General features: G+C 49.3%; 1 long non-coding RNA gene across 1 annotated transcript; it reads left to right on the top strand.

Annotated features, from left to right (window-relative positions):
- The first annotated feature begins 11,686 nt into the window (after window positions 1-11,686).
- Window positions 11,687-35,997, top strand: LOC136310853 (uncharacterized). Its single transcript, XR_010726622.1, has 4 exons — window positions 11,687-11,821; window positions 28,012-28,109; window positions 28,815-28,860; window positions 35,596-35,997. It is a non-coding gene; the product is annotated as an uncharacterized lncRNA (long non-coding RNA).
- The last annotated feature ends 35,402 nt before the right edge of the window (window positions 35,998-71,399 follow it).

The raw sequence follows: 71,399 nt of genomic DNA, 5'->3' as shown, positions 1-71,399 counted from the left end.
GAGATTCGCTGCCTGGGTTCAGCCTGTGGATCTTATTCTGGGGTGAGACACCCCTGAGGCAGAGAGGGCCTGGGGGGGTGCTGTGTGTCCCCTTCCCCATCCCCCCCCCCAAGCCGCCCCCTCGAAATGACGTTCCTTGCAAGAAACATGCTTGTGATTAGCTAAGAAAACACATCTGCTTTCGGAGTTGGGCCTTCGTTAATTAGCTGAACAAAGGGTGGTTTGGGTTTTTTACCTTTGGCGGGGTGGGGTGGGGGGGTGGGGTGTTATTTCAGGAGTGTCGCGGGCCCTCCTCTTTTCAATCGCAGCCACGACATTAATTTTATTGGGATTACTGGTGGGAAATGAGGCGACGCAGGCTTCCGAGAGGAAAGGCTTGATCATTACCCCCTTTGGAACTATATTTTTCCACCCAACCTCCTGCTCATGGAGAGGCAGAGTGGTGGTGGTGGTGGGAGAGGGGGGGGGCGGACCGCTCAGCAAGTTCGGAGCAATTGGAATCAGGCTGATCTCGGGTGACAGAGCGTGTGTTGAAGCTGAACTCTGTAATTTGCGCTCTGTTCCTTTATTACGCCTGGACAACGAACTAATGAGCTTGGGCCCAGCACAGTGTCACTTGTATTTCTTTTCTTAGGGCAACTTTGAGATAGTAGAAGTGTTCCTTACCAAAAGCGGGGGGGGGGGGGGACGGGGAAGGGGGGGCTCGGGAATCCTGACCGCCGACTGTCTGGCCCAGGTCAGTGGCTGGCTGCGGCCCCCCGGGAGCGAGGGTGCGAGCAGAGCTGAATCCGCGTGGGGCCTGGGCCTTCAGGCAAGGCCCTGGGGCGACCAGAAAGCGTTAGGCCCTTTGGGGAGGCTCAGACATTCCTGCAAGGCCTAGCTCCCTGAGGTTGAGGTCGAGGGGCCGGGGTGAGCTCAGGGCAAATTCCCCAAGGCACAAGATGGCCAGAGGTTCAAAGGTGGCGCGGCTCCCGCCTGGTGCCGAGGCGCGGAGGAGGCAGCCAGGAGCAGAATGTCAGGCCAAGGAACCCTTGGAGCCGCGAGGCGATTCCGGCCGGGTGGCCAGGGAGTCCGTCTGCTTTGTACCGAGGGAGGCCTGGCTCAGCTCTCTGGCTAGCTGGTTTGGGGGTGGGTGAGCAAGAAGGATGCTTCACAAAAGCTCTTGGGGGTCCTGAAGTGCGGGGGTCACCCTTCTCTGTCTTGTTTGGCTGAGCCTCGGACTCTCAGCTGGAGAGGCCTGGAATAAAAATGAGGACTAAGCAGAGGGGACAGAAAGGGGGTCTTCCGAGGCAGGGAGAATCTGCCCTGTGCCTAGGCATTCAGAACGAGAGCCCCCACTCGGAGTGGCGGCAGGGGGAGAGTGCAGAGGAAGGGAAGGCCCAGGGCACGGGAGTCAGGCAGGCCTGCGGGACTTCTCCACTCGGCCACCGGCAACTTCCTGCGGCTCTGGCCTCGCTCCTGCCAGGCCGCCCCGGCTAATAACGCCCAGGCCCGGAGCCCCCACCCCCACCCGCCCACACGCCACCGCATCTCCTGGCCTCTCCTCGTGGCATCTTTCTGCCTTCCTTCCCCCTCCCCACCTCTTCCTTCCTTCCTGCAAATGGGTGTTAACGCGGGTCTTTATGTTCTGTCTATAACTAGGATGTAATCATGCGCCCCATGCCTCTCTCTAAAAGCATTTAATAAATGTCTATTAAAGCGCTACAAATGTAAGATGAATTTAGTGGCGCGGCTGCCTCCCTGCATCCGAATGGTAATGATGGATTTATCAACGGGGATTCGCCTTCAGCTCAGCGAGGGAGGTTTACTCAGCAAATATGTCTGCGAGCACCCACCCAAATACAATCATGTGGTCCTCCTGTGGGGTGGGCGCTGCTGCCTCGCCCCTGCAGCTACTGCCTGGCGGGCCTGGACCACAGGTGCGCCGCCCCTCTTCTGGCCTCTCACCCCCTCCTCTGTCCCTGCCCTCGGCCTTCAGGTGGCCTCTCTGGGCGGGCATGGGAAAGCCGGTGCGTAGGTTCGGAGGTGGGGAGCGGCTGGTGGCCGTGCAGGAGTCTGTGGTGAAGGGTGGGCTGTCTCGTCTTTGCCTGGAGACATCAACACCGCCCCTCCTGCCCCTTTAGGCTTGGAAGAGATAGCAGTTGTCCCTGAGCCTGTGAGTAGGCTCTCGAGTGCCCTGGCTTTGACCGAATCTTGGGTCATGGGATCCTCACTGGGCCCAACAGCCCCAGTGCTGGGCACCATTCTGGAGATGGAGGGTGAAGGACAGAGGCTTAGGGTTCCCAGACGCTTGGAGCAGCCCGAGTGTGTCCAGAGCGAGTGCCCCCCTGTGACGTGACCTCCCTCATTGGGTTCCCCTGGACCCCGCCAAGCTGAGGCACAAGGCAGCTGTTATCCAAGATTAGGGTGTAGCCTGAAGGTGGGGTTAAAACTTCCACGTCTCTACCCCTGAACAGACCTGGCTTCTCCCACCCCCACCCTGCCCCAGCAGAACCCGCCCGGCCACTCACAAGTTGGTGTGGCTATGGAATTGTAGAATTTGGTTTGAACTCGGATTGTTCGCTGCACACCCGGCGACTACTACCTCTTTCTTTTTTGTCTTTCATCTTCCCTTTTGGAGGGGGAGGGAAGTGCTGGCCTGTTCCATCAAGCCCGGTTCGCATTTGCTTTGGCCTCTGATTTCTTTCTTCTTTGGAAATTTCATTGAGATGTCTCTCTACTTCGCTTGTCACTTATCTTTGTTCCTTTTAAATAAAGGGCTTTTAAATGGACTTATTGCTCCCAGCGTGGGTTCCTCTCTCTAAATGTTAGAAAATTGTGCCATCTACCCGCTATGCTGAGTACTGTCACACTCGGAGACCTCAGGGACCTCCGGGCCGGCTTCAATGCTGCCGTGTCAGGGGCCACGGGCAGCAGGGGGGGTGGGTAGGGGGGGGACAGCTCACATGGATTTTTACAGATCTCCGCCTGCAGACAGGCTGCGTGGCCGCGAACTTGGCGACAGGGGCTGATCAGGGACAGAATCACAGGGGGAGCTGGGACTGGTCCCTTCTCAGAGATGCCCCAGGCCAGGGAAAGGGGGTGCTGGGGTGGGGGCTGGTTTTAGATGCCACCAGCTACTGGGGGTCCTGGAGAGCAGAGGACAAGGTGGGGGGGGGGAGGCCGCCTGGGGGGGGGGCCCGAGAAGGTGTTGCAAGCAGATTTGGAGAGCTCCTGCCGGCCTCCAGCTCCCTCTGTCTTCCGGGGAAGCAGGCTGCCCAGAGTAGCTTCCCCATCTCTCGGTGAGAGAAAGAGAGGAAGAAAGAGAAAGAGAGAGAGAGAGAGAGAGAGAGCTCAGGCCGGCCCCGTTTGGCTGCAACTTCCAGCTCCTTTTTTTTCCCTCGGGTGGAGACATTTCTGGTGTCTTTTTGGAAAGCCAGGACTTGCTTTTCTTGAAGGGAGTGTGGTTTAGCCAAACCGCATTGGAACAAGTCGGGTGTCTGATGTGGGGTCTCCTCAACCCGACCCCTCCTCTGCAAAGCGTCCCACCCGCAACCGCAGGTCCATTGTGAATGAGTTAAAATGGATTAACAGTTTAGATTTTATTATGTGGCTACCCCTCCCAGATTGCTATTTTTTTTTTTTTAACCCATTAGGGAGTATTAGCTAAGATTTCCAAGTGCCAGTTGGGTATTTATGCTTGTGGGGGGAAAATAATTCCCCGATAGGTTTTATGACTTTTTATTACATGTTTCACACTGTTCAAGAAATGCAGTTTTAAGCAACATACAATTAAATCTATATTGCTCTTTGGAGAAGGGCCAAGGGGCTCCACAATCAATTAGTTTAGATCTTTTTGATACTTGTTGCTAAAATCAGACTCTAAACCTGCAACCCCAATGTAGAATGTCTTTCCTGCTTTTTCCAAAAGTGGTAGAGCGAGGACATAGGAAACGACCATTGCTTCTCCCCCAGCTGTTTTTCTAGATCATTCCATACAGATTCACCTTTAAAGAATCAGACTGTTTTCTCTTTCCCCCCTTTTTTTTTCTTCCTCTTCCTGCAGTCTCTCCCTTCTCCTCTTTTCACCCCAGCCACATTGTTTTTAAAAATACATTGATGTTTTCTTTGAAAATGAATTTTCCATTCGTTCTCTTTCTCATTCCCCCTCCTGTCACCTGAGCCTAAGAACAGGAATTGTGTTGTTTAGTAACTCCAGTAATACAGTGTCCAGACAAAGGCAAGATGATATTTTTTATAACCACAACAGGACAAGGATAGGGTATAGAGTCTCTCTTGCTCTTGTCTCTGTCTCTTTAAATAAGCATCTTAGGAAATTATCTCCTGCGCTGAACAGAAACTGCTTCCTCCTTGAAAATGCCACCGTTCCCACCTCCCTGGCTCCGTCTGAGCCAATCGCCTCCGCTGCCTGGCAGCCATGTTCGTGCCCTCGGCCCCGGCTGGGGCTGGGGGGTGGGTGCCTATGGAGACAGGGGCTCTGGAGCATGATGTGGGGTCCTGCCCACCTGGAGGGACAGGTGGCTTCCCAGGTCTGATAGCAAGTTTCAGAGAGGAGCTTGCTCATTTATTCAATAACTCTTAGTTCCTCTTAGCATCTTCTCCCTGCAGGTTCCCTGAAGAAGGGAGGGGAGAGGGTCTGGGGCTACCGATGTGGATATACAGATATATACCCCCATTTTCTCCTCTGCTTCCTGGGGCCCAGTCACCCCTGCACTGTCATCATCACTATTTTAAAAACTTCTTGTGATTTGGGGTCGGAGCGGGCCACTTGCTCAACTGTTACCACCAGAATGAATTTCTTCTCTTCTCCAAAAAATAAATAAAAAAGACAGAACCAAGTGAGGTGATTGGTCAGAGGGCGGTGCCCTCTTTCCAGAAGCTTCCTTTGCCTCCCAGGGAATGAGGCCTCCCGGGGGGGGGGGGGTGAGTGCAGGCCTGCCCCCCCCCCCAGCCTGGAGCCCTGGCCCCCGCGCACAGAGGCCTCTCCTGCTGCAGCTGCCCTCACTGTCAGGAAGGTCTGGGAAACATTTTCTCTGCACTAATTTTATATTTCCCCTTTCCCCCTGGCAACATTAAACATAATTCTGTGCTGTCACTGTCACTAAGATTGTGGTTTGTTGATGTCTCAACTTGGAAACAGGACCCCCTTCGCCTCCAACAGGGAGTCCTCCCTGTTTGGCCTCTGGGAGGCCCCTGCTCCATCCGGGACTTCGGGGCTTCTAAGAAAAAGCTGAGAGAGACAAGGCAGATAGATAGACAAGAATAAAGGCCGGGAGGGTCTCGCCCAGGAGCCCCCCATCATCATTCCAGACTCCCTTAAAATTCTTGTGATATAGCAGAAGCGAATGTTATTTTTGATGTGTCTCTTTCATAAAATCCATGTCATGTGTGTCTGTGTCTCTGTGTGTGTCTGTGTGTGTGTGTGTTTAATGTCTCTGTGTCAGTGTCCTGACGTATAACCACAGCCACTTTTAAAATGTGCCTCTGAGTCAGTTTCTGGTGCCTCTCTGTTCTTCCTCTCCCCCTCCACCCCACCCCGACCTCGTACATTTTCTCTGGCTGAGCAATAATCCGCTGCCCGGTGGCCACGTTCCTGGAGATAGAATCCATTTATCCCTTGTGTTGCTTCGCGAAGGCCCAGTTATCCGGGGGGCCTTTGGTGGCAGGCTACGGTGACAGAGATGGGGACATTTCTCAGTCCCCAGACCCTGTTTCCCCATACCACCTTCTTTTCTTTTCTTTTTTCTTTTTTTTTTTTTTTTTTTTTTTTTTTTTTTTTTTATGTGCCAATCTGGAGGGTTCCAGAGTCCAAGCCAAGGTGCCCAATGTCTACAGGTTGGCTCTCTGCTCATGGCCGTGGTTCTGGGTGCTTCTCATTTGTTTTTCTTTCCTTTGGGGGCAGCTGCTCAGAGTCTCCACGCCTCACAACAGTGTTCCACGGCTTTTCCTGCACCGGGACTGGTAGCTTCGGGGCGATGATCTCATGTCGCTGGTGCAGAGCGAAGCTGCCCGTCGCCCCTGGGCCAGGCATTCGTGGACTGCCCATGTCACAGACCCAACCCGAAGGTTAATTTCCCCTCATTACCATTCCCACAGTTCTCTCCCTGCCTGGGATCTGGGGTCCTCACCACTGTCTCCTCTCTGCTCCCCTCTGGAATATTCTCTCTCTGCTCCTTGGTCCTCTCTCCACAACCTCCATCCTTCCACGTCCCAGTTGGACGGACCCTTAGACTGATCACTGAAAACTCACCTCAGCTGTTTCTAGTTTGCCTATTTCTCCCCCCCCACACACACACACCCCGCCCACCCCACCAGCACACACCTCTCTCTCTTCCGTGCCCCTCGTGGGGTATTTTGCTTTATTTGAATTACTTCACTTCTTCCCCTTTGCAGTCTTATAGCTCCTTCTTTCGTTCACTGCTTGGTAAAAGCCAAAGATACACACACAAATGGCGAAGTTCAGCTGGGTGTTGTGCATAGGGGGTGGGGGGAACCAGGCATCCCCCCCCCCCGCCACCTAGAGAAAGAAACAAATGGGGCGGTTTGTAACAGAAGACAAAACAAAGAAAAGAAAATCGCATTTGTGGCTTAAGGAGGCGAGTGTGATAGTGTGTTGGTGGGTGTGTTTGTAAGATTTCTTTGAACCGTCTTTGTGTGGACTCCACAGAGGTGGTTTTCGAAGCTGGTCGCGGGAAGGGACTTTAAGTTAACCTCTTTTATCAAATGAATCTTTTAATTTAGAGACCAATAGGTTTCCATCTCCGCCCACCTCACGTGGACCCGGCCTGAGCTCAGTGAGACAAGACTGAGGCTTCCACGAAAGACCAGCCAAAGTTTGCCAAAGTTGTCATTTCTTCCCTCCATCCTTCCTCCCATAACAACCTGAAAAAAAAACAAAAAAAAAACTCCCCCCATCCAACAAATAAAAGTTCAGGGAAGTCGCAGATTTTCCTTGGAGAGCAGATGGCTGGGAATTTCTCTACCTTTTCCACCACAAGCCTGTTGACTGAAGTGCTTCTCCAAGCTCAGACTCTGAAATGATTTATAGTTTGTTGTTGTTTTTTTCCCCAACAAGTCATTATTTCGGTGTGTTGTTTAGGTGGGGACGAGACAATCTAATAATGGATGGAAGGCCGGGGACGGGGGAGGAGACCCTCTAGGACCAAGAACAGAGTTCACACCAGAACATGAAAGCCAGCCGGGTCTCGGGGATGGAATTTGGGGAACAGCCTGCACACGTCTGCTCCTGAGCTAGAAAGAAATACATTGTTAACAACAACAAAACAGACAATGCCCTCAGCTCTGCCTTGATTCAGAGCTGAGCTCCTTGCAAGACTTTTTGGCAGCACTGTTCATTTTGATGGGGTTTCTGGGCCATTTGAAATTCAACCTTTTGCCAGCCTGCTCGTGGGGTATGGTGACAGAATTCATTTTCTGATTTACTAACCCTCCTCCTGTATTTTCTTTATTTCCTGATGGCCTCCCAGGGGACTAACCTCTTTTTTTCCCCTTTTATATTTTCCAGTTTTGCACCCCACCCCCACCCCCAACAGATGACTGACTCGGTGTTTTTCCTATTCCTCCTGATCACCCACTTGGTTGCTTTCTCTCTTTCCTTTCTCACCAGACAGAGGAAAGAAAGAAAGAAAGAAAGAAAGAAAGAAAGAAAGAAAGAAAGAAAGAAAGAAAGAAAGAAAGACGAAGAGGTGCAGGGGAATGTCCCAACAGCTCCTCTCTATTATTAGTTGCTGTTCCAAGGCAGCCGATCCTTAACTAATAACAAAGTTGTAAATTACCACTGACTTTCAGATATTTCCCATCTGTCAGGTCTGATGGATCTGATTCATACCGCGCTCTGATATCATGTCAGCCGCTGGGACTGACAGTCAGCTCCACCCACGAAGCAGAGAGCAGCTCGCCACCCCCGCGGACCCTGCCCCTCTCTGCTCTTTCCTCTCCTGTGTGAACTTTGGTTCCGGTCCTCTGGCTCCTGACTGGGCCCGGACAGCAGGGCGGGGGGGGGGGGATTGGGGGGAGCTGAACCACATGGCAGGAAGGAGTCGGCTGGCAGGACCTGCATATGTTCAGTGATTTCTATTGTAATTTTGAAAACAGGATCAAGCAAATTAATTGTATTGGAAAGAAGCAACGGCATCAGTTCCTAGGTCTCTGGAACATTCCTCCAGATTCAAAGCTAAAGGAATGGATTTAAAAAAAAAAAAAAAAAAAAAAAAAGATTCCTAAAGCCAGGAAACTCACCCAAGCCCAGCCCCATTTCTCCTTGTCTTTTTGGCTGTGATTTCTAAGAAGGAAGCACAGTACTCTCTGCTCACCTATCAGAGATGAGATGACTGGTGGGTGTTGGGGAGGAAAGGTGGGTGGCTACAGTGGGGAAGGAGGCCCCCAGAGCTCTGGCCACCGGGACACCCTGAATACGCCACCTTTGGAGAAGGGGATGGGATATTCCAAAGGTCCTTTTCACTTCTACCATCGTAACCAGAATGCAATTTCTGACACTCCCATACCTGCTGCCTGCCATCCCTCTCGAGTTTTAATCTTAATTATATTATTAAGTGAAGTACTGGGCTGTCAGGGAATTGAACATGATTTATGACGTCTGCCTATTAAAGGATCGATCGTGACTATCGTTCCTATCATCTATCAATATTCTTCTGCGGGGGGTGGGGCGGTTCTGGCTCGACGGCGGTTTTCTGGAAGACTGAAATGGTAGGCTGCAGGAAAAGGCTGTTTCTTCTTCGCAGGCCTGGCCTCGCAGGTGTGGCAGGGGGCCGGGGCCGGGAAGCAGGGGGCTTCCGCCTGTTCCAACGGCGTCTCACACCCAGAGAGAGTTCAATGATTTTTAAAAAATATTTAAACCACTGAAGACACCTTCGGATCGACTACGAGGAAACCCAGAGCCACGTTTTAAGGGAAGAGGTGACCTGTGCAGGTCGACGTCAGGGTGAGCGTGTGCAAGGTGTCAGGGGATTTCTAAGAAGACGAGAAGGGAACAACTAGCCACCAGGGGACCCCTGTGTAGGAGGCTGGCTGGGGCCTGGCAGGGACTGATGTGAGGGGTAGGCACAGACTGGATATTTTTTTGGAGCAGATGTGCAGACTGCGCCTATGTTCTTCCACTTGGAGATGTCCTGTTCCTGGAATCAATCAAGTCCCTGGACTCAGCCGCCCGCACGACCCCACTGTCACCTGCCCCCACCTCCTCCGCGTGGGTGAGGCGGGTGCGAAACCTGCAGCCGCGCAGGCTGAGGAGCCCCGGGCAGGCGCGGAGGCCTTTTGTCTCCGCACAGCCTCGCTCCTGCTGCTCTCAGCCCTGACGGGGCACGGCACGGGTCACCGGCGACTCTCAGCGCCCACTGCAGGGGGATGGGAGGAAGGGGCGGCGAATGGGGCCCAAACTGCTGGGAGTTCCCGGGCGTGGAGCGAGCGCGGCCCGGCCTGTGGCCTGTCCCTGTCTCTGGGGCGCACCAGGCCTCCGAGGCCCAAGACTCCGTCTTCAGCTGCCCAGACCCCGGGGGCAACCAAGCGCCACTGGCACCAGGAGGGAGACACAGGCGGCTGAAGCATCTCCGCTGCGTCAGGGGTCAGGGCAGGAGGAGATGCAGGGTGCAGCCTGGCTCTGCCCCTCGCCACCTGCCGGGGACCTGCGCTTCCAGCCCTGGAGCCCAGCTCCTGCCCTCCAGAGCTCCAACTCCCAGAAACAGGAATATCACTGGAACCTGCTGGCCTACCCTGGCCCCACCCTGAGGCCCTGGGCCCACAGCGCCTGGCCACGCTGGGCATGGGGCTGTTGGAAGGTGCCCACAGGCAGGGAGGGAGGGTCACTGGGCCTGTCTCCTGACTGTCCTCAGCACCCTGCCTCTCTGGGCCAGGAGAAGGTGTTTGGGGGCAGAAACCCCTGTCCCCAGAAGGCCACCACACCTGCTTGGTCACCTGCTCGCTCTGCTGGCTTCCCTCCCCAAAGCCTGTCTTTGGCCACGATGGTTTGTTCTCAGGTTTGGGAGCTCCCAGCAGTCTGGACACAACGACTAGTGCGCAGTTAGCACTCAATAAATGCCAGCTGTTGGTATCATTATTAAGCACACCTGGTTTCCTCTCACACACGGTTTTTCCACAACATGGCTGCGGTCCCCACGCTCCATGCTTAGGGGTCCTCTAGTCTTACCCCTGTCCCCTCCGAGGCCGGGAGCCACAGCCCTGTCCCCCAAACACAAGGGGCGAACTCGAGGCCCCTGCGGCACCCCCCCCTCAATGTTTGTCCAGGCTCGCGGCTGCCTTAAGCAGAAGACACGTCCCTAACTGTCACTGCCCAGGTCAGGTCCAGGGGAGGGGCATTTCCCTCAAATAACATCCTCTGAAAGTGGACAGTGGTTCGTCGCTTTAAAAACAAACAGCAAAAAAGCAAGGAAAGGCTTGAGTGTTGAAGAGGGTTGTGTGTGTGTGTGGGGGGGGGGCACCAGGGACAGGCCGAGGCAGGAGGAGCGGCCGCAGCTGACTCAGAACATCGGAATGACACGTTTTTCTTGCAAAAACTATTCTTTGGGTAAAGCCTTTCATCAGCCTGGGCCGAGGGGAAGGAGACGTTGGGGGCACGGCCACTAAATCCACGCACAACGCCAGAGAGTCGGACTTGATCTTATGACCTCAAATAAACATCACGCCGCCTTCCAGAACTCCTCTTCTTATCAATAATACTAATACTGTTATTGCTTTATTATTATTATTATTATTATTATTATTATTTTGCAAACGACATTTCGGTCCCTGCGGGTCCTGGAGGCCACAGCGGAAACCACGCCCAGGACGGACGGCCGCCACCTGCTGCGCGGCCTCTGGGACTGGTCCCCCCACCCCCACCCCCTGTCCCTTCCCGCAGGGCTGATGGGTCTTCCTGGATACAGACCCCTTTAAAAATGACAAATGTCTTGTCAATACAGACCATCCATTCCCTCTTTTCTTCTAATCATTTTTTTTTTTTTTCGGCGCGGGGGGACCCAGGCGCAGGCCCAGCGGCGCGTGTCACGCGGCCCTCATTTTACCGTAATCCCCAAAACCTTGGCCTAATTTACAGCTAATAGTTCTCAAGTGAGGCAGCCGGGGAGGAATCGGTGGCCTAAGGAGCTAGATGTGAGCTTTGCAGGCATCGGAAATTAAGGGACTGGCGGAAGACGTGATTCAGGCGATTCGCCTCCGCCCCCTCCCGCACGGGACCGCGCGTCTCCCGCGTCGGCCTATGGAGACGCGGCCCTTCCTCCCCGCCGTCCGCGTCCCGGGCGCTGGCTTCTGTGGCACGGGACCCCTGTGCGGTCCGGGACGCCCTCCGCCGGCTTCTCCCAGCCCCCGGGAGGAGGCGCTGGTGCCCGGGTCGCGCTCGGGTCCCTCCCAGCCGTGGTCCCCGGGCACCCATTCACAAAGCCCCGCTTGGGGGAGGTGGGCCACACACACACCAACACGCGCGCGCACACACACACGCGCGCGCACACACACCGAAGAGGGGAGTTTGATCTTGTCTCATTGGCGTCTGGGCCTGAAAGGAAAATCGTTTGGGTAAACAGCCAAGCTTCCAGGCTTAACGCCCGGCTCCCGCCCCCGCCCCTGCGCCCCAGCCGCTCCGCACGCCCCTCCGCCCCACCCCGCACCTACACTTCCCTCCGCAGCCGGGCCCCGAGCAAGTTCTGAGCGTCCGACGGGGAGCCAGGGCTCCCCGGGTTCAAAGGGCCGCCGCCCCCCCGGGAATGCCCTCCTCGCTGTGCCCCGGGGGGCAGAAACGGACTGCAGGGCGGTGGGACCGGCCCGGGCCACGGTAGGAACCGCGAAACCTCCCGCTTCCCAGAGGAAGGGCTCGTCCCGGGGGAGGGCGTCGGGGAGTCCGAACCCCGCAGGGACATGTGCGCCCAGACCAAGCCGAGCCAGCCCGCCCGGCGGGCACCCTGGGCCCCCCCAGGCGATCACAGGCACGGGCACACGTGTGCGCACGGCCACGGGCCGGCGTGTGAGGCCTCCGCAGGCCGCACCGCGCTCCGAACACCGCCCTGGGGTGATTGCCGGGTTCCCATCTCCCTCCAAGCGGCCTCGGCTCCTGGAAAAGCCTTTTATCTATATTAAGAGTTTTCCGAAGTTTGATTCTTTCCAAAAGAGAGTTCTTCTGTTAACTGGCTGTAAACATAATAGTTATTAACATGCAAAAAACCCCAAACACCTTGTGGCGTTTAAATGGAGATTGGTTTCTTTCTAGCTCACACTCAAGCGTGGGGGGGGGGGAACCCTGAAACTGAAAATATCCTGTTTAGATGATTAGACCTGATTATATAGTGACCCCTCCCCCATCCTCTAATGAAATTCCCCTCTCTTTTCCCTTTCTCTGTCTCTCCTTCTCTCACTCCGGTTCCTTCGCCCAGTCTCTATCTCCCTCTAATCCAGGAGTCATTAGCAACACCCTCTGGCTACATGTTTTGCATCAATGAGACATTGTGACATAGTTGTAATACAAACTCTGCCGCCTTGCACTGCATCTTGCGGTAGGAAGTGTAATAGCAATAAAAATCATTTTTCATCTTCAGGCATTATTCAGTGATGGGGGGGGACAAAACCCCAGAAAATCTGAATGTGAGAAGAGGAAGAGGAGGGGGTGGGAGAGAGCAAAATGAAGGCAGGGAGGAGAAGGAGGGATAAAGAGAGAGAGAGAGAGAGAGAGAGAGAGAGAGAGAAGAAATCTTACCAATTTAAAGACTTCTCAAAACTGGAGACATTTTTTTCTGAGAGCTCTGTTCTCCCCTGTTTTTGCTCCTGTTCCTGACCGTTGTTCCTCCTGACCCCTACCTCCAGCAGTCTCCTTCTCCTCAGGATAGCATCCCCCCCCCCCCCAGCAACAAAGCCCCAGAACTCCCAGGCGCCCCCCACCACCCTTCCGCAGCTGGCTGGGATGATAGGTCCTCATTCAATTCCTGCTAGGAGATTAGAGCCTCTTTCCTACGTGGGCTCTCGGGAGCCTTTCCTAGCCCTGACGGAGGAGACAAAAACCACCCAGAAAACTAACCTGGCTATTTTCTTGGTGCAGCCCTGTAATTTCTGGGCAAAGTCTCTCCCAGAGCCTCCTAATCTACACCGAGTGTGAGTTACAGGGGGATGACACTTCCTCCAGCACCCGCCTGCCCGGTGGGGGCTCACCCTGCCCACTCAGAAAGGGCAGACTCTCAAGAAACGGTCTGTGCGTGGAGTTGGTTCAGGCAGGGAAATGCGAGGGCTTAAACACCAACCCGGTCTGTGCGTGGTGTTGGTTCAGGCAGGGAAATGCGAGGGCTTAAACACCAACCCAGCTGTGCTCTGCCCGTAGCTTCCAGCTCAGCCAGAATCCTAGACAGGATCCGCAGAGCTCCTTTCAACAAAAACAAACCTAGACAAAGCTACATTTAGAAAAAGATTCTGTGTGTCCCCCTTACCCCCTCTCCCTCCAAAGCCCCCCAAAGAAGCCACACAAATCCTTACAGGACCGCAAATTCGACACTTTAGTTTTAGCACCATGTTTGGGCCCTTTGCAGGAAAAATTTTGTTGCCTGACATTTGTTTTTATTTATAACAGCCATCTCTGGGGTGGCGCGTTTGGAAAGAAGCAGAGACTCGCTGTATAAGTGAATTAAATTTTCTGTGTATATATATTTTTTTGTTGTGAGGACTTAAGAGTGTGGCAAGCCTCTAACGTTACTAACTAGATAAAATAAGATCAAACGTCCACTTGCACCTTGCAGGGAAATAGGATGCAATTTGTAACTCTTCTGTCTGACGGTCACTGGCTGATATATATATACAAGTTTAGAGGCTGCGTTTGGGGGTTCTTTGCTCAGCAGAGCTGAAGGCTGCGGGGTATGAGGCTGGCCACCTCGGATGTCTGGCCACCAGAATGAGTGGATTTCGGTGGAAATCGTAACTGTGAAAGGATGACCTCAGTGGCACCGCCAATGAAGATGGGAGATACGTGCGCGCTGGCCACGGCTGAGTGGCCTGGCTACAGCGGCACGCACCTGTGGCTTCTTAAAGACATCTCATTTGTTTTATAGTTTCTGCCAAAATAGCAGCACAACTTAGACTTGGTGAAATTGTACTAACAGATTTTTTTCCCTCTTTTTTCCTGTTATGTTCCCTTTATCCCAATGCAGACACTGCGTGATACTGTCTGTTACAGATAGTGTGTTTTCGCGGGTGGAAAGGAGACTTGTGCATTTTAGCGTGTCTTAGGATTTGGGTGGGGGGGAAAATCCCAAGGTGGTCAAGTTAGGCTGCAGGAAGGCTGGGAGGCACGGCCGTGTCGTTCCAGTTTCCGCAGCGAGGTGGCGCTCCAGGGCACGGCAGCGCGCCCGGCTGGCGGCTGCGTTCCCGCAGCGAGGCCGCGGCCACGGAGCAAGGTGAGAGCGGCTTCCCTGCGCCCGGGCGAGAAACGGGGCAGCGGTCGGACCCGCAGGGCCGACCGGTCGGCGGGTGGGCGAACCGAGAGCGGCTGGCGGCGGCGGGGAGCGCGGCCCAGCCGAGGCCCGGCACGCTGCGGCTCCGGGGGCGGGGAGGGGACGGGACGGGGGCGGGGCGGAGGGCGAAGTTGGGGTTCGCGGTGGGGACCCAGGCGGGGGCCCCCAAGGAGGTGCGGGGCCCCCGCGGCTCGCGGGCCGGCGCGCGGGGATCAGGCTCAGCCCGAGCGTCAGAGGCTGGGCCCAAACACACCAAGGGAGTCCCCAACTCTCCCAACCCTTGCTCAGGACACTTCGCTTTTTTCTTTTCCTTTCTTTTTCTTTTTAAAGAAAAAAAAAATCATAAAAGATAGAAAATCTTATGCCCTCGGCGTTGCTGTTCCCCCCAGACTAGGCTCTTTTTCTATTTGATAGGTTTTTCTTCTCTGTAATCTTCCCTTTCGTTCTTTCTTTCTTCCCTTTTTTATTTTTTGGTTTTGTTTTGTTTTCTGTTTTTCTTTTCTTTTTGGCTAACTTCCGAGAGCTAGTTCTGTGTAGATGGGTGAGAGAGAGAGAGAGAAAGACTTAGAAGACTCAGAATTAGGCAAATGGCAGCAAAATTGAAAAAGACACTATTTTGATTTATTGAATACACTTCCATCATACGATTTCGTTTCTGTGGGCACCTCACAAGCACCAAGTCAAAGACCACGAAAGAAAATGCCTTTATTAAAGGGGGAGGCCCCTTTAAAACCATTTTGAAACAGTGATAGAAATAATAATAGCAATATTAACAATGAAACAGCATTGCCATCCCGCATAGATTTCTTCGTGGGTTTGCAGGCGGTTCCTGAAGTCAGAGCAACGCTAGAGGCACGGATGGTAGGCTGGGCTTTTTGTCCAGCGGTTTTTCTGATCCTGGGGGCTGTCCCGCTGGCCAGTGGTCTTAGACACTGGCCTGGGCCCTGGGCTCCACGCGGGGAAGCTTTGCTCAGCCTGCACGGGGTCCCCAGTTTGCACCAGCTGCATGTCCTTGAGCCGCCTTCCCTGACGACTCACCTAGTTTGAAGTTGTCTGGTATAAAATGCAAGGATTTTCGGCTCCATTTGGAGCCTTTGGAAACTCTCAGGGTCAGGTCATTAGGATTGTTAACGTGGTCACTGGGAATGGTAAACATGATCTCAAAGTCTCTTCCAATTCATTTCTTCAAGTATTTATTTGAGTTAAGTGATGAAAAGTGACAGTTGTGAAATAGACAGCTTTTAAAAGTAATGAAGTCAGATGAGGCTTTAACCTGTCGATGGCTATAAATCAACTTTGAAAAAGACGAATGAAGAATATTATTTGGGCGCCTAAGAGGCAGCATTTGCTGCGTGGGCCGAGGGTCCCAGAGCTGTTTGGGGTGGGGTGGCGGGGGGGGGGGTAACTTGCCTTACCCTTGCGTCCTGCACTGCCTACAGGTGATATTTTGGTAGGAGTCGGTCTCCATTTAGGCTTTCCGTGTGGATCCAGGCCGCCGCAGTGTGACCCCCGCCCTTGACACAGCTGGATATTCGAAGGAGCTGGCTCCTGGGCCACAATATAGAAAGGCGCTCAACCCAGCTCCCCAGTGGGCTGAAGGTGTCCAGGTGTCCGCCTCCTCCCTCAGTCAGGTGGGGAGGGTCAGGGCCTGTAAGACACCCTCATCTCACTGACCTTTCAGAAGTGGAGGCAGCCGAGGTGGGGAAGGAAGGCAAGGAGCAAGAGCAGGACGTTAAAACTTCCAGGGGCCCTGGGAGGCCAGTGGGCGCTGGGTTCTCGGTGACATCAGGTGGCCCTAGGCTGCTAGGGGACCCCGGAAACAACAGAACTGGGGCAGCACCCAGAGATCCTGAGATGGGGGAGAAGGGTGCCCGCCACTCACAGAGTCCAGATACGGCCTCTGAGGAAGGGGAACTCGGTGGGTGTTTTGAAATAAACTTGACACATTTTCTTGGAGAACTTAGCTGGCCGGCTGCAATGTAGGTCACTGTCAGACATGGTGGGATGGGGTGTGGGGTTCTGTAGTCCTCTTCCCCATGCCTGTAACCCCATGTCTGGCATCTAACCTGGTCCCCAGAGGCAAGGGGCTGCAGGGTCACCAGCAACAGGTCCTGCTGCTATCCTCTCCTGGCTCTTCCACGCCCCCCTCCCTGTCCCTTTTCATCCTTGGTTCTGGGTTCAACAGGAGAGAGGAGGAGCCCCTCTCGCCTCCTCTGCCCCCTGACCACAGATGGCAGGAAGGCAGAAAACCAGGCGCGTTTGGGAGCCAGTGCGTGGCTGGGAGGCTCTAGACACGGCCCGTGGCCCCGAGTTCACTTAGTTTGAGATTCCCAAACTCTTGGCCTGACTCTGGACTCAGAGGCCCCCTCAGAGGATGAGAGCCAGGGGAAAGGGTATGTGGGTGGGAGGTGGGGTGGAAGAATGAACCACACCCTTCCCCTGTGATGATCGCTAGCTACTTGGGGATACTGAGTTGGTGGTTTCATTGTGCCCCAGCCTGGCCTGCGACGCCTTCCCCCACCCCACCCCCCCCACTCCCGCCTGGGGGTCGGATGGGGAGCGGGTGTAATGTCCCCTCCCTGTTTTGGAGACCGGAACGTGGGAAGGGAGGCGCCCACCAGGCTCCCGTTCTATTGGAGTCCGGATCGCCCTCCTGGTCAGCAGGAGCGGGGACCTGCCGACAGGGACACCGTGGTGTCCTGCACGGCCGCAGGCCCCGGCCCGCCCTGCTGGCGCCAGAGTTCCCAACGTGCCAGGCTGGGGCTTCGAGGTCGCGGGCATCTTTGAGACAGCCGGGGTGGAGAGGACAGCAACTTCCAGTTTCTGGCAGGGTTCAGAGGAACCGCTGGAGGGGGCCGGGGGAGGCTCCTCCTCTACTCCGCCCGGAGGCTGCCCGACTCCGCTGGCTGGCGAAGCGCCTCCGCCCGCCCCAGCGTTTCCATAAATCAGGCCGCTGGCAGGCTGCTAATTAGCTCAGGCTGAAAAGAATAGAAGGAAGGGCAGTCCAGTAGTGCTCAGGGTGTGTGTGTGTGTGTGTGGGGGGGGGCTCAGTAGGTGGCACAGCAGAATTTCCCGGGACCAACCAGAGAGACTCCTGAGGACTCCACAGCAGCTCTCGGCAGCGGACCACCGCTGTCACCCCCCGCCCCCCCCCCAAACTGCGGCCTCCCTACTGGGGCCTCCAGAGCGCGCGCACCCTACACCGCGCGCATCCGACCTTGGACCTGGCGCGCCCACCCACGCCGAGGCCCCTGCTCTCCTCGCCCCCAGCAATATCACGGGACTTTCAAAACTCATCCCCGAAGAGGGTCCCCTCCTAAACCCGAAGCCTGTGCTGGGAAAAACTGCTAGGAAAATCGGGCGCTGGGTCTGGACGGAAGGTCGAACTCCTCAAGGCTTGGGGGATGCCCAGACCGCCCCAAGGGGCGCGGGGAGGGCGAGGAATGAGCCCCATACCTCCTGCCCCCCGTGCAAAGGCGGGACGGGTCATTCTGGGTTAGAAACGACACTGAAGTTGGGTTGTTGATGGCCACGTCAATCCCGAGCCGAGCGGAGCACGCGGCCAGGGAGCTCCACCGCCGTTTATTTTCTCTTTTTCTCCCTCATCCTCTCCCAGCGGCCGCCAGGCTTGGGCCCCTCTGGGTCCCCTCGCTGGCCTCCAGGCCGGGACTCTGTGATGACATCACCGAGGAGACCCGCGGCCTCCCCACCCCGGGCTCAGACCCAAGACCGGAGCGGAGATTGACAGGTGTCGCTCTCAAGGACGATGCCTTCCAGGTGTCACCTTCACGGTGTCACCCCTCTCACCCTGCCCTCTCTGCCCCCTTCACCTTCACGTCTAACTCTCCTCCCTCCCTCCACCCCCTAGGAGGAACCCTTATCTCCCTCCCCCAACTCCTCGCATCTGGGCAGCGGCTCCGCTGGGGTTCAGAGGTGGGGACAGGGGTCCCGGCCCCCGCAGAGCAGGGGTGGTTCGAGACGCCCCGAGCTCCCGGAGTGGGATGGGCCGAGGCAGCGGTCTGGCGTTCGTTGTAAAGGACTCAGAGCGTTCTCCGGACTTCCCTGCCTTCGATCCCCCTCCCCGCCTCCCCACACGAGCGCGCGCGCGCGCGCGCACACACACACACACACACACACACACGCGCGCGCACACACACGCGCACGCGCGCGCGCGCGCGCGCGCACACACACACACACACAATATAACAGACGCTAAAATAATCCTGCCATCTGGCAAATCCCAAATTTGGCGACTAAGCTCCGAAAGCGACAGCGACGTGTCACCCGGGTGTAGGTGACCAGTGTGCTGCCCTGCTCTCCGGAGCTGGGACACGGGCGAGCAGCTAGCCGTGCCAGCACCGGCCCCCACCTGGGCCCAATCTCCCCACCCCCTGCCCTGCCCTGCCCTGCCACCGCTAGACTTTGTGGGGGGTTTCCTCCCACTCAAGGCATCGGCTGGGTGGTCGGGAATGGGGGGGGGCGCGCCGGAATTGTGGGGCTCCCTTTTCGGTGGCCGCCCGCACCGCCTCCGTGAGCTGAGACCTAAATTCGGCGCCATTATGTAACATCCACTGTAATGTATAGCCGGGCGGCCTGTCGGCGGCGATTTACATCATTTGGTGATAAGGATCACACTTATTAGATTTCTTCAAAGCCGATGGGGGTTTTCTATCTTTTCTTTTTCTTTTTTTTTTTCTTTTTCTTTTTTGTAAAGGAGGGCATTTGTGCTAAATTGCCCGGCGCTGGTGTGATAACTGTCAAAAGTTTGACATCAAAGGAGCTAATATTATTCAGTTACCAGAGAAGCTGTCTGTCTAAATAAGAATATCTTAATTACTGCATGACAAAGGTAGGGAAGGGGTCGGATCTCCAAAGGGGAGACGCAGTCAGCGCCCCCTTTGATGCACTATCTATATTAGACCAACCAAGCTCTTAATCAAGTCTGGTCGAGCCCCCTTCCTCCTCTGAACTTTATAACTATATGTAAACACGTTGTCAGTAGGGACATAATCTTCTCGGGTTCTTATTAGAAAAAATTTCCATCCTCTCCCGTTCTAGATTAGGCCTCGGAGTCCGCTCTGTCAATGAAGGGACTAAGGTTTCGTGGACAATAATGTGGCAATTGTTGATGGTTTGTGACCCATAAAATGTGGAGGTGACTGTTCTGGCTTTGGTATGTAATTATGCAAAACACTTTCTATAAAGGCTTGCCATTCGATCTAATGGCTGTCCCTGCGGTCTATTTCAAAAAAAAAAGGGGGGAGGGTCTATGGACAAGAGAGAAAAGTAACATTTGTTTTAACACAGGTTTTATGGGGAGGTGGGGGGGGGGAAGGTAGGTAAATGCAAACACATCTCAATGCCACCCAAACTATTTTTTTTTCTGAGTCAAATTAAAATAATTACCAGGGTGTTTAATAAGTTAATCATAGCAACAGGGCCCTACCAAACACAGAGGAGGGTGGGGGTGTCCAGGCTTTCGGCCTGCCACCTCCGGACCCGGGATTGTGCTGGGGAATAGGGAGTCACCTCCTGCTGTCGCCAGGGTGGGGTGCGACTCTGCCTCACACGGCACACCTGGGTTCCCTGCAGGAATCTGTCACCCTAGTCTGGGGCTGGGGTTGGGGAAGGAGTGCGCGAAGTTTCCACTCCCTCAAATCCTGTCTATGACATTAGTGGGCAGAGGGCATTGTGACGAAGCAGACACCCCCCCCCAACTCCTTTCCCTCTGGTGCCCTCACCGCCCCAGGAATTAGAGATCCCCAGAAAGGCCGTGGGAGGGAGGTTCCTGTGCCTCGCTGATCTGGGCGGGATGTCTCAGTCTGAGTCTCACTCAGAGACATCAGTGGCAGGGTAGATAGTCTCCCAGCAGGTCAGGCTGCCCCCCAGCACCTTTGAAAGCCACCTGAGGCTTTTTGTTTTGTTGTTTAAAAATAATAGTATAAGGGGGAAAAAATTAAAAGCCGGCAGGAGGGAGGTGGAGTGCGATGGAGATCTGTCACTGGTCCCCACCCAGCCCTGGCTGCTGGCTAAAAACAAGCATTTCTGTGTCACCGCACGGGCCACCACCCCTGTCGGAGATGCGCTGGGCTCTGTGGCCTCACGGGGCCTCCGCACTGTGACATTGCCCGTGTTGAGTCCTCAGACTGACTTCAGCAACAGGGGATTTATTTATTTTTTTCCTCCAAGGGGGAAAGGCTGATTAAAAGAGAGAATCATCTAAATATCAAAGTGACACACAGGGAGACCTGGAAAAAATATTGAAGCTAATGAAAAGCAAATAAAGAAGCAGGCACTTAGGCTGGGAAATTAAATATTGTTTAAGATGGTGCGTTTTTTTTTTTAGTGTGTCTGTGTGTCTGTGTGCGCGAGTGCGCGCGCATCTGCGTGCGGGGGCGGGGGGGGGGGTTTGAAGATTTCCGATTCATGTCCACATAATAAACACTCGGGTTTGTCATCAGAAGGTGCAAATCTGAAAGATATTCCAACAAATGAAGTACGGGCAGAGGCAGGAATAAAGGGACCCGCGCCTGTCAGGGGTCAGGCAGCTGAGATTGCTTGTAGAGATCTTTTGAAAATTTCACATGATTGAAGGCTTTCGGGGGCTTCACTGCGCTCCCGCTTCCAACTCAGATCAGTGGGATCACAGTCAAAAATAGAGTTCTGGGGAAAATTCTGATGCAGCGATGGCCGTGAGCTTGCAAGGGCTTTGCTCACTAGTCAGTCTCTCTCTCTCTCTTTTTTTTTCACTTTTTTTCTTCCCCCTCTTTCCAAGGCAGACATTCTGACATGGCTGTGATCCTATGGATGAGAGTCGTCAGAAAAGAAAGTGAAAATTGCATCTGGGCTCGTAACTTCCTTTCAGTCGGAAGGACTTTCGGGGGTCTTATTGCCCAGGGTGGGGTGGGAGGAGGAGGTGAAGGGATGCTTTTTCTAACGTAGCTAGGACCACAGCTGACCAGAGTTTTTGATTTCATAATTAATGACCCAGTCTGAGACATCTAGGATCTCCTTGATTTATCCGGGTAGAAAGGCGGCGGTTTCTCATTCCGTGGTGTGTTCCTGCCTGTCACGAGTGTTTCTCACCGCCATCCAGTTTGGGTGTGGAGATGAGAGGACACACTTCTGCTTGTGTGTGTGTGCATGCACCACTTGGATCACTAAACCGGGAGACTGGCCTAGTTGTTCCCGTAGTTCCTGAGACTTAACTGCTCACACATAGGTCTCCTGCCCCCGTGAAGACGTCAGCACTTTCTCGTTCAAAAAGGACACACAGAAAGAAAAAACAAAATCAATGGTCCCTGTGATTGACCCAACAGGAGAGAGAAAAGAAAAGGGACGGAGCAGGGAGGATTTCATGAAAATAGATCAAACCGAGAAACTCAGAAATGGGACCAGGCTGAGCTAATGCAAAAATAAAAGTAAAAAGAGATGGGTTAGAGACAGCAAGGGCCGGAGAACACATTGGCAACGGCCAACAGGGATGACGGTTATCACCTAAAATTAACTTTGACCAGTTTGGCAAACTTCAGGAAAAGCAGGAATTAAAAGGACACATTTATCTTCCCTTGGCCAGTTTTAATATATATATATATATATTTTTTTACCAGGCTACCTTCCACAAACAGCAAGGTATTTGGGAGGAATATTCCGAATTATAGATAGTTTCATTCACTCTGCCACCAGTAAGGGCAGAAGTGAGGTTTCTGAGAACTTTCCTGAAGCGCCTGGCGTTAGGACACCTCTCCAGAGCAGGGCCAAGGAAGCGCTCTGTTTTCTGAATTATTGATTCAAACCGTTCCTAACCGTGTGTGTGTGTGTGTGTGTGTGTGTGTGTGTGTGTGTGTGTGTGTGTGTGTTTAACAGGTAGGCAAAGAGGGAAATGAGTGAGGCTGCTCTGGTTGGTTTGACAAGTTCAAATCCTTGAGCCCTCTACCCGTCCGTCCGTCTGTCTGCGGGTTGGGGTAGGCACCCTGGAGTTGGGGCACCACGACGGGAGCCCTGCGGTGGCCGGGCTGTCGGGGGACAGGCCTCAACCACCCCAGCTCTGGTGTGACAGGGTGGAGAGGACTAGGCCCCAGGCACCCTGGCGTTGGGTGATTCTGGGAGAAGGGTGGGGGGGGGGCGGGGAATGCATTATGTGTGCCCCTTATGCCCCATTCGAGGGCCTTGGCAGACACCCCTGTGGCCAAACCCAGCCGCAGGCAGAACTTCCCACCCGCCCTGGAGGTTTAGAGAACAATTCTGCGTCTGGAGAGTAGCTGCAACTCCCAGATCGATTTCTCCAATATATCTGTGTGTGTGTGTGTGTGTGTGTTTACATATATATATATTTACATATGTATGTAAATATATATATATATATATATATATATTACTTTTTCCAGGTCCACAGTTAAGGAATAAAGAGCAGGTCCGAAATATAACTTTTAAAAAACTTGAGCAGGGACGCAAAGGAAGGGGCCACCCATGGGGCTCTCAATTTCGTCTCCTCTCGGCTCCTTCGGAGGAAGGACCAATGCTCCCAACCAGGCTTTAAGAGATGAGGTTTGTGTATTGAAGTCGAAAGGGCCCGTCCTGGTTTCCAGGATAAGCGCTTTGAGAGTCAAGGTGCCGGCGGGATCGTCGTAAGAAAGCGGGGACAGGCAGGAGGGGGACCCTTGGGTGGTGGGGACCATGTCGCCTCGGAGCCGACACCGCGCCCGCCCGGGCCCCCAGGTGGGAGGCAGCACAGCGAGGCGAGGGCTCGGGGGAGGTCCACACCACCGCAGGCGCGCAGAGGGCCGGGGACAGCTCCTGAGCTGGACGGGAGAATGATCTGAGGCTCCCCAGGGTGGAACGTGCGAGGCCTGGGGGTCTCCCTGCCTCCAGAGCGCAGAGCGGGCAGGAGGCTCCGTACAAAACCCCAGAACGCAGCGGTCTAGAGCACCGCCCGCTCTGCCGACAACAGAGCTCTTTTCTCCGGCCAGAAAGAGGTGAAACCCAGGCGACTGGTAACCGCCAGCGAGGGCGGGCGGGCGTGGAATGCCCATCCCGCAACCTTTTAAGCAGGACTCCAGGGCCTGGGGACAGAGGGCGACAACTCCAAATCACAGTCTGCAGGTGCCCTCGGGTTATATGAAAGGGTCCTCATTTGCTACCATCGCGAGCCCTGCGAGCTGAGGACCCGCAAGTCACCTTACTGTGGCCACCCTGTCTCGATAGATGATAGAAAAATAGACGATAGATAGATAGATAGATAGATAGATAGATAGATAGATAGATAGAGGATAGGTAGATGAAAATTGCAAACTGAAGGTCAGAGGTTTCACATATCTGGAGGGCAATTCGAGCCTCCAGGTTTTCAGGCAAAGAAACCCGAAAACAAACAAACGCCTCTGGCCGCGCCTGGTCCCGCGCTCTGTGCGTCACCGGCCACCGGCCGTGCGGGCTCCGAGCCCTGTGCTTGCTTGGGGACAATCGAGAGCTGTCAAAGCCCCGCGCGCCTCTTCCAGCTGGCCTCGAGTCTGGAGACCCTCCGCCCACCGCTCCTCGCATCTTCTGGACCCCGTGGGCAGCGCCGACCAGGGCGAGGGGGGCGCGGAGGGCCCGGGGCTCAGGTGGAGCGATGGCTCAGGGGGCCTGGAGGTTGAGCCGCTGCTCTGCGTCCCTACCCGGCGCGCCCAGCCTCTCCGGGACTCACACACTGAAACCCTCCCGGGCCTAGCCGTGTGCGTGCTGCGGAGAAACAGGCCTAGCGAGCGGAGGCTTTTCCCCACTCGGTCTCCACCGACGCGTAAACGTGAGCGTTTCCAGCGTGGGCCATCTCCCGTGGCTGCCGCAGAGGTCCTCTCCGCGGGGCGGCGGGAACGCGCTGGAACTCCCGAGTTACCATCTTGGCCTTTTTTAAAAAAAAAAAATGATTTTTTTTCTTCCCAATCCTGAAACTAAAAACTCCAGGCGAAGGCAATGCCTTTCTTACCGCTTTTGCTCTGACATGAACTAAATACCATCTTCTTTTTAGTTATCTACACTCTTTCTTCCCTTCAAAGGCGCGCCTGATCATTTCACCTTTACTTAGATGGCTGCCCAGGCTGACCTGCGAGGGGGTTCTCCCCCTCTTTCGGCACCCCTCTAGATTTTGACATATGGAGTACAGTAATGATTTAACGCCTCTCTGGAGCCCCGTAGCGTTCCCCCTCCTCCTCCCTCCCCCCCTCCCCCCACTGAGCCTCATCTTAGTTGATATTGTTAATTTCAGAGACGGCTGTTGAAAGTTTAGTTTGCAATGCATGCGCTGTGCCAGGATACAAAAGGCGAGTGTGCCGGTCACGAAGTGCCAACCCAGGAAGCAGACACCCGGGCGACACCCGAGGAAGGCACGCCAAACTGTGACATTAATTTAGGGGGCATCAGCTCCTGGTTCGAGGCTCCCGAGACGTGGCAGTATCAACTCCACGCATGGCCCAGGTGACCACATTCCCAGGAGGCTTGGGCCACTGGGGACCCAGACTCGTCCCCTTTCAGGTGGGGCTGTAGTCCTGAAAAGAAACGCGAGGAACTTCTGGCGACAGTTTTTTTGTGTTGTTTTTTTTTGATACCACGTTCAGTTTGGGGATTTCTTGCCAATTTCTCGGTACGTTTCTGTCCAGAGACACCGAGCTGTGGGGAGTTAACTAACCTGTGGTCTTACCTACACACTTAATGCAGAGCAAAGGAGAAAAGACGGGAAGAACAGGAGAAGGAAACAAAGTAACAGCACAGGGAACTGAGCCGCGGGCCTCTACACCGGTCAGTCGGTCCCAGTTACTGACTTTCCAGCTGCGCCAACGGCGCGCGCCATTTACTGTAATTGAATTGCTGTTATATAACACCTTTCAGGAGACAGCGATGCTTTTCAAAAAAAAAAGTTGCCTGCGCGGCCTGCCTTTCCCCGCCTGCGGCCGCCGCCCGCCCGCCCGCCCTCCGGGCAGAGCTGGCCGGATTGGATGGGGACGCCGGGCGGAGCTGGCGGAACCCGGGCCCCTGGAGGTCCCACGCAGCCGCGGATGATTCTAGTATCTGGGGATGGCGAGGCACCGGAGCGGACTGAAATCGAGGCTGAGACTGAATAGGGAGGGGCGTAGGGCCTGGAGTTGCAGACATGTGAAAAATCAGTATGAAGTGGAGGGTCAACTCCGCGCCACCAAGGCCTAGGCCCCAGCGTGTCTGCAGGACTCGCGCTCTCCCCGCCGCCCTAGCCGGGCGACTCCACAGCGCCACCTCCCTGTACTTCCTACCGTCCCCACCCCAGCCTTGGTCTGGCCTCGCTGGGTCGCCCCGAAGCAAACAAGAGTTCCCGGCCCAATCGTGGGGGTGTGGGGGGGGGGACAGCTGTTGGGACCTGACGCTGAGGAGCCCTATTGCGCGTCCCCCTCCACGCCGCCCAGGCTCCGATCCACCCTTCCAGCTTTGGGTTTCGACCCTGCAGCTCCAGGCCCAAGCCTCGGAACCAGGAGGATCCGTCAGCACCAACTGGACGCCACCGCCTCTGGCCTCCCGCCGGGGCCTGTGGTATCTTCGCTCCCCCTTCTGAACCTCCGCCGCATGTCCACTCTCCCCGGTCCTGTCCTCGCTTTGACCCGAGGCCCAACTCTCCGCCGCTGCCCGCTCCATCCTGGCCCTGGTTGTGGGCTCCACAGAACCGTGTCCGTGGAGAGCAAGCTTTAGCCCTTGTGCGGCCCCGCCCTCCCAGTCAGGGTCCTTGGCGGTCAGCACGGCCTTCCGCGGGGTCCTCAGAGGCGCAGCAGACTGAGAAAAGTTTGGGGGGGATTGCCAAGGGATCTTCCACCCCCACTGCCCGGAACAAGAGTTCCCTGGCCGCTCCATCGGCCCTCGCGGTGTCCAGAGTGACTTGGAACCAGCACACTGGGCCCCCCGAGGGTCTCCCACGAAACTGGGCCTCTTCCGCCGTCTCCCAGTTGCCAGTGAGCCCCAAAGTCTGGGATTTTTTTTTTGCAGGCACAGGGGCTCCTTGTCTCCCGCGCCTAGAATGAGAACGGTGAGGGGCACCCATCCGTGAGGCTGTCCGGAGCCGGTCCGGTCCGTGGAGCTGGGGTTGAAACCCTGAGGGCAGAACAGGCCAATAAAAAAGCAAAGGGTCCGGGGTATGAGGAACCATGCTGGGGCCCACCTCTCTGCCCCAGATGGTCAAGCCTTCCCGCCTTCATTTGGGGTGCGCCTAGCCGGTGTGGGGGCGGGGGTGGGTGAGGGGAAGCGAGCCAGGTGGATGGATGAGAGAAAGATGCAGGATGTGGGGGTTGGCATTCACCACACGCATCGGAACGACTCCTGTTGGTCCTCTCTTTCCCTGGGAGATCTTCAGCTTCCTCCCCGGCTTCCCAGACACCAGGTTGTCTTCGGAACCAAAAAGTTGGTGGCTCCAGGAGGCATCCAGCTCCCTGAGCCAGTGCGCTTGCGCTTCCCTAACCCCCACGCCTCCATGGACTCCTCTGCGGCCTCCAGTTCCTTCCCCGCTTGACCGGACTAGGAGGTGTGGCGGGGGACTCCCGGTCGCCTGCTGTCCAGTGGCCTCAGATTGGGGCTGGGCTGGGGAGGGCAGTACCACCTCAGGGGCTGTGTTGGGGTAGACGGCTTCCATGCTCAGCCGAATATAGGAGAAAAGCCGGTCGTCCCGCGTGGGCCTGCACCCAGCGCTCTCTCTGGGTCTTGGATTTGCACCTCAGCCTTCCCGTGTGATGGGACAGACCCGCGCCCGCCCTCCTCACGCCAAAGCCTGGCGAGGGGAGAAAGGGCTTCAGAGTGCGTGAGGGAGTCAAGGACAACACCTTGTCCTGCTCACTTTGGGTCATAAGCAAGGCCTAGTGGGCACATCTGGGCGACACGAGACCCGCTTTGCCTGGGCCTGTGTCGAGGCTGGGCTTGGGCCCCAGCCCCCCACCCCTGCACCCCTCCCTCCGCCTCCACGGTTCGTCTTCACCCCTAGTCCTGACGAAATCCTTATCCTTGCATTTCTGACCTTCCTATCTTTCATCTTCGCTCAACACTGATTTCCACCTTTGCCAAAACCAAGTTGCGTGAAGGCAGTTAAAAAGATTCTTTTGTGAAAGACACGGAAGAAAACAAGAACGAGGAGAGCCTCAATGCGCATGAGCCAGCCCCTTTAGGTTCTCACGACAACCCCTGTCACATAGGTCCTGTATCCCGCTTTCTTTTTGCGGCTGGGGAAACTGAGGTTCAGGGAAGTTAGGAGCCCCGAGCAAGCCCGGCCAGCTAGGAACAGACGTGGTCTGAATGGAACCAGATCGGCTGGCCCTTCTGGCCCCAGACCTGACTCAGGACGGGAACCGGCTCACTTGGATCGATAAAGAGAGCCTTTCTCTGGCACAGAGGGGCGCCCCCCGGAGGTCTGTCCCAGCCCTCTGGGAGCCAGAAACCGGATTCCTGACAGAGCCAGGCGTGTAGACCGCTCAACGATCTTTCCATCTTTCCAGGGCGCAGCCTACCGTCACCGCCACCAGGGCAGGCGGTCAGCATGACTCTGCTCTTTCTATTTCAGAGACAAACCAGGGTGCTTTGCTGTGTCATGTGTCCCCATAGAAGGAACGCAGGATAACTATTCCTTTCTGAGAGCCCATTAAAGGGACGCTTGCATCGGTAAGGAGCAGAGTGGAGAGAGGGAAATGTGTAACACCTGGGAGACGCACACAGGCAGGCACAGGGCAAACAGGGCAACTTGCAACATCAAAATAAGCGGTTTCACTTCAAACCGTCCCTGTTATGATGGGGAGAGACACAGATGTAAGGACCCACCAAACTTCCCATTACAGAGAAGTCCTGGCTTCTCGCGAGACCCTGGGTACGTCCTCAGGGTGGGACAGAAACCTGTCCACTTATGTCACCAGAGGCGCAAAGGACAAGGAGAGCAGCTCTGCACATTTTCCTTTTCATCTACCTCCTTGCTGTCTTCACAAATTTCGTGAAGAAGCAGGGACTTTAAAACTGATATATATTTTTTCTCAACTAAGAGAGTGGATTATGCCTTGGGCATAACTGTAACACAGTGATTTTCAACCTTTTTTGAGCCGCGGCACATTTTTTTACATTTACAAAATCCTGGGGCACACCACCTACCAGAATGACACAAAATGACACTCTAACACAGTACATATTATACATATAGTTAATAATATAGTTTCTAAATGTATTTATACTCACACCTGACCATGTCTCACGGCACACTGGTTGAAAAACACTGCACCCACTTATGTAGTAGCAGGAACAGAGAACTATTAACTATCCTTCTAAATTGGTGTGCCTAGTGTTTGACTTACCTTTTGTTAAATTTTTTTTTTTTTTTAGTTCTTTTTGGAGTTTTCTCAGAAGGGTGACTTCTTAAGTTAAGCAGGTGAGTGAATTTAAGAAAACATCTTCCTTAGAAACTCTCTCTATATCTATATCTATATCTATGCTTTATATCTATGTTTATATATTTATGAATAGCTTTAGCTATTCATAACAAGCAAAAGCTGTGGTCATCCTGACATTAACAATGCTAACTTAAGTCAAAGCAAGTGGCCACTATGAGGATAATTCTTTCTGTGTGCTGTCACTTCTAACATTAAGACTTGCAGCATCTGCTGTTCACCCAGACACATTCCTACCTTATTTATTTATGTCATTTAATTTAATTCTTGCAACAAGCATAAGATCCAATTAGTTGTTTTATTATTATTTTTCACTGGGTTTATGGTGATGACGTTGGTTAATAAGATTCTATAGGGTTCGGGTGAACAATTCTATAATACGTCATTTGTACATTTGTACCGTGTGCTCACCACTCCGGTTGAAGTCTCCCTCCATCACCATCTATCCGCCTCCTTGATCCTAGTCTCCCATTTTATAGATGTGAACACTGAGGCCCAGAGAGGTCACACCAAGGTCATACCTAACCAGTCCGTGGCAGGGGCAAGGTTTGAAGGGTAACTGTCTCTCACCCCAGAGTTTTTGCTCATAGAAGTCCATGTCAGTGTCCCATTTTTGCAGTATGCAAAAGGGCATATGGATGTAAGAACCCGTTTATGTGTGGGGGAACGGCTCAGATAAAAAGTGAGATGTGTGAAGGTAACTGATGCCTCCTCCCTTAAACTGTCTCACCTTCCCATTTCATAACTGTCTTCCTGAAGAGAGCTAATGTTTCCCCCCGTCTTCCATGCATTGCCACCTGTGTAGGTTTCTACAAACATTCCAGAGGTTGCCTGGGCTTTTTCCCTGCTTGGCTGCCTCCTGGGATCAGCTCCTCCTCTGGGAGAAGGCTCGTTGCCTGTTCTTTGCAGGCAGAGTGTGAATGAACATGCAAACCACGTGAGGCAGGGGTCTGTGATGAGTGGGACCCACGTGGGCGTTGAGGAGGCAAAGCCTCGTGCCCTGGGGGACAAGCTCAGGCTGGTCCCTCCACTGCCCACTGACCCCACTGCTGGCCCTTGTTCACAGACGTAGGACAGCCCCGCTCTGTCCCTTGTCCCCTTTGGTCACTGGGACCCTGGCAGAGCCAAGCAAGAATGAATACATGTTCAGCCATACGGAAGGGGTGGCCCAGAGCAAAGGGAACTGTTCAAATTTGGTGGCCAGGTGCAAGGTGTAGGCACACGTCCACGAGGCTAAGCATCTCATATTTTAAAAATAGATTTTATTTATTAATTTTAGGGGAGAGGGAGAGAGAGAGAGAGAGAGAGAGAGAGAGAGAGAGAGAGAAAAGGGGGAGGAGCAGGAAGCATCAACTCCCATATGTACCTTGACCAGGCAAGCCCAGGGTTTTGAACCAGCGACCTCAGCGTGCCAGGTTGATGCTTTCTTTATCCACTGTGCCACCACAGGTCAGGCAGCATCTAATATTTTTAAAGGCCACAGTGCAAAAAAAAAAAAAATCAGTGCAAGTAGCTAGCCATTATTTTGTTGATTCCAAACAGTGGCAGAAAGTATTCACATCTCCAGTCGCCCCTGCCCATCAGTCACCTGAGGGCAGGTGGGTCAGCCAGTCCCAGGGAAATACTGTAAATGAAGATCAGCTGTGCCTCCCTGCCCCCCCCCAACCCCAACCCGGCCTATGCTGCATTTAGAGCTTTCCGGCTTGGGCAGTGGGTCCTGGATGTTGGGAGCAGGTGGAAGGGTGGGTGAAGCCGTGGGTCTGAGGATGGAGCTCAGGGACAGTAGAAATTCCGTAGGGAGGTGAGTGATTATTTTCCTACTCTCCACGGGAACTTTCTCATTTATACATTTATTTAACACCCACTGATGGAGGGAGTAGGGTGCTCCTAGGGTGGCTCAGGCCCTCGTGGATGCCAAGATGAATAAGTCGTGGGCACTGGCCACAAGGGGTTTTTAAGTTTGTGGCGGGAGAGGCGAGAAAACATGACATCATACACCGTGAGAATGGACTAGAGAGCTTTGGAGACTTGAAGAAGAGACGACTGCTCCCTCCTGCCTGGGAAAGACTTCACCCTGGGGGGGTGTTTGGACCTTGGACTCAGAAGATGTGGGAGGTGGAGCAGGGCAAGAGTGAGGATAAAAAAGAGACATGAGCCCTGGCCGGTTGGCTCAGTGGTAGAGCGTCGGCCTGGCGTGCAGAAGTCCCGGGTTCGATTCCCGGCCAGGGCACACAGGAGAGGCGCCCATCTGCTTCTCCACCCCTCCCCCTTTCCTTCCTCTCTGTCGCTCTCTTCCCCTCCTGCAGCCAAGGCTCTATTGGAGCAAAGATGGCCCGCGCTGGGGATGGCTCCTTGGCCTCTGCCCCAGGCTCTAGAGTGGCTCTGGTCACAGCAGAGCGATGCCCTGGAGGGGCAGAGCATCGCCCCCTGGTGGGCAGAGCTTCGCCCCCTGGTGGGCGTGCCGGGTGGATCCCGGTCGGGCGCATGCGGGAGTGTCTGACTGTCTCTCCCCGTTTCCAGCTTCAGAAAAATACAAAAAAAAAAAAAAAAGAGAGAGAGAGACATGAGAACTCTGACTGGAGCACGGAGCAAAGACAGAGAGGGGCTGTTGGGCAAACAAGTGTGTTAGGCTTGCTCACTTGTACTTTGCCTGACGGTGCGTGAGCACGGGGCAGCACCATCTGTGTATAGAGTCTACATAAGGCTGCAGGTGCCGGCCCTGAGGGCGGCAAATTGTAGATGACAGATTGCCTGCTGGCATTGGGAAGGGCCATTGTTTGCTATTGCTTGTAGGAGAAGGGGTCCCCCTCCACCCCTATCCAGCTTGTTTTGCTCATTTAGCAGAGAGAGAGAGAGAGAGAGAGAGAGAGAGAGAGAGAGAGAGAGAGAGAAGTGGTTTTCCCTGACTGCTTCTTGCCCGCCATTGTGAGACTCTAATAAACGGAATGGCTCTCCATCCTCCGGCTCCACGGTTCCTTTACCGTCTGCCTGAATCCAACAGGACCCTGCATGGCCATGACCACCAGCATTACAAGGTCAGAGAAAGTTCTCATTTCTCAGGGGGTCAAACAAGGTCATTGTCCCTTGGATTGTTGGAGTTTTGTGTCAAGAAGCTATAGTTTTGTGGGGTTTTTTTTATTAAGATTTTGTAATTATTTTTTTAGGGAAGGGGAAGAGCAGGGACATATCAACCGGTAGAAGTTGCTTCTTGTACGTGCATTGCCCGGACAAACCCGGGGTTTCGAACCTGTGACCTCAGCGTTCCAGGTGGATGCTTTAGCCACTGTGTCGCCACAGGTCAGGCTGAGAAGCTGTAGTTCTTAATTCGAGTGTGTCTTCTGTTTCCCTGTCATTTTTACGGGAGTGGATTTGAAATTATTTCTGAGTAGGTGGAGTGTTTTGTTTTTTTTTTTTTTTTAGTCCAACTGATGTGCTATACTTAGATTTCCTTCTAGAAGGAATGAACTCAGCATCTTGTGTCCAAGGCATTTAGCTGAAGGCTTTAGACAGAGAGGACACATAAAATAGACAAGGTTGTGAAGCTATCAGAGGAGATTAGTACAAGAAGCATTGTACTGCCCCCAAATAAATAAGAATCTGCCAGAACATATCCCTAATTGGGCCCGTGTGCCCGAAGTCTTGGCTTCCTCTGCATTGTCTGTGCTTCCGTCAGAGCAGACGAAGCATGCTGTTCTGGTTAGTCCTGTGTGTGTGTCTCTCCTTTGGGGCTGCAGGCTCCTTGGAGGCTGGGAGTTTAGCTGATTGACTCGTATTCCCAGGCCTGGATCAATGCCAGGCATAGGAACGAGACCACGGGACGTTCTGAATGAATGGCTGGGTACCAGTAGATGAAGATCGGTTTTTAATTTGTGTGAATGATCGTTGGAGCATCTGAATGTCTTTTGGTGTTAGTCATTTTGGGTTTTTCACTGGGATTGCATAAAGTCATTATTGTCAGCTTAGTTCTTATTTATGGTGGGGATCAGCTGGTTGGGGTGCAGGACAGGGGAACAATAGACAGTATACTGTGTCCTTTACCTCAGCCTTGGATGGTCACCTCCAAGAAGCTCGAGAGCCACATGTTTGAAAACCGCTGTGCTAGGGGCTTCAAACCAATGTTGTCCAATTTGTTGCTTTAATCATTTTTTAAAAATTTTTCCTCTTTTATTTTCAGTTTTCAGAACAATGAGTTGATTGACTAGCATGGTGACGAGTTGCTTGAGTGTTTACTTTCTGTCTCTTTTTCTCTCTTCCTTTTTTTTCTCCACTTTAGTCACTTCTTAGCATGAGAGAAAACCTCAGGCATGGTTGCTATATTCATCTTATTTACACCCATGGATATAGTAAAATCTCATTTGACCCAACTGACTTTGTACCTATGCTTTGTTGTTGTTATTACTTTATGTATAATCTGCACGCGTCAAGATAGTCCTTTGGCTTAAAGTGTGTTTAAGAAGACAGTATCAAAAAATACAAAAAAAAAAAAAAAATACAAAAAAAAAAGGCCCTGGCTGGTTGACTCAGCGGTAGAGCGTCAGCCTGGCGTGTGGGGGACCCAGGTTCGATTCCCGGCCAGGGCACATAGGAGAAGTGCCCATCTGCTTCTCCAACCCCCCCTCCTTCCTCTCTGTCTCTCTCTTCCCCTCCCACAGCCAAGGCTCCATTGAAGCAAAGATGGCCCGGGTGCTGGGGATGGCTCCTTGACCTCTGCCCCAGGCGCTAGAGTGGCTCTGGTCGTGGCAGAGTGACGCCCCTGGTCGTGGCAGAGTGACGCCCCGGAGGGGCAAAGCATCACCCCCTGGTGGGCGTGCCGGGTGGATCCCGGTCGGGCGCATGCGGGAGTCTGTCTGACTGTCTCTCCCCGTTTCCAGCTTCAGAAAAATACCAAAAAGAAAAAGAAAAAAAAGAAGACAGTATCTTCACCCTGGCTGGGTAGCTTTGTTGGTTAGAGCATTGTCCTAATACACCAAGGTTGCGGGTTCGATCCCCAGTTAGAGAGAGGAGAGAGAGAGAGAGAGAGAGAGAAAGGCAGGGGGAGGAGCAGGAAGCATCAACTCATAGTTACTCTCATATGTGCCTTGACCAGGCAAACAGAGTTTTGAACCAGTGACCCCAGCATTCCAGGTTGATTCTTTATCTGCCGTGCCACCACAGGCCAGGTAGCCTTAACATTTTCCAACACAGGCACCAATTAGATCTTGGAAACAAGCATAAAAACAAACAAACAAACAAACCCATAAAATGAGATTAAAAAAAAAAAAAAGCAGTTTCCTCTTAATTCTATCCTCTATTTTAGTCAGTCTGTTGGCCCCTTAGCTTGGAGTCATTTTAAGTTCTCACTGGCTTAGGGGCAAAGATATCTTATTCTTCTTTGCTAAAAACATTCTCCCTAAAAATAAAAGTAAAAAATCCTCCTTACCACTTCCTTTCTCTTGTGAATTCTCTGTTTACAATTCACATTGGCGAGGAATTTTGCATTTTGGAGCACTTTGTTTACAATGTTCATAGCTGTAGGGAGCAGTAGAAGTTTCCAGTAAAGAAGTGTATAGGTTTTGTTTGCTTGGTGTCAAGGAGGCCATGTTAACCTTGATATCATCTCAGAGATACTGGTCTTGGAATCCTGAGAGCTGTGGTAATCATCAAGACACCAGCTTGTGACTCAAAGAAAGGAAAAACTGTGAGGCTCTGAGCCGCTAGTGACAAGGACAAAACCAGACTACCGCTGTTTCTTAAATATTTTTTTTATTTAGGTATGATTGATATATAACATTATATTAGTTTCAGGTTTACAACGTAATGGCTTGACATATTTATTTATTTTATTATTTATTTATTTATTTTTTATTTTTATTTTTATTTATTCATTTTAGAGAGGAGGGAGAGAGGGAGGGAGAGAGAGAGAGAGAGAGAGAGAGAGAGAGAGAGGAGAGAGAGACAGGGAGAAGGAGCTGGAAGCATCAACTCCCATATGTACCTTGACCAGGCAAGCCCAGGGTTTCGAACCGGCGACCTCAGCATTTCCAGGTTGACGCTTTATCCACTGCGCCACCACAGGTCAGGCGGCTTGACATATTTATATATTGCAAAAAGGATCACCACAATAATTCTAGCTATCACCTAAGATTGTAAAATTTGGCTATAATTTTTTCTTGTGATGAGAATGTTTAAGATCTATTCAAATAACAACTTTCTCATATATAATATAGTGTTATTAACCATGCTGTATGTGGTACTCTGTGACTTCTTCATTTTATAACTGAAATTTTTACCTTTTGTCTTACTCTTCTACCTGTTTCACTCTACCCTCTGCCCCCCACCACCTGTGTCTGACAACTGCTAGTATGTCTGTAACTATGAGTGCTTTTTTTTTTTTATTCCACATATAAGTGAGACCATAAGGTATTTGTCTTTCTCTGTCTTACTTATTTCACTCAGCATAATACCCTCAAGGTCCGTCCATGTTCTCCCAAATGACAAGATTTCCTTCTTTTTATGGCTGAATAATATTTCATTATCTGTGCCTGTCTATATCACATTGTTTTCATATTTCCTATTTAGGCTATTATGATGCTGCATGAACTTGGGAATTTATATATCCTTTGTTTCTTTTTGTTTTTGTTTTTTTTGAGAGAGAGAAAGGGGGTGGGAAAGAAAGAGAGAGAGAGAAGCATCAACTTATTGTTCCACTTAGATGTGCCATTGATTGCTTCTCACAGGTGCCTTGACCCAGGATCAAATCTGTAACCCCAGTGCACCAGGATGATGCTTTATCCACTGAACCAGGTGGCCAGGGCCAATATTTTGTTTTGTCTTTTCTGTTCCTTGAAATTATTTGGTTTGAAGAAGAGAGACTTTTTTTTAAAAAAGATTTTATTTATTCATTATAGGGGGGGGGAGAGAGAGAGAGAGAGAGAGAGAAGGGGGGAGCAGGAAGCTTCAACTCCCATATGTGCCTTGACCAGGCAAGCCCAGGGTTTCGAACCGGCAACCTCAGCATTTCCAGGTCAACACTTGATCCACTGCGCCACCACAGGTCAGGCTAGAAGAAGAGAGACTTTTAAAGTGTATTCTGGCATTAAACCCTCTAGAGAAGTATTTTGTGTGAAGGGGCAATTAACCAAAACCTGAAATGATAAATTTATAAATTAAAAAAGGGTAAAATAAATTTGAATTCACAACTTGGGGTGCTAGTAGCGTTTCCTTCTACTCAATGTGTGGCTGTCTGTGCTGTTCACATGCACGGGGCGCCCTTCACTAATCTGTGGCCGTCAATGAAAAAACGTCTTCCTATGTCGCCGATTTAGTGAGCTCATGAATGCCTGGGAACCTTACATGGAATAAATGATTTGTCTTAAGCCCCGTCAGATGTGTGGCCAATGGAGATTTTAAGGCAGAAATGAAATGTGAAATGTAGCTCGCAGGGGTGCTGCTGGTATTTGGAACTCTCTGAAGCTGTTTCCTCACAACATCTGTCAGAGAATCACAAGGGGCTCTATTCCAACCCTGGGCTTTCTTCTAGCCACGGGCTCTTCAGAAACCTGCGTGTGGTTTTAGATTGACATTCAGCCACCAGGAAGCAGACACATCACAGTGAGCCCGCTAGGAAAAAAACATGGACGCACTGCGTCGGAGTCACAGACAGGACAGAAAGGACAGGTGTCACTGACCCCAAACGTGCCACCTCCCTACTTGTGTGACTTTCTGATGCACCCCGGTGCCGTGGTCTTTTCCCATAAAGCCGTTGTAAATGCAATTCCTGGGTACTCAGCAATGCCAGGTAAGCTTAATTGATTTGTGGCTTTCCATACCGCGGACGATGACATGGTGCTTTGGTGACTAAAAGGTGAGGGGAACTTGATTTCAATGCCAGGATGAGAGGCTGCCTTCTCTCAACTCACAGATGGAAATTTTACTCCAGATTTATTATTTGAACGCCAGACAACGGCAGACGTCGCGAGCTGCTCACCAGCCCAACGGGTCAAAATCCAGTCAGGCCATTAAAAAAGTTAAATGAATTGGAACATGACAAATCATTAGGAAGTATATTTAGGTGACAGTTTCTAGGGTCCCTGATTGATCTTTTTTGATAGCCTTTCGATGTCATCTTTGAGTACTGAGGTGCCCAACTAGAATTTGGGGTCTCTGCAAGATCTTGGCACATGGATGGAAATTAACATCTCTCACCTAAAGATACCAAATATCCTGGTGAGAAAATGACACTTTCTGGGTTTCCTTCAGAGAGGGAGACAGAGAAGGAGGCTCATACCCTAGACTCGGGGCTAACTACCTCCCTTCCCAACCCCGGCACATGGCTCTATATCGTCTATTTATAGAAAATGAAATGAACAAAAGAGCACATGTTAATTGTAATAAGTCTAAAAATAAAAAAATATATTAAGCAATTTTTATGGCCCTGGTTGTTTAGCTCAGGCCAGTTAAGAGCGTCCTCCTGGAACGATGAGGTTGCCGGTTCCAAACCTGGTCAGGGCACATACCCAGAATCCACCAATGAATGCACAACTGAGTGGAACAACAAATGAATGCTTCCCTTCTCCCTCCCCACTCTCTCTCTCTGCCTCTCTCTCTCTCAAAAAGAAAAAAAAAAGGGTGGGGGGAAGGAAAAAAATATGTTTACCAGTTTCCTTTTTAAGCAACCACATTCATTGATTTAAAATTTGATTTACACATTTTCTAATGGTCCTTAATGAAAAACGGAGAAGAATTGTGAGAAGTGACACAGAAGTATAATATATACTTTGGAGACTAGGTAATGGAAAGCCAGTTGCATCTTCCCTTTGGGGTAGATGCTCCCTGCTTCTCTCCCTCTTGGGTCTCTGGCTCTGGGAAGCCTTACAGAAAGGTCCGTGCGGCAAAGGGACCAAAGTGTCTGCCAACAGCCAGCGAGGAACCTGGCCAGAACCGGGACAGTGAACTTGGACCGGATTCTCCTTCAACTTGAGTCCAGGCTGAAGATGACCTCAACTCCAGCCTTGACTGCCACCTCAGAGAGACCCCGAAAGCTAAGCCGTTCTCAGATTCCTGACCCTCCGAAACTGTGAGATCATAAAGTTGGTTGTTTTAACTTGCCAAATTTTGAGTTAATTTGTTACATACCTGTTGATAACCAGTATGTCTCTATAAAGTCACTTGCACAGTGTCTGGTATCGACTGCAAAACTGATAAATATTTGTTGAGTGCACTAATTAATATGAGTAAATTAAAAGCTTAATTTTAATCCTTCCACCTCTTTTCTTATTTTTATGCCTCTTTTAAAGTAGTTTCGTACAGAAAAGTGCTTCTGAGAGGCAGTCTCTTTAATTATTAAAAGTTCAGTCATTCTACAACTATTTATTGCTGTTACTATTTGTCATTTTCAACTTTGAGCCCACTAAAGGCTTCTGCCAAGTTTTTGTTTAAAATGTTTTTATTCATTGATTTTAGAGAGAGGACGGGGGAGAGCGAGACATCGATTTGTTGTTCCACTTATTTCTGCATTCATTGGTTGACTCATGTATGTGGGGGGGGGGGGTAGGTAAGTGCAAATAATTCCCCTAAGAAACTATTATTTCGTTTTTGGTTCTGCTTTTCTTGGTGTTGGCTTCATTTTCAAGTAGAGCCTCTTCAAGTGGCAGCAGAGATGGCCACTAGTCTCTCAGAAATGATAGCTTACATGATTAGCTTCTCTCTCAATGGTTACATCAGACATACCCAGAGGTCTTGATTGGGTAACATGCCCAACCTCGAAAAAAAAAATCACTGTCATTTTTACTGGTCAAGCTTAGGTCAGTGTCCACCATGGGGAAAGAGTGGCAGAGTCAGCCCCGTTGAAATCTAAGGACTTGGCAATTGAAGAGGGGACAGTGCTTCAAAAGGAAGACCCGGTTGCTGTTGCATAAAGGGGGACCGGGTGCTGGAGAGAGAGAAATTACTGATCACTTCTCTAGTACTCAACTCTGCGCTTGAGCACTCAATGAATACAGGAGGGAAAATGAATGATTACGGTAAGGGTGTCATCTTATGTGGAAAGCAAAGGGAGTTACGCTGCTAAGGATTGGTGGAAAAATCTGATAGATGACACTGGACCTCAAGTTTACTTCTTCTCTTTCACACCACATTTCCTCCGAGCTTTGCACATGGAATGGAGACAGATAACATCATTTTTATTTTTTAGAGAAAAGTATATGGGGTGGGGGAAGATGTATAGGCTATCACATAAATTTTAAAAACCTTGTACATGATCAGGCCCTGGCCGGTTGGCTCAGTGGTAGAGAGTTGGCCTGGCGTGCAGAAGTCCCGGGTTCGATTCCCAGCCAGGGCACACAGGAGAAGTGCCCATCTGCTTCTCCACCCCCCCCTCCTTCCTCTCTGTCTCTCTCTTCCCCTCCCGCAGCCGAGGCTCCATTGGAGCAAAGATGGCCTGGGCACTGGGGATGGCTCCTTGGCCTCTGCCCCAGGTGCTAGAGTGGCTCTGGTCGCGACAGAGTGACGCCCCTGAGGGGCAGAGCATCGCCCCCTGGTGGGCAGAGCATTGCCCCCTGGTGGGCATGCCGGGTGGATCCCGTCAGGCGCATGCGGGAGTCTGTCTGACTGTCTCTCCCTGTTTCCAGCTTCAGAAAAAAATAAATTAATTAAAAAAAAAAAACCTCGTAAGTGATCAATCTTTTCCAATATGAAGGTGCTGGCATCTTCTTTAGCTAAGATCATATTTGTAAATCTTCAAGGAAGTCCCTGTCATGCAAATGGATTTCCCTTTGCTTAATCTGTAAACGCTGCTGCTCCTCCGCACAGTGGCTTTCAGAAGGGGAACCGTGTCTTTGATATCCCGCTTTCTGATAGGGGTGTCGGTCACTACTCCCCAAGCCAGGGGTGCACGCTTATGGGACAGACACTGCTTTCTGGCAATGAACATTTACTTATGTGTGTAGGAAGATTTCATTGTTTTTGTTTCATCAGTTGCAACTGTCACACAGAGAATTGCTCCCTAAAGACCAACTAGCTTCATACAAATCCATCAACAGGCTCTGCTTGTAAACACACCCTGATGTGCACCCGTGTTTGTGTAGCACATTCCTGTGTCTGAAGTTCTTGCATGCCAGCCCTCTACCTCCCGTGCTCGGGCGGGGGTTTGGGAGGCAGGCAGGGTGGATGATCATACTATTATTCCCATATCATACATGATGAAACTGGGACGGGGTGAGCTGCTCAAGCTGATAATTAATGTGACTCTGCAGATTCCGGACCTCAGGTTTTTTTCCCACCATGTTGCATTATCTGGCTTTGGGTGAGGGCGGTAGTGTTGGCTAGAAGCTAAAAGGGAAAATCTTGGAATCAGCTGACCGATAGTTTCCAGACCGGCTCTGCGAATTGTTGGTTGTGTGACCTTGGGCACAGTTCCTAGTGACTTAGCCTCAAATTACTCATCTGGATTGTGGTAACCATTCCATACCTCCTTGGACTCTTGTGATGGATGAATGATGGACCACACAGACAGAGGTTCCATCTTTAATATGCTAGTGGTTGTTAGAGTTGTTATCTCCTATCTCTGAATGGGAGATCCCAGCTGTGTTCAGAACGAGAACAAAGACCTGAATCATTCATCTGGATTCCCTCCGGTGTCTGCCTCTGTTCAGTACCTCTTCAGGGGATGGGTACAATGGAAGGGTGAATTTCATGAATCAGTTTTGTACCTCACTGTCCCTACCTTCTAACTGCTTGCTCTATCTCTCTCCATTCCCACCGCCTACTGCGAAGCCCAGTCCACTTGCTGTATACATTCAAAAGGCGCAGTTTTCATTACTTCCTATTGACTTGAACTTCTGCCATCCTATGATGTAGGCAATAGTGGCCTGTTTTGCAGGTGACGACACTGAGGCCGGGGGAATGGCATGACTTGCTGATAACCCCGGTGATGAGAGGCAGAGCTAGGAATGGGTCCCAGCGGGGTGGGCCCACAGGACTGCTCACGGCAGGGGTGGGTCCCTGTGCTCTGAATCGGGAATGCTTTACCGAGAGCTCCCAACGTAGCGCCCTGCAACTGTAGAGACCCAGCTCCCTTGACGTTAATGCTGAGATATCTACTCTTAGCATTTTCTTATTGGGAGGGCAAGACAATGTTTTAATAAAACGTGCTTATGAAAATGAGGCTACTCTTAAACTCCAAATATCACAAACGAGGGTGGTTTACCAAGGAAGAACTTCCGAAACCACTTTTTATCATTTCTGCTTTTTCTCTAACAGGAGTAATGGAACCGGACAGCTCCATGTCCGGTAAGGTCGGTATACTTCCGGGGTCCCAGGAGGTGAAAACCATGCTTTTTCTCTGCATTTTCTGCACTGCTACGACTTAATTGAAATTCAAAGGGGGAGGTTTCACTTGTGCGTCTTTCGAATTTTAATTTGATTTGTAATTCTTAAAAGCAAAATTACTCTCTTTCTCTCTCTCTCTCTCTCTCTCTCTCTTTTTAATAGATTGTATGACATTCTTGTGTCCCCAGATGGAAATGTGGGTTCCAACCACACACGAGTGCCATCTTGGTGTCTCTTTCAGAAGCTGCTAAGTTAAAATGTCAAAGGTGCACTATTGCTTTGGATGTTTCCTAGAGACTACCCCACATTTTCTAGAAAATACCTTAAAGAGTTGGGGTAGGAAAAAAAAAAGCAGCTGAATTTACACTGTGATTATTTTATCAAAGGAACTCATTATTGACATGTAACAGGACATCCTCAAAATGATCATTGCCTTGTTAATATTTCTTGTGTATTCAGCAATTTTGGTGAAACTTGAAGAAAAAGAAAGTCATGCGTGTTAACCATTTTTTAGTTTGGCAGATGTACTCTGAGAATGTTTGTCAGAGAATCAGATTCAAAAACAAAACCATTAGCCCTGGCTGGGTAGCTTGGTTGGAGCATTGTCTATATGCCAAGGTTGTGGATTCAGTCTCCCGGCAGGGTACATGCAAGAGTCAACCGGTGAGTGCATGAATGGGTAGAATGAGAAGTCAATGTTCCCCTCTCCCTCTCGCTTTCTCTCTCTCTTTCTCAAATTAATTGATAAAAATAAATAAAACCTGTTCAAACACAAACAAAAAAATTGTGTAATATGTATATGACCAGAGGAAAAATGCTTCTGTGAAAAAAAATTTAGAAATATCTTTAATTAGTTCCTGGTATTGATTTTTATATTGTTTAATTTTTTTGATCCAACCAACTGAGCTATCCGGCCAAGGTTTAGACATACATTTTAAAATTATCCTGATCAAGTGTAGGGGACATTTTTTGCTGACCCCACTTGTAAATCACCTGTGATCCCCTAACAAGCAGGCAAATAGATTACACTCCGCCCTCCCCTGTAACTAACCAGAAGAGTGGGTCATACATAACTCCGCCCCTTTGAACACCCCAACTTAGTGATTGATCCTATGACTGCCCTTGACAGCAAATCCCTCGGAAGGAATTCTACCAGGTGAAGAAGTACTTCCTAGAACTCACTCTATAAGTTTCCTTCGCATTAACTTCTTCGAGTGACCCGGTCTCTTATTGTAATAAGGATCTATCAGTTACTCTGCCAGGCCTATACCTTTAACGCCTGAGAAAATCTCTCTCATTTTCCAGCCCAGACTGTAATTCTAACTTTTGCAATCTCTTATCGCGAGTGAACCTACATTGCAGTCAATTTCTCGCCCAGCTCGGGAGCGCTGCCATCTCTGAACTATATTATCCCTTAAGGTGAGCAAACGAAATGCAGTCGATAATGCAGATGACCAGACCATGAAGTATTTTCTTCTATGATGCTATTGTACGATGGCCCTCCTTATATTTTCATCTTCTTGATGTTTCTGCACACGTTAAAAGGAAATTCACCAAAAGCAATGGAAAGCTTCATTTTTTTTTGAAAGATTTTTATCTAGTTCCCAAGCACATATACCCTCTTGTAGCTAAGTACAGCTTGAAATTTTATATCTTATGAGAAATGGCTTAAAGGGGCTTTGACCAACCTTTGTGTGCCAATTTCTACATTCCCTGAGGTGGGTTTAAGGCTCCTTTCTTTGAATTAAATAGAACAGACACCTATTTTATGAAATAAATGAACATCTCAAGCATGAGTTACTAGCAAAGTAAAATTAAAAATAAAATATTTAACTATCCAAAGACCATATTTTCTCTAGATTTGTGCCGAAATGTGCCTCTCTCCCCAGGCACCCTAGAAATAATATGATTTCTAGTGACTTTCTTTTTATTAGTTTTATAATGTCACTGTCAAGATGGAATTATTTGATGTTTCCAGAAAACACCCAAGGCCCTGGTCAGGTAACTCAGTTGGTTAGAGCATTGTCCAGATACACCAAGGTTGCGGGTTCGATCCCCAGTCAGGGCACGTACAAGAATCAACCAATGAACACATAAGTAAGTGGAACAACAAATCGATGCTACTCTCATTTTCTCTCCTCTCTCTAAAATAAAAAAAAAGGGAAACTCACAAAATTTTCGTATCTTAAATGAAAAGACGGTATTTTAATGAACACATTTTCTCATTCAATCATTGAGATGTGTTTGGAGAGACATGACATGTCATGCTCATTGAGTAAATTAGCTTGGAAATATATTTGAATGGTGATGGTATGTTCCTTCCCACCAAACAAAACCAAACCAAACCTTACAAACCTCAAAACAGATCAAACTGCCTTATGTAATTTATTAACTTTGTTTTCATTGTGCCATCTCTATGAAAAGAAGTTAGAGGAAGGAGGGAAATAAAGAGGGGAGAAGGGAGAGGTCACAGGGGTACGATAAATTAGGAACTACTCTACAGTATAGCTTTTTTGTTGTTGTTGTTGTTGTATTTTCTACCACCTTCTTCTATTTCTCCTTCCCTCCATCTGCCTCTCCCTGTCTTCACTCTCTTCCATTTCTATGAAAGCTGATTGGGCACCCACCTATGTGAATATTGTACTAGGCCCTGAAATATGGAGGTAAACTTCAATTAGCCAGGGCCTGAGTTTGAGCCTCAAGCTCGGAAGAAGTTATCGAGTTTCCTTGTTTACCCTTGAGTTTTCAAAATAATTCCATACGCTCTGACCTTATGACACCCAAGCCCTGCCCAGCCAGTTAAAACAGGAAAACTAGTTATCTGATATCAGGAGGGTAGATCAGCTGGTCGCCACACCCACATTTCCACTGCCTGCTTGGTGTGTATAGGCAATTGTGGAGACCCATCGATTATTAATAAGGAGTCCTCGTGAAAGAAGTTCTTGGTGGCATGTTGGCTCGTTTGCAAAATAAATTCAATGCAAAGAGGGGCAGCCCTAGTGCCCTGAGCTTTCACTGTTAGCACGAGTCATTATGTCATCATGAAAGAATGGTCCAAAGAAACTAAAAGAGATTAGCGCTTGGATTGCTTAACGGCCCTCGCTAGGCCCTTGCTAGTCCCGCCTGCGTGGGGATATGTCTGAGACAGCGATGAGTCAGGCCCCAGGGGTAAGGCGATGTCTCGTGCCAGCCGCCCGTGCCAGGTTAGCCTGGGTGTCTGCACACGAAGCTTTGGCAGGCCACCAGAGAGAGGACATTTCCTAATCCCGGATTTACCCCAAAGGGTTTCAAGCCAGCAAATCACTAAGGGCAACCAGAGGTGGGAAGAGAGGGGAGGACTTTGTTCCGCAGACGATGAAAACCTCTGCCCTTGGAGGCAGTTATTTTGTAACATGGGTTTCCCTTCATTTTTAGTGGCTGCATGTTGTACTTCTTACCTGATTTCACAATGTATCCAATTTCTCTGTCATCGACTGTTACTGTTAGAAAAAAAAATTTCATCTCTGAAATGTATGTGTACTGGTTATTTTGGGGAAAGACGCTAGGTTTTTAGAAGATATGAAAAATAATTCACACGTATCGAGCACCTCTGTTGTATCAAATGGCGTGCTAAGATAACACAGGCATGAAATAGTTCGGGTAATTTTCAGAACCCTAATGTCTGGGTGCTATTACCAAGCTTAATTTTACTTGAGGAAATGATTCATGAAAAGGTTAAGTAACTCGCTTGAGGTCACAGAGCAAGCAAGTAACAAAGGCAAGAAGCGAACCCCTGTAGCTTGGTCAGAGTCAAGTTCTTAAGAGCAGTTCTGTGTCCCTTCAAATGGGGATAGCTCTTGCCTTTTGTTCACCAGGAGCAGTTAGGACGACCTTGTGGTCCATCTCTGCTAAGTATCCTATTGTGTTAACTAATAGATACTTTAAAACCACTTAAAAACCACATTGGGCTGGAAGAGGGTTTGGCAGCTTCTGACAAAACTAAGCGTACTCTTGCTGTACAATCTAGTAATCACGTTCTTTGGTATTGGACCACAGGAGTGGAAAATGTATGTTGGTACAAAAAACCTACCCAAGTGTCTGTAGCAGTTGTATTCAAATTTTGCCAACACATAGAGAACCAATCCAGTTGTCCTTCAGTAAGTGAATGGATAAACAAACCGTGGTATGTCTGGACAATGAGATATTACGCGGCAATAAGAAGAAATGAGTTGCCAAGCCACGAACAGGCACAGAGGAATCTTACATGCATACTGCTCAGTGAAAGAAGCTAGTCTAGGAAGGCTACCTAGCGTGGAAAAGGCAGATGGTAGAGAGTGCACACAGTAGCTATCGCTGGAAGTTTTGTGGAGAGGGGAGATGGTAGGACATAGGGGGTCTTTAGGACAATGAAACTATTCTACATAACGGAGTGCATACGTGTCATTATACTTCCGTCCCAAACTGCAGAATGCATGATACCAAAACCAAACTCGAATGTTAACTATGGACTTTATTATTATTTTTTTAATTCATTTTAGAGAGGAGAGGGAGAGACAGAGAGAGAGAGAGAGAGGAGGGACAGAGAGAGAGAAGGGGGGAGGAGCTGGAAGCATCAACTCCCATATGTGCCTTGACCACGCAAGCCCAGGGTTTTGAACCGGCGATCTCAGCATTCCAGGTCGATGCTTTATCTACTGCGCCACCACAGGTCAGGCCAACTATGGACTTTAGCTAATAATAATGTATTAATATTGGCTCATCAATTGTAATAAATATACCACACTAAAGTGGCATTAATGATAATGGCGGGGGAGGTCTGGAACGGTATGAGGGGAGATACACACACACACACACACACACACACACATATATATACTCACTATATATATACATATATGAACTTGTCATACTTTTTACTCAGTTTTTCTGAAAACCTAAAATTGCTCCCCCTAGAAGTCTGTTAATTTTTAAAAGAAGCATTGGTAAGTTTGGGGGGAGGGGCTAGGATACAAGAATGAAGGGTGATTTTTGACCCTTTCCTACTTCTTGCAAATCTCGATGACCTACTTAAGGTTTTAAGCCATCAAAGGAAAGAATTCTCTACTTGGGGGGTGATCTGAGGCTGTGGCCTCAGGTTTGGCCCATTTATAACATTTTTTTTTAGGCATTTAAAAATTTTATTGGTTTATTTTTGATAGAGAAGAAAGACGAGAGAGAGGAAAAAACATGTATCTGTTCCTGTATGTGCCCTGTCCAGGGATTGAACCTGCAATCTTTGTATATTGTGACAACACTGTAACCAAACAAGCTCTCCAGCCAGGGGGCAAGTTTGGCCCATATTTAATGGTAGAAACTTGGTTTCCTATATATTTAAAAAATATTTTGCAGACCTAATTCATGAATTAACTCAGGTGGTTACAGAAAATATTGTGGAATTGGTGGTCAGAACTTTTTTCTTTTTTTCTATTCTTTCCCTCTTGAGCACACAGATGGTTGGTTTTTGGTCCTATTGGGTGCCCCAAACTTGCTCATTAAAATTCTCTTGTTTTATGGCCTATGTGCAATAAGTCAGTCAGAGAGAGACAAATACCATATGATTTCACTTACATGTAGATTGTAAGGAACAAGGAAAACTGAAACCGATTCCTGTATTCTTTAAAAAAAATTTTATTTATTGATTTGAGAGAGAGAAAGAGAGAAACATCCATCTGTTCCTATTTGTGCCCAGGGATCGAACCCGCAACCTTTGTGTACCAGGAAGATGCTCTAAGCAATCGAGCTATCTGTCCAGGGCCGGACTCCTGTATTCCTGGTGTATTAGGTGTCTATGATGAGGACGGACCCTCTTGGTTAGAAAGTGGCTGGTGGAGACTCAAAGGAAACAAGTTTGGCAGTGGCCACGGATCTTCCGGCCATCCGCTCTCCCCAGCTCTGCAGTTTTATCAGAGGTGCTGTGGGCAGCCCGTTCTTGTGGGCCAGCTTGCATTCTGAGGTTGCTAAAAGGCGAGATGATGCTTGGGAGGAAAAGGAGAAAGAGAAGGCAAGGAAGGGGAAAAAAAAGAGCAAACAAAAGGAGAGAGGAAGAAAAGGAGAAATAAAGAAAAAGGAAGACAGGAGGGAGGGAAAAGATAGAGGGAGGGAGGGTAGGAAGGAAGGAGGGAGGGAGGGAGGGAGGGAGGGAGGGAGGAAGGAAGGAAGGAAGGAAGGAAGGAAGGAAGGAAGGAAGGAAGGAAGGAAAAATATAATTTTGATGAGCCAACCAGGAGGTTGAACCATGAAAGTTCTGGTTTTAGCCAGCAAGTCTGAAGGAAGGACAAATGGCGCCTTCAGTTTTCCGAGCAAAGAACAGGGCTGGACTTTTTTCCTGGTCCTCCTATTCCAAAGCTTGGATGGAGCATTAACCCAAAAAGGGGGCTCGCTCCTGTCTGTCGCCATTTCCTGCGTGCTCACCACCAAGCTCGGTGGCTCCCATTAATCACATGATGCGTCCATCTGTGTGCCTGTCATCTGGGCTGCTCCCTGTGGTCACCCAGGCAGACGACCAGCCAGCACCAAACGCTGGGCTGCAGGGTCTTCCGCGGTGGCTGGCTGGGTAGAGAGCTTCCTTCTCTTTGTCTACGTTTTCATTTCCACCCAATCCAGTTCCCTCTTCCAGTTATATTGAGAGAGAATGTAATAAACCCAATTCCCTTCGGCTTTCTGGCTGAAGTGGAGACAGTAGCAAGTTTTAGATATCCCAGTGCAGGTGCACACACGGGTCAAATCTGATACAGTGAGCCCGGAATAGGGGTTCTAGGAACACATTGGTTTTCTACCTAACCATTCAGGGAATGTGTGGCTTTATGCAGAGAATCAGCCAGCCAGGACAAGTATTTTATTTTGTTGTGTCAAACATAAATGATTTAAAAATGCAAACTCCCACCCAGGCAGGATAGCTTAATTGGTTAGAGTGTTATCCTGAAGTGCAGAGGTTGCTGGTTCAGTCCCCGGTCAGGGCACAGACTGGAACAGGTCGATGTTCCTCTCTCTCTCTCTCTCTCTCTCTCTCTCTCTCTCTCTCTCTTTCTTTCTCTCTCTCCCCATTTTTACCTCACTGAAGTAAATAACTTTATTTATTTATTTATTACAGAATCAGAGAAAGAGTCAGAGAGAGGGATATACAGGGACAGACAGACAGGAACGGAGAGAGACGAGAAGCATCAATCATTAGTTTTTTGTTGCGACACCTTAGTTGTTCATTGACTGCTTTCTCATAAGTGCCTTGACCGCGGGCCTTCAGCAGACAGAGTAACCCCTTGCTAGAGCCAGTGACCTTGGGTCCAAGCTGGTGAGCTTTTGCTCAAACCAGATGAGCCCGTGCTCAAGCTGGCGACCTTGGGGTCTCAAACCTGGGTCCTCGTCATCCCAGTCTGACACTCTATCCACTGCACCACCACCTGGTCAGGCTAAATATTTTTTTAAACAAATAGCTTTGCCTATTAAAAAGTGCAAACTTCCAATTCTTACCCACCCCCTCTAACCTCCAGGAGATTACACCCATCAACTCTGATACAAGAAAATTTCCCGAAGTATAGAAGATTATTTTCAAGATGAAATGTTATTCTTGATATATGGACCTCCCCCCACTCCAAAGGCCCCAATAAAATTCAGTCTCTGGTTCAATGTAAAGTTCTTAGAGAACCAGGGCTCATGGCTGCTCCCAAGGTAGAGTGAACTTTTTCCAAGACATGCTGGCTCTTCACACAGGTGCTGGCCGCTACTGTCTACAGGGTCCCTTGGGTTTATTTCAGAAGGAACCTTAAAATGGCATCACAGTTTATCCTTAATTGCAGACCCCAGAAAGTTTTGATCCTTTCCCTAGAAGTGAATAGATAATGTCAGGATGTAAGCAATGTATTCCAGCACTCGACGCTCATCTTTGGATCCTTGAAAGACATTGCCTGAGTTCATTTCATTTGTTATTTTCAGTGGCGGAGGTGGACCTGGGCTGTCCACCGCCACCCACTCTTGCTGGGACATCTCACTGCCACATATTGAGATGGATTCACGAGGGAGCAGGCATGGATGGGTTAAAGTCACTGGACAATGGGTACTAAGTGGGCATCGCTCCCAGTTTTGGCTTCATCCATGCCAACTAAGCCTCTCCATCCAAAAACAAAGACCCACCCACCAGGACTCTTCAAGAATGGGTTTCCTGCCTGACCAGGGGTGGCACAGTGGATAGAGCATTGGCAGGAATGCTGAGAGGGAGGGTTCAAATTCCAAGGTTGTCAGGTTGAACCTGGGGTCGCTGGTGCAATTCCTGGTCAAGGCACATATGTGGAGCAGCAGGTTGATACTTCTCTCTCTTTTCTTCCCTCTCTCTTTCTCTCTCTCAGAAAAAAATGGATTTCCTTCTCAAAGTGAATAGTTCACCCATTCCCACTGGCTTTCTGAAGATCAAATAACGAGAACCACCTCCCATTTGCTGAAAGCCTGCTCTGTTTGGACACTGTGCCAAATGCTCTCCACACTTTTTCTACAGCCCTATTGCTATTATCATTATTTCTGTCCCACACTCACAGAGACCGTATCCTCCTCATCATAAATGAAAATCATGGTGGGTTTTTTTTTTTTTATTCATTTGTCTGAAGCTGGAAACGGGGAGGCAGTCAGACTCCCGCATGCGCCTGACCGGGATCCACCCGGCACGCCCACCAGGGGCGATGCTCTGCCCACCAGGGGGCGATGCTCTGCTCATCTGGGGCGTCGCCATGTTGCGACCAGAGCTACTCTAGCGCCTGAGGCAGAGGCCAAGGAGCCATCCCCAGCGCCCGGGCCATCTTTGCTCCAATGGAGCCTCAGCTGCAGGAGGGGAAGAGAGAGACAGAGAGGAAGGAGCGGGGGAGGGGTGGAGAAGCAAATGGGCGCTTCTCCTGTGTGCCCTGGCCGGGAATCGAACCCAGGACTCCTACGCACCAGGCCGACGCTCTACCGCTGAGCCAACCGGCCAGGGCTTCATGGTGGTTTATACTGAGAACTAACTCTTTTATTCCAGGAACACAGAAAGCATGTTACTACATGAATCCCCAAACAAGTTTGTAAATTAAAGACTATTAATGTCCCATATTACAGTTGAAGAAACGGAGTCCCAGAAAATGAACAAATGTGCCCAAAGTCATAGAATGCATCATTGCAGAAGTGTAAGAGTTAGCCTCTCCCAAAGCCTTGATCTTCATTGCTACAATTTCAGGCAATTAGTAGAGAAAAGTGAATGTCACAATGTCAGATTTATAGAAGTATGTTATTAAGAAGAGAAAAGGAAAAGTTAGGACAAAGGAGAAAAACGATAATAGCTTGTAACTGAAAGCTTAACACTTTAAAATTTTCAAAAACTAAATAGTCTTAAGAACCACAGACATTCTCGAAAGGTTACGCCAAATTAAATGCAAATCTCTTTAATGTCAACAGTGACTTCTTCACTGTTTAACTTTTTTTTTTTGTGGCAGAGACAGAGTGAGAGAGAGAGGGACAGATAGGGACAAACAGACAGAAGGGAGAGAGATGAGAAGCATCAATTCTTTGTTGAGGCACCTTAGTTGTTAATTGATTGCTTTCTCATCTGTGCCTTGACGGGGGGGAGGGGGGGAGGCTACAGCAGAGCAAGTGACCCCTTGCTCAAGCCAGTGACCTTGGTCTCAAGCCAGCGATCATGGGGTCATGCCTATGATCCCACGCTCAAGCTGGATGAGCCCATGCTCAAGCCAGCGACCTCAGAGTTTTGAACGTGGGTCCTCTGCGTCCCAGTTCAATGCTCTATCCACTGCGCCACCATGTGGTCAGACCTCACTGTTTAATCTTTTTTTAAATTTTATTTATTTATCTTTTACAGAGACAGAGAGTGAGTCAGAGAGAGGGATAGGGATAGACAGGGACAGACAGACAGGAACGGAGAGAGATGAGAAGCATCAATCATTAGTTTTTCATTGCGTGTTGCAACACCTTAGTTGTTCATTGATTGCTTTCTCATATGTGCCTTGACCGCGGGCCTTCAGCAGATAGAGTAACCCCTTGCTTGAGCCAGCAACCTTGGGTCCAAGCTGGTGGGCTTTTTGCTCAAACCAGATGAGCCCGCGCTCAAGCTGGCGACCTTGGGGTCTCGAACCTGGGTCCTCATCATCCCAGTCCGACGCTCTATCTACTGCACCATTGCCTGGTCAGACTCACTGTTTAATTTTTAACGATAAATTTATTAGAATGACACTTGTTAATAATATTATATAGGTTTTAAGTGGATTTTTATTTGAATTTTAAATTTTGCTTCAGTTTATAGTTAGAGGTGGTTTATATTCCTCTTTCTTTCTCTCTTTCCCCTTTCTTTCTTCCTTTTAACTTTTCCCAAAGCTTAAAGCAACTTTAATACTTGTAAAAGTAGAAGTTAGATAATAAAAGGACTTCAAATCCTCAGATATATTAATGTTTTTTTCTTTCTTAAGACTGTGACTCACATTGCTTTATTGTAACGCACAGGAAATAAAAATCATTTGTGTGACTAATAACTGGGGGTGGGGAGGACTCTGTGTAAAAGGGAAAGGACAGAGACATCCAGTGAGAGAGCTCATGGTCATCACTTTAGGTGCAATGTGATCACACGTGACATCATCTGCCGGGGACAAGAGGGAAGGTGCCTACTGTGGACCAGGTCTTCCTGCGTACGATCTTCAGACCGCCTCCTTAAAACTCATCTTAAGCCCACATATAGTTCATCTCATCTACAGAGGAGGAGACGCAAATAAGGACAGTTATTTCTGAGAAAAATAAAGATAAATAAGAATAGCGCTTATTTCAGAAATGATAAGAAAAGCCTCTTCGTCCGTTTGATTTGCTGTGTTGAGACCGCCACGCACATCCCGGGGGGGGGGAGGTGCAGGGCTTTCGTGGACTTGCATCCGTGCACTCAGAGTTCGACCCAGCACAAGATGAGCTGTGGGAGAGACATGGCTGCCTGTGGTGCCCCTCGGACCCAGAGGGCTGCAGCCTGCCTCCGTGGAGTAGACCCGACCCATGTCTCCACGCCTGGCACCCCCGTTTCTGCCTCCTCCCCATCTGCCAGCACCAACCCTTTTTGTGCAAGGCATCGCAGGAGGGATGGAAGTGTATTCTCCATAAACAATTGGCTCTTTGGCCAATCTCTGAGTGTGCCAACCAGGTTGCCAGTTCCAATGTAGACACCTGTCCGTTTGGAACAGGAAGGGAAACAGCCACCCATTTCCTAGAAATCATCAAACACCCTGTCAGAGAAACAATGGCTCTCTGTTAACTACAATCTGGGCAGGACAGGAATGGGTCGCATCGATAGCCAGTTACCGATCCTGGTGACGCGTGGCTCTTTTCAGATAGATAGAAGTTGCTGACACCTTTGGCTTCAGAAGGGTTATCTGTGAATGACAATGACAATACATTGCTGGAACCTGAATTTTTGTAATGTTATGGTTTGGTTTGGTTTGGTTTTATAAACAACGCTATCCAGAACTTGCTAATAAAAGCTTAGGGTCAATCCATAGTATCAGGTGGCTTCCCAAATGACATCTTCATTTTTCAAACAACAGTGAAGATGACTCCCAACCATGTTGCTACTGGAGTCTGAAATTTTTGCATGCTTTCAAATAGAAGCAAGTATATTCTTCATTGTGTGTGTGTGTGTGTGTGTGTGTGTGTGTGTCTTGTGGGGAGGGGTTGGAGGATTCTTTAGCTCTTCGCCTGGTCCTCCCAGGCACGGTCTTTCCAAGTATCACACCCTCGTGAATCTTAGTTGAAAAGTATTTTAGGTTTGTGCTGTCTCTGACTTTCAGATGCAGCGTCACCGTTGAAACGGACTTTCTGAGAAGCCTGGGTCCTGCCCGACGGAGGCTGGAGATTACCGGGGGTTTAACGTCGTTATGAGCTCAGCTGCTGAGCGCAGTAACAATACGAGTCTGTTGGGCCTGTCTTCCGGGTTGTCACGTTCAATTTGCGCATGACCTCCTGGCCGTCATATGGGGAAGAAGTGGTAGAATGTGGGACTGAAAGCTCATATTATTGCTTTGACAGCTTCACTCATCTAGAAGTAATGCAAAATGCAATTTATATTTCTACACTCTGACCTGCTGCGCAGAGAGGGAAAGGACCTCACGATGGGCCAAGGTAGGGGAGGAAGGAACCCCGTCTCAGGACGGCTGGAATGTGTCTACATTTTTGCTTTTCAACCATTCAATTACGGCCCAAAGAGAAACGAAACACAAACAAGTGTACCAGGGAGGTAGTGACACGCTTCTTTTCTAGTGACTGGGTTCTGGCTTTGAGTCTTGGCAAAGGCAGCCGCAACATGCCTTGTTTCACCAGAGACGGATAGTCTGCCTGCTTCCAGCAGACAAAAGGTCCTCAGACTGTAGGTGCGTCACTCTGCCCATCAGAGGGGGAGAGAAAGATACCAGCCACTCCGCGACACTTAGGATCTGCATCTGGAAATTCTTGAGAGGGGCTGACACGTTAATCCTATTAATCAAGATAAAACCAAGTCAGGCCTGGTGGTAACCGGGGCATTATTCCCTTTGGAGTGGAAATAGGTAGTGGGCAGAAAGCACTGTGTGTGTGTGTGTGTGTGTGTGTGTATCTAGCAAATTACTGGCTTTGACATGCCTCAAATAACTTCATGGTGAATAGAGCCCAGGGAGAATGGGCCATAATTTTCAAGACCCTCGAATTTGTCCTGAATATTCCCGCACAGGGCTTTCAATGCGTCTATTTCTAGACTCGACAACCACAGAGCGTCGACAAACGTCGGGCCCATAGGGGAAACGGACTCTGGTTTTGTGCAGAGGTTAAAGGGCCAGTCCTAACCTACTCCGTCAAGGCAGCCACGCCTACACGATGCATGGCCAAGTCCCACTTTAAGACATTCACATCGAGGGTCACCCAGGTAGCCACTGATCAGCCTTGAGAAATGAAACAAAAAGAGAAATGGGAAATGACAAGAAACGAGGCGATTGAATATTCCTGAAAGGATCGCTCAAGCACAGCTGCATTTCTCTATGTCCTTGCTATTTTTTTTTCTTCTTCCTTTGGGGGAATAGAAAGCCTCTACCACTGAAGTTTTCCTAGATGTGGTCAACCTCTTTCTAGTCACCGTGTCTCACCAGGGCTTTCGGAGGCAGAAGACAGAAATACAGTTTATTTTTCTTATTAACTGGACAGAATGAACTTGTATGTGGGGGAGTATCCAATAACTTCTACTCTCAAGTTGAATTGTTCCACTTCCTCTCTCTCACTGCAGTTTAATGACACAAACTCTTTCCTTCCCCCACCCCCAACCCAGAGAGGTCACCGGACCAAGTCCTCTAGGTTTCCTGTAAGGGAGTGAAACATGGCTTGGGTTTTAGAAAATATTGTTTTCAAGGTTTCCCTAAGCTTCCCCGGCGTAGAAAGGAATTAGCAGCAGAAGAGGGGTGGGCACAGGAAGTCTGGAACCTGTCACACAGGCCAGAGTCAGGGGCACCTCTCTTAGGGACACTCCTGAGAACGTAAGGTGGCAGGGCCTACGGGCCAGAGACAGGCCGCTTCCAAAGTCATAGATGGGTAGACAGTCAGGTCATGGGGCCCTCCTCATTTGGGGGCCTGGAAGATGACATTGAGGCATGGGGTCTCAGGGGTCAGGGAGGAGACAGGGAGACACCATCTCCACGGGGGACTTTCTACTTCTGTCTTTAAACAAAAACACCAGTGACAAAGTAAGGCCCCAGGGAGGCAGTTGTGTGTGTGTGGGGGTGCTGGTTTGGTTCCACTTCCCCAGTCTTCCTAATCCTCCTCCCCAAGCTGGTGACATCACAGCCATCAGTGCCTGTCTGTCACCTACATAGAAGACACATATAGAATGTCAGGGACTGTTGGGGTATTCTAAGGTGACTTCTCTGGGGGTTAGTCAGGTAAGAGGAAATGAAGACGGGCTATTTTCTAACTAAACCCATCAGTGGGAGAGAAGTGTCCCTGAGAACTGGATACAGGGCACCCCCTTGGGTTAGGACAATGGAAGTCAGAGGTGGCATTCAGCCACAGCTCACCTGTGCTTAGAGGACCCCACCCCTGGTCCACGGTATGCGAGACACCCCAATACCAGCCCTTTGTGGGGGGGGTTGCTGAAACCCTACATGCTCCCCCCACCCCCAGTGAGGTTAAAAATCTCAGTCGGAGCAACCCCTGAACGTTCACATGTGGGACAGGAACCCTTAAATAAATCTTCCCGTTTAGCTTATTCTTCTGGAAATAATCAGAGGGCGAGTCTGACGACTTGGGAAAGGGTTTGACCCAGTTAAATCACTAGAAAGTGGGGTGCGGGGGCTGCTCCGGGGTGCTTCTCCTGTTGTCCCCACCCTGGTTAATTTTTTTTTTTTTTTGGTCAGGCCACCTTCCCCTGCCCCAATGAAAAAGAAAAAAAGCGCAAACAGGCTCTTCTGATTCTGAGGTGTGCGCACAGCCTCCAGGCCCAGAACTTTGTCCGCAGAGGTCCCCGTGGAGCTGGGGAGGCGACTGCGCTGCTTTGGGGGGTCTGGTGGGTGCCCCCCCCCTGACGGGACCTCGGAGCGTGGTCCTCCCCCCCCCCCCCCGCCCCTGCCCCACAGGAGTTAAACCCGGACGGACGCGGACAAAGGGGAGGCTGCGCGCATCCTCCGCTGGGCTATCGCTTTGCCAATCGAAGCGCTGCCCCCTGGACTTGAACTCCTGCCGGCCAGGGCACCTGATTACAGGTTATAGGATGAGTTGCCGAGAGACGCGGAGGACTCCGTGAGAAGCAGCCGCGAGCGGCCTTGGAAAGAGACGGCGGGGACAGAGAGCGGAGAGGGCTCCGGGTGATAGGTGCGTCAGCAGGATGGAGAGGGACTCGGCGGCTGGGCCGGCCGCGTGCGCTGTCGCCGAGCTGGCAGAAGGGGACGCGGTGGCTCGGCCTTGCCCATCCCTGCCGGCCGCCACGGCCTCCGCAACTCGTGCCAATTCCTGCAACCCACCGATCGTCCTAGAAAATCCGCGCCATCCCCCCCACCGCACCCCAAATCTGCCACTATGTGTTGTAGGTTATGTGCAAAAAATGGGCATCTCTCGCCTTCCTTCCGGGCCTGTTTCTTTCTGCACCTTTGGGAGAACAGGGATAGTCACCCAGTCATCTCCGTCCCCCCCGCCCCCCCATTTCCACCAGACTTTCTTAGACTTGGTTTGGGTTTTCTCTGCGTTTCTCAGCCCTCACCTACTTAACCCGTAAGAAAAAGGGAATTAAGTTAGATAGGGAGGCATCTTGCGGGGCTCTGCTAAGCCTGGACCACGTCTCAGCGGCTGCTCGCTCCCTCCACGCGCTCATTTTGCTGAGTGTGTGGGGGGGGGCTGGGAGGGGGGAGTCTCCGTCCCCCCTGGAAGCTTTTCAAATGCTTTTCATCACCCTTCCCGGGTGGAACGTAGCTCTGTCTCCGGGAGTGTTCAGACCTGCCGTGCTTTGCCTTGCCTTGCCTTGCCCTGAACTCCCCAGCGGGGTGGGGGTGGGGGACCTCAAACAGAATCCCAAACAAGGCCCCCCAACTCCAGGGACAGCGTGTGAGATTTGGGGTTGGTCTGAGAATGCCGACTGAGTTGGAGGGGGGCCGTTATCTGGAGAAACGCTAGAGGAAATGAGTGTGTGTCTCCAAAGGTTGATCTGTGTGTATCCAAATTCAATTTCGTTTCTTAAATCGAGAGAGGAGGTGGTTAGTAGTTTTAAAAGCAAGACTTTCTGTGGTGTTGGTTTCTTAGAAGGGACAAGAAACTTTCTCCAAACAATATTTAGTGTGCTATGGTAAAACACACACACACACACACACACACACACACACACACAGCAAACAATACAACACAAATCCTTCTCTTCCTTCCTCATTCCTGGCTTTTAAAAAAAAACTATGCAAATGTGAGCACCCCTGTCTCCCAGTTATCAAGAAGGGACAGACTGCAGATACATTGCAAATATGTAGCTAGTACCCATCAGTATTTCTCCTTCTCTGAGGGAGCTCTGGGTCTGGGCTGTGTTTACAAGTTGCCCACACTCTTGCTTGCGTGGTGGTGGGATGAGATAAACTACATATAACACCCTCCCCCAAAGTTTCAGAGAGTGCTTTCAAAGGGGCCACTTCCTGGGAGTGATGTTCTTGGACATGTTTTACCCCTCCCCCTCCATTGTGCATCAGACCCTCAAAAACGCAACTTTGTTTTCCCAAACTCTCCACACCCCATTTTGGAGTCTGTTTCTTTCAGGACTATTTATTCTCCTCCTGTCGAAAGTGTGCCTGGTTTTTATAAAGCTAAATGATTTGCTGTCTTTCTGGAACTCTCGGTCAACCTTCCCCTCGCCCCCCACACTTGTGTCAGACATAGAAACAGACCTTTATCTCAAATTTGTGACGGCAGTTGAAGAAGTTTCTTATTAAAATATCTGAGCCTCTGAAAACCGAGTCCCGAGGGCCCACCGGGTGCAGAGCAGCTGAGAAAAAGCTTTATGTAGCAAACAACCACAGAACTAAGCGAATGGAAAAGGATCCTGAAAAACATACCTTTTGTAACATCAAAGTCACGGAATAAATGAAATGAGAGAGACTACTTCTTTATCCTGCTCTGAGGTACCATTTAGTAATCATTCTACCTTCAAAATAAAACTGTACTTCCTCAACGGCTGATTTGTTTGTATTATTTGTCTTTAAGAACTCATCAGAACTAAAAAGAATTTTTTGCAAAATAGTTGTTTTGCAAATGAGGCCCATTGGCACCTCATGGGCTGGAAGGTTTTCAGGACTGTAGGATTTTTTTTTTCTTTAAATAGGTGACACAGGGAAAGTTTTAACCCTCCTGGTAGAAAATCTCCCTCTCGTGTTTTGCTTTTGAAAAGATTGGGAGAGAAAACTTGTCAACGAAATCACTCCCTTCGCTTGGTCTGTGTAAACTGGAATCCTGACAGATTTGCTTGGGTAACAGCAACAACAGAAAAATGAAAATAACTCTGATCACAATGCTTTTTCTCTGCGTTGAGGCAAAGCCTGAACAGGAAGGACTCCATCTTGGTTTCTCTTCTCCGTCTCTCTTCCTCTCTGGAATCTGGTTAAATATATATATCTTCATCCTCCAGAATCAAATTCCAACAGGCTTACAACTTTATTGTTCTCTGCCCTGTGTCGACAGAAAACTTTCGAGAGCCAAGAAATTCAAACATGTCTAACTTTCCCTCCTGCCCTTCCAAAAAGAAATAATAAAGAGACTTAAGTAGAAGACATAGGAAGCTGTCACCAATAACACCACGGTCAAAACAGCTGTAAAAATAAAAAAGGTCATCTGTAAGAAAGTTAAAACAAGGACTGCCATCTCATAAGAGAAATGGTCCCGGCAAAGGGGTTCTGTATTGTGGCAAAATAAATAAACAAACAAATAAAAACAAACAAAATCGCCACGTGGAAATGACCAATAAGGAAGGTGCTGACAAGGAGAAAAAGGGACAACTTTGTAAAGAGAGGTGAATGAACATAAGGAAATCCTTTCCCAGGAATATTTTTTTATACCCTCATCCTTAGAAATCTTCTAGGCAGTTTGGAGGAAAGTTAAGAAGCCAGGCGAGGCAAATGAGACCAGGAATTCTCTGCAAAAGGTTTGGCTGCTTTTGCCTCTTTGTAAGAAGAGAGACACATCTCTTTTCACATTTTACCCCCCCTTCTGAGGCTTGGAATAATAAACTCAAGTGGCCGCCCATCAGCTCCTGTCTGTCTCCTTTAGCAAACTTGACATCGTGGAAGGAATATGACACGTGAATTATTAAAAAGCCGCTAGTTGACTTTTCACCCCGGTTGCTTTGCTCAGACCCCATTACCTGCGAATTTATCTTAGCAATATAAGCGCAAGAATCACAGGGCGTGCAAGCCAGGAAGGAGAGAGGTGGAAAGAAGAGCAAGTGGTTTGTGAAAATAGCAGGGAAAAGCAGGTGTTTTATTGTCCCATTGGTGCCACTCAAGTTGATGGGAAGTATTTCAGAAAAGAAAACCCTCTTTTAAGAAAAGGACCCGTTTTTTTGGGGGGGGGTTCCCAAAAAGCAAGCGACAGAATTTAAACAATTTGCAGTATTTCTCAGATTCCCACTCACTCAGGCAGAGCTTCTGAAGGGTTTTCATTTTTAGCTTTCACCTGATTTGCATGAATTCTTAACTTTAAAAACAAACCCTGCCCCTTTGGTCCCGACACTCCCACCGCCCCCCACCCCCAAGCATTTCCTAGGTGCTTTTAAAGAAGGTCCACAGCCCTTTTCCAGGTTGGGCTCTAACAAAACGTTAGAAACCATCAGGAGCGACTGTTGAACTTGGACCACTGATGACATTATGAAACCAGCCATCAGCACCCAGGCGTCCAAACAGACGGTCCTTTGTGCGAATTCAACAGCCATTACCTTGTGGGGTATAGTGACGCAGTTGTGAGGAGGCTCAAACGGGGAAGACATTTTTGATCACTTTAGGGGGTCCCTTCCATTAAAATGAACAAGAGGAGAGAGATAATCATCATCATCATAATAAATCTTGTCCTTTGGGGCATACATTTGAATATCCTGTTGCCAAAGCGCAGATAACTGAACCTCTTCCAAATCTTGAGTCAAGCAATCGTCAGAAATGACTGCATCTGACAGCAAAGCCAGGAGGCAAGTGATGGATACTATTGACCCAATGTGACCCCCCATTAACACTACCTATCAGCATCTGGATTCTGTCACCGTGTCCCCATCCCAGAGCCAAGAGGGGCTGCCTGTCTTCTTCTAAGAGCTCCCAGGGATTCGGGGCTGGGCTCAAACGCCTGCATCATCTACAGGGTGCACGGAGGAGGTCGACCCGAACCTGCTCTGTCTCCACTCGCCTGGGTACCCTCTCCAGGCCTATTGTTCAGCTGGTGCGGGCAATTTGCTCCTTATCACGCTTCTGTTTACGGGGGCTTTTTATTAATCACAAAGGGAGAAATGGTATTAATATTAATTAACACAAGAAAACGAAGCCGGGGTTTTTTATTTTTGGTGGTGGTGGGGGATCCACTGAATAAATCAGCTCATTGTCTAATTGGATGGAACAGGGGCAGAAAGTGGAGGCAGGATGGGAGGGGCGGGCCAGAGGAGGGGGAGGGGCAGGGGGAGATACCAATGACCTACTGGGTGACAGGCACAGGTTGGAAGGCTGACATTTTATTGTAAGCCTCCCAGTGAAAGGAAGAAAAGGAAGGGACTAGTCAATTTAATGCGGGGACCAAGAGAGCAAGAGGGTTGCTAAGAAACCGGGATGCTGCTGAAGTTCTGTCAGAAGCACCCCTCTGACCTTATGCAAATAGAGGCGACCAACTCTTTGTGGAATGGCTGAAAATTCCACCCCCTGTGTCACCAATACCTGGCACGGAGCCTTTTATTCAAATATTCTCTAAAAACACACAGAGAGGGTCTGACGAAGCATGACACATTTAGGGGCTGGAGAGAAACATACATACACACACACAAAATGGGGGGATAATAATAATAATAATAATAATAATAGTCATAAGTTTTTTAAAACCCAGAGAGAGAAAGAAAGAAAGAAAAAAACAAAAGGTACCACCAGATCTCTCTGTGGAAATGTCACCCATCTTTGCCTATGCCACTGCCGTCCTCCCTCTAGCTGGAAAGTGACCCGAAGGACTCAGAAATTGCCTCCTCATTGCAGAAATAGAAGCTTATTAAGATACCACCACGGCGCTCAGAGTGCTGACACTAATTTACATCCTGGCCTGTGTGTGTGTGTGTGTGTGTGGGAGGGGGGAGGAGGTACTTGTGGGTGGGCAGGGGGTGTGAAAGCCGGTGCAGACCAGAGAAATCGCCTCAGAGCCTCCTGCCCCCAACCAAATACATAAAGAATGCATTTCCTTCTATTTTCACCGTCTCCTCTAGGACAAGGTTAAGCGCAAAAAGGTGAGAGAGCCTTGGAGAACGGCTTGATCTCCCAGGAAGTTGGCTGTCCTTAATGTTATATAAAGTGAGAAGGCCTAGCACATCCTCATGCATGTGACGCCTTGGCCACGGGGGCCGTGGGTAGGTCTGGGACAGGACTAGGAGGAGGGCGTGACTTTCCACCCGCCCGGTGCAGAGGAGGACGCTCGCGGGGACCCCTCTGTGTCACAAGGTTTGCCTCTCTGACCTTTTCTCTTCCCTCTTGGTCCGTGAGAGGCAGGGGAGACAACCGTACCCCCTCCTCACTAGAGCTTGGTCTGGGACACATTAGACAACAGGACTTCAGGGTCTGTTTGTACATGACTACTTCCAATGGTCCAGGCCAAATTCTTCCTCTCTCTCTCTCTCTCTCTCTCTCTCTTTCTCTCCCTCTCCCCCTCTCCTCCCTGCCCCTCCTCCCCACCTCTTTTTACTCCAAGTTAACACTTATCTCTCTGGGATATGTGAAAGGACCCCCATTTCCCAGGAAAAGCACCCGACCTTAAAAAAGCAATCCTGAGAAGTTGCAAAACAGGTGGTTCTAACACGGGTCTGGGAGAAGTTTCTCCTCTGGGGCCCACTCCAGGGTCTGCAGATTTGGGGACTTCTGGGGCTTGGGGCTCGGGGCGGGTGGAGAGAGGGGACAGTTGGGAGGAGAGGGCACCGGACACGCACCTGCTAGGCCCCCAAGTCCTAGGAGGCCCCACCTGAGACTGGCTGCAACTGTCTCAATCCGGAAGCTTCCCCTGACCTGTCTGTCACTCCCTTTCCGAGGATGCGCGGAATCCTGTATGAGCGCCAAAAACACGCACAGACTTTGCAAAAACTCCATTGAACCAGCGAGGTTTTTACCCACTCCATTCCCTCCCCCATTTCCAATGCCCACTGGTTCCCATCTTTATGGTAATAGTTGCAGATGAATACATTTCACCCCCTGGGGAGAAGGGGGTGTGGGTGGGGTAAGCCTTCCCTGGTGGATAACTTCCAGGGTAACTTTTCCCATGTCCCCTCTTAGCGGGGAGGGGGGGGAGTTGGAGGCTGGGGGGGACCTTTCCTAATGTGCACGATACTATTAAAATTTCATATTAGCAGTGTGGATGGTGAACTTTGTAATGGGAAATTCAATCGCTGCTGTAAATATTAATGGAATCTGAAATGAAGTTGCAGCCTCCACCGGCCCCGACTGTTAAACCGAGTGAGCGCAGGGCCGCCCCCGGGGGCGGAAGAGGCCTTTCCATCCTGTCGCTCTGGCTTTATTACATTAGCACGGGCCGCCCCGCGCAGGCGGGCGTGGGCTCAGAAGCCGAGGCGCCGGGTCACCTATGACAAATGTCCCGGTGTCTCGCCAACAGGCCCGGCCAGGCCCCGCCGCTCCATCTGACCAACAGGCCCTCGGAGAGCGTTTGAGGGTGTCAGATTTAGGGAAAGAGCTCTTGAAAGCACCGCATCTCCAAAAAAGGTGACAAGAATTCCAGCGCAACCTCCAGGGTCGTGGCCACCGCAGGAGGGACCCTCGCTCGCCCTCGGGAGGAGGGAGCCCCCAAGAGAGTTTCTGGGATTCAAACTATTGAGCTATTCGCGCAGCCAGAGCCCCACCTCGCACGGTCTCCTCTGTCCCTTTGCGCGCCCCTTACCCAAAGGACCAGCCTCACAAGGGACCAGGGACCTGGGGGTTGGGGTGGGCGCCTAGGAGACAAGTACGCGGAGAGGGCCGTTCAGGTCGGGTCGCCCCCTCGCCAGCGCTGATCCCGGTCTCGATTTGTTCCCACATGCGCCGGCGTGGCACGGGCCACCTGGGGCGAGCCTGCTATGAAGCCGGATGGGCTGGGGGGTGGGGTGGGGTGGTGGTGGCAGTTTGCGGTGATCTAAGCTCGTTCGGACCCCAGGACCCCGGGTCGCAGGCGCAGCCACTGTCTCGGTGTAGATCTTTGGAAAGCCGGAGGGGAGGGCGCGCGGGGACCGGGGCAGGAGCAGCTGACTGCGGCCACCCACGCCTGGATTGGCCCAGGCCCGCGTTCCCATCGCAGGCGAGGAGGGCCCGGGGAAGCGCCACGCGCTGACAGACATGGTCATCAACACCTCAAGCTGCCTGGCGACTTATTTCAACAGGCGGGGAGAGATCGGTATTTTGAGTGGCAGGCGTCGCCTTTCCTCACTCCCAGTATTTGCGTTGTACCCACGGCACTTAGGAGAGTTTAGCTGTAGATGGGACCTTAATCTTTCCTTGTTAGGAGATAGCCTGTCAGTATTTACCCTGGGCTTTCCCACTCACGGCCACTCTCGGGGGGAGGATGTCCTTCCCGGGCTTAAGCCACTGCCCACCTGGCCCTGACACAGGGTGCAGTGTCGCGCGGAGCCATGAGGGACAGAGGAGAGGAGGTGGGGTTAAAATCATGGCAAGGTGAGCACGTTGGGACGCCAGGTGCAGGCGACAGATTAAAGCCAAAATCGAGGTGACACCCCAGCCTGGGCCGGAGCTGTAGAAGGTGCTGTCCCTAACCCCGATCACGAGTGGGGCGACTGGGGTGACAATCGTAGCAAGGAGTTTTTTTTTGTTTTGTTTTGTTTTTTTTTTTTGCCACAAATCACACAGGAACTAACACCCTGGCTGAGAAGTGCGGACAATTATCTGCGTCCCTATTGCTGACTCCAGCCAGACTTCACCGATGTGAAGTCACCCCTATGGGCTCACTTTTCTCTTAAGTTCACTGGGGGCTCCCCCTTTTAAATGACTTCCTGTCCAGTTATTCTTTGCCCCCCACCCCCAATTAATCCAAGAGGGTCCCTTCCTCCGGTCCAGAAGGTGGGGCTGAATTGAGTGGAATTGAGATGACCGGGTTTGCTTTGGCTGCAGGGGGTTCGTGGCAGGAAGTAGGAACAAACTATATCCATTTAGAGCTTCGGGTGCGGTTCGCACCCTGGCGGCCAGTTCCCACCCTGACCGCGGTTACTGCACGCCCCTAGTGAAAGGCTTGCCCCTCGCCGTTCTTACAGCCCTTAGTTCAGTCTTCCCCACACTTCCCCCTGCCTTTGATTGATTGATTGATTGTTGAGATAGATAGAAGATGATAGATAGATAGATAGACAGATTTGTTGCTCTACTTATTTATGTATTCATTGGTTGATTCTTGCCTGTGCCCTGACCGGGGATCGAACCAGCAACCTCAGTGTATCTAGAGTATGCTCTAAACAACTGAGCCACCTGGCCAAGCACCCCGCTCCCTTTATAAAAAGAGTTACACTTTCCAAGACCACGTCAAAATACAGGGGACAAGTAAATGAAATCTAGGCTTCGTAAGCGTTAAATAACTTTCTCAACGTGTATTAAAGGAAGATTGTATTTTATCAAGTAGCTGATGGCCGCAGCCGTGTGATCTGGTCGGTTTGTCTATCGTATCATATTTATTTAACCTGCTGGGGGACAGTGTGCAGGGCGGCCTGCTCCCGCTGACAAGAGCAGGCACATTACACACTCCCCAGGTATCCTGATTGATTGTTCGCACCCCAGACTCTTTGGTTCGTAATTTAGCACAGCGGGGTTCGCATCACAGAGCAGTGTTCAGGAAGAAGTAAAAGGAAAAAAAAAAAAAAAAAAAAGAACCTGTAAGAGATTTCAATGAACAACAACCATCAAAAAGCCTTTCTCCATCTGCCAACCCCCAAATATTTTAAATACCTCCAGAGATGGTTCAGTCCATATAATTACAGGACGCCATGTTTATGTCCCCTTGTTCCCCAAGCGTGATCAGGTTATTCATTCTAATTTGTGGTTGGACCAACATGCCCTGACCTGGGGTGGGAGTAGGGTGGGGTGACACCCAAATGGGGTGATGGTGGCAAAAATCTCAACCAGTGAGGGCTTCCTCCCCCCCCCCCACTTTTTTCTCTTCCTTCTGATAACAGGTTATGGGATGGGGACGCAGCAGAAAGACAACATTATGTTTCTTTTCACAGTCTCCTGAGGCTGTGTGGGGAATCGATTTATAAAATCACTTGGGAGCCAACTGGGTTTTTACTATCACCCCCACAGGTGAGAATATGTATGTATGTATGTGTGTGTGTGTATATATATATATATATATATATATATATATATATATTTACAAGTGATAAAGTGTCCAGTGTGGGGGACAAACTTTATAATATTTGCTTTTCAAGTAAATTATCCTAATGATCTGGGAATGTCCTGAGAGGTTTCGAAATCTGTGACTTAAAATTAGCATTTGTTGCTGAAGAACCAATAAATACTTCCTAGAGAGATTTCTATAAGGAAGAAACTTTCTTCTTGGAGATATATATGTGTGTGTGTGTATATATATATATATATATATATATAGAGAGAGAGAGAGAGAGAGAGAGAGAGAGAGAGCCATTACCCAATATATATAAAACTAATTAATGAGAGCTTGATAATAGTTTTTTTTCTATAATGAAAATGGGTCTCTCTTTCTGTGCATTGCTTTGGCTTATGGTTATTCTAGCTAGCAGTGATTGTGTGTATAGATGCCTATATAAACTTTTTTCAAATGTGTGCTATATTTTCTAGTAACAGAATGCTGTGTATTGTCCTGGCTAGCTTGACATTTGTCCTTCAGAAACTCTTGGGGTGACCCTTGAAGCCTGGAAAGGCAGAGTAGGCACTGTTATGTGGATCTTTGTCCAGCAGTACCCTTTGGTCATTCTAAGTCAGACGGGAAGGTCATTACCAAGGGGGTTAATCGGGTATGTGAATAATACCGCACTGGAGGGTGGGGATTTAAAGAAGATATTAAGTGTATAACTCTCCCCCAAAATGAATCAACACGTCTAAAGTAGTTTCTCTCTCTTCAACTCTTAGGTTAATATTGGGGGAATATTTTTATATACCCCATGATAGCAATAATAGCAACATTGATAATTAAAAATGTCTTCTTCATTTATTCATTCATCTCATTCTTTAATATTATATGTACGAAACACACCTTTTATTTTAATTGTGCACTTTATTTTTATTTTTAAAATTTTATTGATTGATTTTACCAAGAGAGGAAGGGAGTGAGATAGAAACACTGATTTGTTGTTCTACTTATTCATGCATTCATTGGTTGATTCCTATATGTGCCCTGACCGGGGATTGAACTCACAACATTGGTGTATCAAGATGATGCTATAACCAACTAAGCTACCTGGCCAGGGCTTGATTGTATACTTTATCATGGTGGTAATGAAATTAACCAAATGTGGACCATGCATCCTATTCCAGTTAATATTTCCTTTTATCAAATGTCCTCATATTGGGGGCAGGTTGGGAAAACCCTGATGGTACATCTTCTTTGCTGATACTATCATATTCAGCAACTTTATTTTTATCCCTAGATGTAGCTAGTTATCTTGAGAGGGTGTACAATGACAAAAACCAAAATATTTGCAAAACTCCAGGAGATCCATCTCTCTGCCGAGAGAACAGCCATTATCAGAAGTAAGTACGGACACGCCACTCAAAGAGAGAAAGAAAGGGCAGGTTGGCAACGGAAATATTTACCTCTGACGCAATGGTGGGCAGGAACTACTAGGGTTGGCCAAGCAAGGTGAGATAAAGGTCAGTTTGTGGACAAAGTTACACATTTTAATCACTGAGCTAAGGTGCTTTGACATACCGTGTGGCTCTCTTTGCGGCCATTTTCCAAAATAACTTAAAAATCATTGATTGGGCCTGACCTGTGGTGGTGCAGTGGATAAAGCGTCGACCTGGAAATGCTGAGGTCGCCGGTTCAAAACCCTGGGCTTGCCTGGTCAAGGCACATATGGGAGTTGATGCAGGAGCTCCTCCCCCCTTCTCTCTCTCTCTCTCTCTCTCTCTCTCTTCCCTCTCTATGATGAATAAATAAAATCTTTAAAAAGAAATCATTGATTGGCATTGAAAATAAAGTTTCAAGAGCTATTCACCACCAGTTTCTTTTAAAAAAGAAATACAATTTGTCCTAACTGGGAAGTTCAGTTGGTTAGAGCGATGTCCTGATACCCCAAGGTTTAAGGTTTGATTCTCAGTCAAGACAACACACAAGAATCAACCAACAAATGCAGAAATCAGTGGAGCAAAAACTGATGTTTCTCTCTCTCTCTCTCCCTCTTCTCCTCCTCTTCCTCCTCCTCTCTCTTTCTCAAATCAATCAATAAAATAATTTTTGAAAATACAATTTACATCACCCCTTATCATAAGGAAAATACTTTTTATAGGTTGTTTTCTGGGGAGAAAAGTAAATTAGGGTCTTCTTTCTTTTCTTTTTTTAAAAATTGATTTTAGCCCGAGAGGAGGGGAGAGAGAGAGAAAGAAAGACAAGAAGATCAATCCATTCCTGTTCGTGCTCTGACTGGGGATCAAACCAGCAACCTCTGACCTGCCAGCCTGTGTTCCAACCAACCAAGCTATCTGGTCAGGGCAGGGTCCTTTTTCTTTTTAACGGGGCATGTTTACCATGTTTAATAAATGCTCTCACACAGAGATATATGCCAGTGAGCTTTTTTGAAATTTGGCCACTTCCTGGCTGTGAGCCTTGGGTAAGTTATTTGACCTCTTTGGGCTGTATTTCCTTACCATGTGACATTATAATAGCATCTCAACACACCTGAAGCTATAGTCATATCTGCTCTGATGGTAGTACACAGCCTGTGTTAACATCTTACTAATCTTATTATTATAGGACAATTTTTAAGTTATGGTCACCCAGAAAATTGTGACCAGACTCCAAAACTTAAACTCTAAATGTAAAGTGGTTCTATTAAGGTGTGTTTTCCAATCTGTATGACTGTTTTTCTTTCTGTCTCCCTAGGCCCCGGGTAAAAAATAGGCTTCTATGCAAATGAAAAACAAAGTAAAGCCCCAGAGAGTGATGGGTATCCAGCTGAAATGTCTGTACATCAAACAGCAGAGATATTCCACCAATGACGTGTAAGAAGGCTAACTAACACCTGGCCCTGGCTGGGTAGCTCAGTTGGTTAGCATGTGGTCCTGATATGCTGAGGTTGTGGGTTTGATTCCAGGCCAAGGCACAGACAAGAATCAACCAATAAATGCATAAATAAATGGAACAACAAGTTAATGTTTCTTCCTCTCTTTCTTTCCCTTCTCTCTCTTAAAAAAAAATCAATCAATAAAACTTTTATTAAAAATAGGCTCACAGCCGTGTGACCTGCTGTCTAGACACTGGCAAAAATGGCAGCACATTCCTTTCCCATTTTGTCATTTGTACCTAAGTCCTTTGTATTATATCTTAATATCTTCTGGGTTTTATGACATGCTTATCACATTTGTCACTGTTCCCTATCTGGCTGTTCATGTTTAACTTTACTTTAAAGAGAAAGGAAGGTCCCTTGGTAGTAGTATGTTAGCATCTTGAAAAGGAGGATCTTTCTGAGAAAATGAATGGAATTAGATAATAACATTTTTCGGGGTTAACTTTTCTTTTTATTTCCTTTTTTTGAATTTTTATTAATTTCAGTGAGAGAGGAGAGAGAGAGAGAGAGAGAGAGAGAGAGAGAGAGAGAGGAACATCGAGCTGTTCCTGTGTGTGCCCTGACCGGGGATCGAACAGTCACCTCTCTGCTTTGGGACGATGCTCTAACCAGCCATTCAGCCAGGGCCAGTTGACTCTCCACATGAAGGCGAAACCAACCTCAACTGGAAATTGTATCAGCATTACCTTGACTACGGGATATCTTTCTTTTTGTTTTTCAGCTGATCTCTTGCCACTTCAGACAGCAATTGGAGATAAGAGCTAACATGATACCAGAGGGCTTGAAGGACAGCTGACAGTGGCCTGTCCCTGGTTTCTAGGTTACCCTACCCAGGTAGAGTAGAGGACTTGCACTGGTGACAACCTGAGTCCGAATACTTTTCATATTAGGTCACTCCCCAAAGTAAATCGTGCCAACAAGCCCCGGACAGGAGCTGGTGTTTTCTTACACGTGTTCACGGTGACCTTGCCGTGAGAGCATTTATTAAACATGGTAAAGAGACCTTTGTCTCTTTAAATCAGCATCCTACATCAGTACTCACACCTTTTTATATATTCTCTCTGCTCCGTGTGTGTGTGTGTGTGTGGGGGGGGGGAATGGAGGGGAGTTTGTTTCTGCTCCTAAGCCCCAAATCCATGAGGTCCCAATAGGTTGGACTTTGTGTGAGGTTAAGATTCCAAAAATAAAAAAAAATAAAAAAAAATAGGCACATAACTCGGTCATCTGCTAAGAAATTTCCTTCTGAATATCCTCCTATCATCATCGTTCCGTTGGGTAAGAAAAGTGAGTTTCAGACGCCTTAAAACTCAAACGCAGTGTTAGGAGGACACGTTTTAAATCCTTCATTCATGCTTTTAGTTTGGGGCAAGGTAACCTTAATCAACACATAATTTCCTAGGCGTCTTTCTTATGATTGTTTCACAGGCCCGGAATCCACCTTTGCCGTTCCCATAATTGTACTAATAATAGCTTCAAAGATGGCCTCGAAGGACTAAACAAAGACGTTAGAATATCCCCAGGAGAGAAGGTGCACTTTGGTGACCTGTAGTTTCCTGTACGCGATGTCGAGATGGAAGGCAGTATAGTGGTTCGCCTTCCAGCTCACTTATAAATCCTTTTTTTTTTTTTAAAAAAAAAACAAACATGGCTCCCTTTGAGATGGGCAAATAGTTCAACCAGTTGACACAATTCTTTTCTCCGCCCCCTCCCTTTCCTTTCCTTTCCTTTCCTTTCAAGCGTGGCCCTTAAGTAAGCAGACACTGTAAGGTGCCACCTTCCCAGACAGCTTTTTTCTTTATTGCCATTTCATAGCACAGCTATCAAAAATGAGATAATGTCCCTGATCTGGGGGCCTAATCAGCTTTCTAGCTGAGTTTAAAGAGTCTTAGAGGCTGTTTAAAGGTAGCTCTGGTTACGTGCGCGGGCCCGTAGCTCTGTTTGCTCTGCCACATTTTGATGGAGAGGGTAATGTGTTTACTAGATAAGGCGAAAGGGACCAGCCAAAAAAAAAAAAAAAAAAAAAAAAAAAAAAGAGTCAGGCTCCGTCCGATAAACCCTGCCACACGGAGCTATTTTTCACACACATGAAAGGAAACTTTTAAGACTCCAAGGAAAACAGAGGTGTCCACTCAGGCGCAGATATGTTTACCAAGACCAAAAAAAAAAAAAGAAAAAAAAAAAGAAGGTCAATAAAGAACACTGGCATCTTTTCGTTTATGAAATTAATTAGCTCTGGGGGCCTATCGTCATCCTGAAAAAGCTGGATAAGGTACAAGTCTGTTTCTTGTTGTTATTCGATGTGGAAGGTAAGTTCCCTAAATCCTCGGAGAGGCGGTGGTTTGGTTTGGCTCATCTCGCGCTAATGCATATTGGAGTTCTTCTGTACAAAGTTAAACTTTTGTAAGGCCGGGACGTGAGATGAGAACTTAGTTGGAAATTAGGATGAACATACACACTGATGTTCCTTGTGAAGTGATCTATAGCGTGGAAACAGACTGATAATGCCAAGATAAATATATATATATATATATATATATATATATGCCATCTGGTGTCTACTTATAATTAGAGGTTCATTCTAAAGGCCAATGAAAAATATTTTTTTGACATGGAAGTGTTTTAAAATAAAATAGCTGCACAATCTGGGGTGATTAAAAAAATGCTGAAAGTGAACTATTGATTGCTTTATAAGAATTTCCCATTGCTAGAAAAAGGAATTTAAAAAAATACCAGAAAGTTTTACAAAATAGAGTTATCTCTCAAAATAAGAATTTAAATTACACACACACACACACACACACACACAATATCTATAAATATACAAAATTTGGGGTTCAATTTTTATACTGTGATTAATTTAATTTAGAAGGAAATGTCAACTCTAAATTAATAACCTAAGAATATTTCTATTTTTTTCTCCTTAGAAAAAATACTTTTCTGATTTCTTATTCTTCTAACTCAGAAATATTTGAAAAACTAAAGAAATGGATCAACCCTGATCTGTGGTAGCGCAGTGGATAAAGCATCACCTTGGAATGCTGAGGTCGCCAGTTCAGCTTGCTGCTTGCCCAGTCAAGGCACATATGAGAAGCAACTATGAGCTGATGCTTTCTGTTTCTCCCCCTTCTCTCTCTCTCTCTCTCTCTCTCTCTCTCTCTTTCTCTTTCTCTCTCTCTCTTCCCCTTCCCTTCCCTCCCTCCTCTCTAAAAAATCAATAAAGGAAATAATCTTTTTTAAAAA

Source organism: Saccopteryx bilineata, chromosome 7 (genome assembly GCF_036850765.1).
Source record: "Saccopteryx bilineata isolate mSacBil1 chromosome 7, mSacBil1_pri_phased_curated, whole genome shotgun sequence".
In the NCBI taxonomy this organism is placed as follows: Eukaryota; Metazoa; Chordata; class Mammalia; order Chiroptera; family Emballonuridae; genus Saccopteryx; species Saccopteryx bilineata.
The sequence above is the reverse complement of the archived record's forward strand: the minus strand, read 5'-3'. Positions and strand labels throughout refer to the sequence as shown.